The sequence below is a fragment of the Astyanax mexicanus genome, chromosome 8 (assembly GCF_023375975.1).
Source record: "Astyanax mexicanus isolate ESR-SI-001 chromosome 8, AstMex3_surface, whole genome shotgun sequence".
NCBI lineage: Eukaryota > Metazoa > Chordata > Actinopteri > Characiformes > Acestrorhamphidae > Astyanax > Astyanax mexicanus.
In genome coordinates, this window is record NC_064415.1 from 2,324,264 (window position 1) to 2,385,211 (window position 60,948).

The following is a 60,948-nucleotide window of genomic DNA, read 5'->3' on the forward strand; positions in this document are numbered from 1 at the left end:
TTACATTACAATTACATGAATGACAAATCAAACAATATATCGTCGCTCTCCAATGAAACGATTATCTCCAAAACAGCAACTTTACAGGAGAGAGAAAAACCTTGTAAACTTTTAATGGAAGTCAATGTAAAAAGAGTTTATTTCAGGTTATTTTGAAGAGTTTCTATTGGTCCGTTTATCAAGATATTTTGGAACAGTGTAAGGGACGGTTTGTCTGTTTAAATGATGTAGTAAACTAAAAATCCACAAAAATGGAGATAAGTGTTTTTTCACAGGACAACGAGGATATAAAAAAATGTTGCTGAACTTGGCCAGAAAACCAAATTTGTTAAAAAAAAGCAGTTTTATTTTATTTAATATTATTACAGTTAGTATGTTTTATAAATGTAGTATTTTAATTTATTTTTCTGGTATTTTTCATTATCTGAATTAGCCTCTTTTGCTTTATTCTCCGATTCTGCTGCTACTCGCTGTGTACTTCGCCTGTGTGTGGCTCCGCCCTCCCCCATCTGCACAGGTCTGATTGGCCGAGGAGAGCGGTTGGTGATCTTACAGCACACGTGATTGGTCTGTGAGTTTATTACTGCGCCGCAATAAATCACGTAAACCGTAAAGACAAGAAACGTTCTGTCGCTTTAAATAAATCAGAATTAAATTCTTCTCAGTAGTTTATCGGTTTGGGTTCACATTGAAAAATATCTGGATCCAGACCTGGACCTATTAGTGACCCCTGATCTACACTAATATCTTTACACACTGTGTTACATTAGCTTACATAAAACTATAGATCAATCCAAAAAAAACAAATATTGATAACATATTGCAAACGAAAAATCAATCAATCAATCAATCACTGTATCCATGAGAGTGTACATTTATTGAGAAATCTGATTACTGATCTCAAATACAGCTCTCTATCAGATGTCTTAATCAGAATGTTATACCCTACCCCTCTCTAATCTAATAAATCTGAGTCTGCTGTGTACGTGACTGTGTGAAAAATCAGATAACTGCAGTAATTCTTATATAACCCCCCCATTATTTCTTCTGTAATCAAGAGTTTTTCTAACCCAACTAAAGTTAAACAGTTGAAAAGGTAAGTACTTAAGCAGCAATCAAAATCTAAATTTAAACACTTAATAAATACATTTATGGCCTTATTAAGGCCGAACAATGAGGAGATCACCGAGTTAAACCAGGTTCATCACCGTCTTACTAACTCCGATAAACCACACTGATATCGTCACGGGCCTTATGCTGCTTTCAGTTTAACACGTTTACCGCTGCCCCTACCACACACACACTCACACACACACTCAAAAACAAAGTATACTCATGAGATAATAATCTAGAGTTCAAGTCATGGTCTTCATTTCTGCAACAAAGTGTGCAAAAAGTTTGCTGAGTATAGTAAGGGGAATCAGCTCGAGCTGTTCGTCTCAATACTCCGGTTGCTGAGTATAGTATGTAAAATGCCCAGATCCATTTGTGACCCCATGGTTGTCGTATAGTACGGTAATCGACCCAAGCTGTTTATTTTAAAGCCCCCCGGTTGCTGAGTATAGTATGGGGATTGTCCCGAGCTGTTTGTATCAATACCCCGGTTGCTGAGTATAGTATGGGAATCAGCCCGCGCTAATTATTTTAAAGCCCCCTCAGTTGCTGAGTATAATATGGGAATTGGCCCTGGCTGTTTGTCTCAACAACCTGGTTGCTGAGTATAGTATGAAAAACGGCCAAATCTGTTTGTCTCAACACCTCAGTTGCTGAGTATAGTATGGGAATTGACTTCAGTTGTTTGTGTCAATACCCCGGCAGCTGGGTATAGTATGGTAATCAGGCCAAGCTTTTAATTTTAACCCCCCCCCTCAGTTGCTGAGTATAGTATGGAAATCAGACAAATCTGTTTGTGGCAACACCCTGATTGTCGTATAATATGGAAATTGACTTGTTGTTTGTGTCAATTCCCCGGTTGCTGAGTATAATATGGGAATTGGCCCAAGCTGTTTGTCTGAATACCCTGGTTGCTAAATAACCATAGAAATCATCCTGAGCTAATTATTTTAAAGCCCCCCAGTTGCTAAGTATAGTATGGAAATCGGCCAAATCTGTTCAGGGCAACACACTGATTGTCGTATAATATAAGAAATTAACTTTAGCTGTTTGTGTCAACACCCCGGTTGCTGTGTATAATATAGAAAATGGCTAAATATGTTTCTTGACAATGACCATGATTTTGACTTGAGTTGTTTGTGTCAACACCTCGGTTGCTGAGTATAATATGCAAGGGCGTAGGAGCGGGCTTGATATTGGGGGGGACACATTTGCCAATATGAACCCAAGCCCACCCAATAGTTTCCTAGAACAACATTTGTGGAAATTACTTTTAATTAAAAGTAAATTATTATTATAAGGTGATTTTACAACCTAAACATGTTACTCCACGTTACAGTTACTGTTGTTAGAAAAATTGCATGCAATGTCTGAATTATATACATACGACCAAAATGATCAGTTATCACCTAATATTTAAAATAATATTGTCAATTCTGTCGTATATTTACATTTTCTCCTGCACTCTTATTTTTTTCCACTGAGAGCTCTTCTTAAGATGGTGTCCTTTTATGTAAAAGAATGTAACTTTACGTTTCATAGAGACTTTTATAAACGTCAGGATATGTGGTCTTACTGTGAAATACAAATGAACAGAAGTCACGTTACAGCAGTGTTTCTCAACCCAGTTCTTACATATTCTACTGCATATTAACACTGTTCTGCATATTCTAGAGCTCTCTCTGGTGGATATACATGATTCATTTAGGCTCCATAGGGGGCTAAAGGATTTTAACAGGTAAACTCAGTAAATGACTGTTTATTAGCTGATCAGGTGGAAAACACTAGTTTAGGGCAGTGATCGGGGTTAAGTAACTGCTTTAAACTACCAACTTAAAGTACTGTACGAAATTCTGGCGATCATCTACATCCAGCTTCTAGATAACTAGTTAGTTAAATCAATTTTCGTTCATTATAGCTCACAGTAAGTCCTGTAATCCTAAATGAATAAACAGTTTGAAAATTAAAGTGATTAGCTGATCAGGTACAGGGAAACATTACATATATATTTTATTTTTTTCCTTTAACCCTGACTCCCAATCTAGCTAATTCCAAAGATAAGCTAACTCACTAACACAGCTGCAGTTTATTAATCACAGTGGGTTTAAACTGTGTTTTGATTCAGAGACGTGTATTTTTAACCAGCTATCAGAAACATATCATCACAGTTGAAGTGGTTAGCCTATCGTTCCCTTTCTGTTAGAAAAATCTCCATATATCCAGATCTGTTTTAAAATCAGATGAAGCTGCTGCAGCCCGATCCCGCTGCTAAATCTCACAGCGAGGGGGCGGGGCTTCCCCAACAGCAAACTGCCTCTGCTCCGCGCGCCGCAAAACCAGCAAGCTGATTGGCTGTTTCTACTGAGAGGCGGGACTTAATACCTGAACCAGCTCCGTGATTGGTCCGGTCTGTCTCCTCATTAATAATACAGCTGATCTGAGCGAACTGATGTCATTTTTGGGGGGGACAAATCCAACTGTTTCTAATATTGGGTGGGACATGTCCCACCCATCCCCCCCGGTTCCTACGCCTATGATAATATGGCAATTTGCTCAAGCTGTTTGTGCCGGCATCTCGGCTACTGAGTATAATATGGGAATCAGCCAAAATTGATTGTGGCAACACCATTGTTTTTATAAGTAAAATCTGAGAATTAGTCCAAGCTGCCTGTGCCAACACTCCGGTTACCAAGTATAAATCACAGTTGGCCCAATTCCACATTGTTTACACTGAATCTTAGCCGATGCTACTGTACATCAGCTCAGGCTGATTCTTTATAGTATCTGTGAATTTGCCTGCAGTCTGAACATAATGCCATAAAAGCATAAAAATGTGATTATTGCTTCCATTCCTTTATTGTAATCATTCTGATTGGATTAGATAATCAACAATAGAGAGTTTCACACCAAACCCAGTCTGACGTGAGTGTAGTAATCTGTTACCTGCAGCTGGAGGTGTGAGAAAATGAGAGAAAGAGAGAGAGAAAGAAAGAAAGAGTGGGAAGATACACATCGGTAGCGCGGTTAGCTTCTAGATTCCAGTCAGCGTTGCACTGCAGACACTGACTAACCACACACTGACTGACTAATGAAACTCTCCAAACACCACGCCTCTAAAGCTAACCCACCACAGGTTTAGCACCTCTACTGGCTGGTTGCAGTATGACGTGTATATTATCGTAATAAGGGACGGGGCAACACCCAAGAATGAAGTGACTGTCAGGCAGCCTCAGCTCAAACTGACTGTCTGCATTAGCAAGTCTGCTGAAGTTAGTGTAGTCAGACATGCTGAACTATTTGTAGTATTAGTACTCTGTCTAGTATTAGTATGTAGTATCAGTACTTGGTGCTGTATTAGTACTTGGTGCAGTGTTAGAAATCTGTGCAGTATTAGTACTTGGTGCAGTATTAGTACTTGGTGTAGTATTAGTACTTGCTGCAGTATTAGTGCTTGCTGCAGTATTAGTGCTTGCTGCAGTATTAGTACTTGGTGTAGTATTAGTACTTGGTGTAGTATTAGTACTTGGTGTAGTATTAGTACTTGGTGCAGTATTAGTGCTTGCTGCAGTATTAGTACTTGGTGCAGTATTAGTGCTTGCTGCAGTATTAGTACTTGCTGCAGTATTAGTACTTGCTGCAGTATTAGTACTTGGTGTAGTATTAGTACTTGGTGTAGTATTAGTACTTGGTGCAGTATTAGTACTTGCTGCAGTATTAGTACTTGCTGCAGTATTAGTACTTGGTGCAGTATCAGTACTTGGTGTAGTATTAGTACTTGGTGTAGTATTAGTACTTGCTGCAGTCTCAGTACTTGGTGTAGTATTAGTACTTGGTGTAGTATTAGTACTTGGTGTAGTATTAGTACTTGGTGCAGTATTAGTGCTTGCTGCAGTATTAGTACTTGCTGCAGTATTAGTACTTACTGCAGTATTAGTACTTGGTGCAGTATTAGTACTTGGTGCAGTATCAGTACTTGGTGTAGTATTAGTACTTGGTGTAGTATTAGTACTTGCTGCAGTCTCAGTACTTGGTGTAGTATTAGTACTTGGTGCAGTATTAGTGCTTGCTGCAGTATTAGTACTTGGTGTAGTATTAGTACTTGCTGCAGTATCAGTACTTGGTGCAGTATTAGTACTTGGTGCAGTGTTAGTACTTGGTGCAGTATTAGTACTTGGTGCAGTATTAGTACTTGGTGTAGTATTAGTACTTGGTGCAGTATTAGTGCTTGCTGCAGTATTAGTACTTGGTGTAGTATTAGTACTTGCTGCAGTATCAGTACTTGGTGCAGTATTAGTACTTGGTGCAGTGTTAGTACTTGGTGCAGTATTAGTAATCTGTGTAGTATTAGTACTTGCTGCAGTATTAGTACTTGCTGCAGTATTAGTACTTGGTGTAGTATTAGTACTTGCTGCAGTATTAGTACTTGGTGTAGTATTAGTACTTGGTGCAGTATTAGTGCTTGCTGCAGTATTAGTACTTGGTGTAGTATTAGTGCTTGCTGCAGTATTAGTACTTGCTGCAGTATCAGTATTTGGTGTAGTATTAGTACTTGGTGTAGTATTAGTACTTGTGTAATATTAGTACTTGGTGTAGTATTAGTACTTGCTGCAGTATCAGTACTTGGTGCAGTATTAGTACTTGCTGCAGTATTAGTACTTGGTGCAGTATTAGTACTTGCTGCAGTATTAGTACTTGGTGTAGTATTAGTACTTGGTGTAGTATTAGTACTTGCTGCAGTTAGTAATCTGTGTAGTATTAGTACTTGCTGCAGTATTAGTACTTGCTGCAGTATTAGTACTTGCTGCAGTATTAGTACTTGGTGCAGTATTAGTAATCTGTGTAGTATTAGTACTTGGTGCAGTGTTAGTACTTGGTGCAGTATTAGTAATCTGTGTAGTATTAGTACTTGCTGCAGTATTAGTACTTGCTGCAGTATTAGTACTTGGTGTAGTATTAGTACTTGGTGTAGTATTAGTACTTGGTGCAGTATTAGTACTTGCTGCAGTATTAGTACTTGCTGCAGTATTAGTACTTGCTGCAGTATTAGTACTTGCTGCAGTATTAGTACTTGGTGCAGTGTTAGTACTTGGTGCAGTATTAGTAATCTGTGTAGTATTAGTACTTGCTGCAGTATTAGTACTTGCTGCAGTATTAGTACTTACTGCAGTATTAGTACTTGGTGTAGTATTAGTACTCTGTATTATTGAAATGTGGTATTAGTAATTTGTGCAGTATTAGTACTTTGTGCAGTATTAGTACTTTGTGTAGTATTAGTATTTAGTATTAGTACTCTGTTTAGTTTTAGTAATCTGTGTAGTATTAGTATTAGTCTCGGTAAACACTCTAGTCATATTTACAGTATTTTCTGGTCTTCGTGGCTAGGTTAGCACGTTGCTAAAGGCTAATAAGGTCTGGCTGATCACGCTCTCTCCTCTAGCCTGAGTCTGTATAGATGCTGTGGTTTCTGAGTGTCTGAATGTAAGGGTAGGTAGAGGTAAAGTTCAGGTTTCAGGATTACGCTGCTGCATCATTTTCAGGTAGAAGATTCCATTACGTGTTAGCGACGTTAGCTCCATTGCTACAAAACTCATATAGAAAATTTGAGAAAACAGCACGTCTCGCTGATTCAGTAGATCTTGGGGTTAATTTTAAACTATTGAGCAACACAGAGAGGAAAGAGATTAGTGCTAATGCTACATGCTAACAGGGGTTTACCACAGATTTTCCTCATTTTGCTCATTTCCATGAGGTACATTTTTAAATAATGTGGAAACAAGTTTAACATGGTTTAGTTTACTGGAAAACCATAAAATACAAACCTCTCATATGAAAGTGTGTGTGTGTGTTTCTGTATATGTGTATATATATATATATATATATATATATATATATATATATATATATATATATATATATATATATATATATATATATATTGTAATGGATGCTGGGTCTGAAAGGTAAAAAATGACGAGTTTCTTTGATTTTATCAAATTGAAAACCTCTAGAATATAATCAAGAGGAAGATGGATGATCACAAACCATCAAACCACCAAACTGAACTGCTTGAATTTTTACACCAGGAGTAAAGCAGCATAAAGTTATCCAAAAGCAGTGTGTAAGACTGGTGGAGGAGAACATGATGCCAAGATGCATGAAAAAAAAACTGTGATTAAAAAACAGGATTATTCCACCAAATATTGATCATTTCTGAACTCTTAAAACTTTATGAATATGAACTTGTTTTCTTTGCATTATTTGAGGTCTGAAAGCTCTGCATCTTTTTTGTTATTTCAGACATTTCTCATTTTCTGTAAATAAATGCTCTAAATGAGAATATTTTTATTTGTAATTTGGGAGAAATGTTGTCTGTAGTTTATAGAATAAAACAACAATGTTCATTTTACTCAAACATAAACCTATAAATAGTCAAATCAGAGAAACTGATGCAGAAACTGAAGTGCTCTCTTCATTTTTTTTCCAGAGCTGTGTGTATATATATGTATATATATATATATATATATATATATATATATATATAGTCAAGAGGCTTTTATTGTCATTACATCTGAGTACAGGTACACAGTGTAATGAAATTACGTTCCTCTGGAACCATGGTGCAACATAGAACCACAAGCAATAGACAACATAAAGTGCAGGAGTGACGACAGTGCAACATAAAATTATAAAATTATAACACTAAATAACAATAAATACAATAAATACAAAAGACGAGACAATTTAAAGACAGGACAGTGCAGTACCGATACGGTATAATAAAGTGTATAGTGGGGATAAGGTGCAGAGATGTGTGACATACTGTAACATATAGAACATATATAATCACAGCAGTTACTGAGGTAGAGTTTATAGTTTTTAAGAGTGCAGCAAATAAAGTCATGTCAGCCTCTGTGTGCTGACTGGGTGTGTGTGTGGGTGAAGTTCAGTTCTTTGTGAGTGTAAAGGGGGGGGGTGTACAGTTTAGTTTTGTGCGAGTGTGTTGGGTGAGTGGTGGGTGGGGTGGGGGTTCAGTTCTGTCTCTGTGCGTTGAGAAGTCTGACTGCCTGGTGGATGAAGTTGTTGCAGAGTCTAGTAGTGGAGGCTCGGCTGCTCCTGTAACTTCTGCCGGACGGCATCAGAGCGACGAGTCCGTGTGAGGGATGGGTGGGGTCGTCCACAATGCTGGTGGCTTTGCGGATGCAGCGTGTGGTGTAGATCTCAGTGATGGAGGGAAGGAAGGGAATATATATATATATAAAATTTTAAATAATTTTTACCCAACGTATCTATGCAAATGTCCCTTTGCCATGAGTACAATGACCAGCATTGACCAGATAACACCTCAAAACGTATCCTGAGGGAACACTTATTTACTACATAGTGTATATTTATCCTCCTGAGACCCAGACTTTTGCTTGTGTGCATTTTTTTTTATTTTTTTTATAGCTGGTTGGAATTAATGACCTAACAAGTATAAAACCTAGTGTCAATCAATTAAAACATTTAATCTGATTAATCATGACAATATTTAGCGATTAACTGCGATTAATTGCACTTGTTCTTCTTAAGATGCAAGTTTTTATAGTGGATATTTAAATGGAAATTACTGATTCCAAATTAATCACGCGCGTTAACGCCTTAACATCCTTAATAAAAAAAAAAATTAACATTGTCTTTGTACAGAAATGTCCTCATATGGGACCATAATTTATTTTAACATGTAACAATAATTTTAGCTTTCTACAGTAATTAAGTAGTTAAACTAGTTTTAAACATAAAATCTGATGGTTTTTACCTGGCCCATGTTTTTGTCTCGACTGGCTGTAGAAACATTTGTCTGGGATTCCCGCCATCTTGTTTTCAATCAATAGAGTGTCTAGTTGTCTTTAGACCACTAGATGGTATGGGCAGTGTCGCCATATCAGACCAAAGGGTCAACGTTTAAAAAAAAGTTAAGTATCATGGTGCAGAAATGGCGGAGAAGCAGAAATGCAACGTCCACATATGAGGACACAGGGTCTCAAGAGGATTTATGGTTAGACCAAATAATTAGATGTTTGACTACATGAATGTCATTAATCACAATCACAATTAACGTAAACGTATACAATTAAATCGATTACCTACTATGAAAATAAAGAACAGAATGTGATTAATCACCTTATTTTTGATGCATAATATAGTTTTAAAATTGACATTCTCTTTGCTTTATTTTGACAATTACACTGAAATAAATCTTGACTCTTTTGTTTATTGTTTTAATTGTTTAATTTTTGAATAATTTGATCCTCCAAACCCACAGCAGAACCAGTTTAACTGGGTTTAATTCAGTCCCAGAGCTTCAGAGGACACTTCAGTCCCTCCGAGACAAAGTGCAGCTTTCTTAAACCAGACGAACAACAATCCAACACACACACACCAGAGTCCAGCAACACCTTAATCAGATTATCAGACCAACGACTGGCCCAGTAACCAACAAACCACACAAATATGCAAAACAACAAACAAACAAACAAACAACATCAAACCAAAAACACATAAAAGTGCCATAAAAAGAGAAAAAAAACACAGTAGTCAAATTCCAAGATCAGATCAGACAAACTCGGACTGAACACACTTTAAATATATATAAAAAAAACATAATAACAGAGTGGAACCTTCGTAACTCCTTTTTAAATTTCCTTTTTCACTTTTACAGTGAATGTAACAATCAGGGTCTTACCGAAAAACATATTTTTGACATTTTATTTTTATAACATTGTACAGCTTTAATAAGGAAGGGACAAAAAAACGATCTGACCCAAAATGACCTCAAATAACTTTTTCATTCAAATTGAATTTATTTAATGTGCACTAAAGTTAAGACTTTTCCTCGCCTCGCCTGTAAAGTGACCAGTTCAGAGATTATATATAGATATGTCTATGAGGTTTTGGTACAATGGTGTGACTAAGGCTTCGTTCACACAACAGGTAAAAGTGGCCCAAATCTGATTATTTTAACTTCTTAATGTGATCTATAGCTGGCTTTGGTCTGAACAGATCATATGATAAAGAGCAGCAGCGCTTCACGTGAAGTTTCAGTTTCATCTTCTCCACCATAACAGAGCTATCAAGCAGTTCCAGTGTCTGAAGCTGCGATTTTTACCAATAATGTGTTCCAGCTCACTGTAAATAAATATATATATTTTTTTTTTTAGTTTGTGGCCTCTTTTTTCTTTAGTTTCTTTAAACTTCGTGTTTATTAAGCTTTTTTTTTTTTGACAATTCAACAGCGTCCTCCTGTGGCCATGTTAAGCCATTCCTTTAAAAATGACAAAATAAAGTAGCAGTTCTAATATGTGCCTTTTAGTTCAGTAATAATTCATAAAAATCTCCTAAATATCTCTTATGTACGGAGTCCTTGATTCAAATCCAGATGATGCAACTAGTTTGGCTTGTGCTCCAGACACGACTATCACCATTATGCATTAGCTTTTTTTTGTAGCGTGCTTAGCTAACCCGTTCGGACGTGGACGGTGTGGTATCTTGGTTATTGCATATGTTCCAGCAGGGGCTGTAATGCAGTTAATATGGGATTTAACTAACCCGTTCGATCAGTGGACGGTGTGGTATCACGTATCATGTTTCAACAGGGTGCACTAATGTGGTTAATGTGGGCTTAACTAACCTGTTCAGACGGTGGACGGAGTGGTAGCGTGGTTATTTTCTATGTTTCGGCAGGGGGCAGTGATGCCGTTAATATGGGCTTAACTAACCCATGCGGATGATGTGGTTTTGCATTTATTATGTATGTTCCAGCAAGGGGTGGTGACACGGTTAATATGGGCTTAGCTAACCCGTTCAGACAGTGGACGGTGTGGTATCTCGTTTATGTATGTATGCATGTTTTATCAGGGGGCAATGATGTGGTTAATGGTGGACGGTGTGGTATCACGTTTATTATAAGTGTTTTGGCAGGGGGCCATGATGTGGTAGTTATGTGCTTAGCTAACCCGTTCAGAGGGTGGATGGTGTGGTATCGCGGTTATTGCAGATTTTCCAGCAGGAGCTTCCATGCAGTTAATACGTGTTTAACTAAGCCGCGTGGACAGTGTGGTATAGCGTTTATTATATTCGTTTCTTCAGGGCGCGGAGAAGTGGTTAATATGTCCTTAATTAACCCATGCGGATGATGTGGTATCACATTTATTATATATGTTTCGTCAGGGGGCGGAGATGTGGTTAATGTGGACTTAACTAACCCATAATGATGGTGGACTATGTAGTATGGCATTTATTATGCATGTTTTGGAAGGGGCGGTGACTGGTTAATAAGGGATTAGCTAACCCGTTCAGACGGTGGACGGTGTGGTATCGCGGTGATGATGTGTTTTTCAGCAGGGGAAGTTGGTGACTTTGGTTAATATGGGCGGGGCTTTGCTGTCAGGATGTGTATTAAGACACTTTGTCATTCACACTACAATAATTTTGGTGTGTTTTTAGTGATTTGGATTACGATTAATAAAGATCACCCAGGACACAAGTTAACATAAGTAAAGTTGCCAGATCATCATCATCATCGGATTTTGGACCCTTTTTATGACCTCCACCTCCCTGCTGTGTGAATCCAGCCTAAATGAAATATAGGTACCTAAATGATTTTTTAAAATTTATTATAATCGACAGTAAGTGCCGAAATAGAAATATATTAGAATATATTACATATTAAATACATTGCTTTTGGTTTTCTGAATGGGGTCCAGCTTTAATAACCCAATCCTGACTGTGTAACACAGATATGAACCTTGTGCACGATTTACACGCACTATACGATGATCCCACAGTTACACCAAGGCTGGAATGAAGAACGATAGATAACCCTGGTGTGAACACAACTCAGCTCAAACTGGATCAGAACCAGTGTGAAGTCGAGGATAGAAATGGAGGAATGAGAGCTAAATCCTTTCCAGGGCTTAGAGTGATGGTTCGATCCTAAAAATCCAGTGTACTCATTTCGTCCAGCTTTAAAAAGACCCAAAACGTCCTCCACTAAATGTTAAATTTAAAATCCTAATTTTATTTATGCATTCATTTTATTTTAATAGAAAATTACTGATATTGGCCCTTTAACTCAACTGTAATCAATCAGACAGGTAAAGACAGGTTTGCTCTGGTGATGCTTGATTAATAAAGGCATGCAGTTAGCATAATGCTAACCGGCAGTGTATATATATTATAAGCTTCTGCTACCTGCTAGCTACATTGTGCTACATTTATTTATTTATGCAGTTATGTGGTTTCTGACAGTGTACGACTCAACGTTATCTAGACGTTAACATAGATGCACTAAAAAAAACACAGATATTAAGGCTCTACATGGTGCTGCTACTGTTATCTGTTAGCTACATTAGCCTAATAGCTACGCAAGAAGCAGACCAGCCTTCACTTATTGACCACAGTTGAGTTAAACTGGAGAACCTGAGTATATCTGATAGTATACTCTTAAAACAAAGGTGCTGCAAAGAGTTTTTGAGTGATGCCATACAAGAACCACATACTGATCTTTTAAAGAGAATCTGTGTAAAATCCTTATTAAGTGATCGTTCTTTAGCCTTTAAAAGGGGTTTTAATGTTCATACGTCTAATTTTACTGAACCAAAAGTGGTGCTCCCTTGGTAGGTATAGGCTGTCACGATAAATACGTTACCAATTTATCGTACAATACACACAGACACAGTCTCAACCATTTTACTGATCCAGGTGAACCAATTTACCTAAACAATTTCTAAAGGATTCTAGAGGATTTCAGAGTGTGTAGAACCTTTACTTTTCAAATGATGGTTCTTTAAGCTCACACATCTTCATTTATGGAGGAATTTACAGTGCAAGACTAACTTTAAAACTTATTTTAAACTGTTCTAAGATAAATTTGTTTTTCTGTGGTAGATATCTTAAAATCTCCATCTAGTTTTAGGGTCTACATTTAATGACTATAGCAGAACCACTTTTGGTTCCTTAAAAAAATATATTTCAATAGAGGATTTGAGAGTGTGTAGAACCTTTATTTTTCAAGTGATTGTTCTTTAGACCTTCAGGGTTCTTTATGCTCATGCATCTTAATTTTAAGGAACCAAAAATTGTTTTTTTAAAGACAGATGTCTTCAAATCTGGACCTTAAATCCAGTTTCCAGTCCTGGACCAATCCTGTGTTTGATATGTTTAGTTCTTATGAAGTCCAGGACTGGAAACTGGATTATTAATTCAGATTTAATGACTTCGGCCATAGAAGAACCACTTTTAGTTCCATAAAAATCTTTCAATATAGGATTCAAGAGTGTGTAGAACCTTTACTTTTCAAGTGGTGGTTCTTTAGACCTTCAAAGGGTTCTTTAGGCTCACACATCTCCATTTATGGACGAAGTTCTACTGTAAGACAAACTTTCAAACTTATTTTAAACAAAGTTAGTTCTTCTGTGGTAGATATCCTCAAGTATAGATTCAGTCCAGCTTTTCACTGTTTATGTCTAGTTATTACAAAGTGCAGGGCTGGAAACTGTATTAAAAATCTTTCGGTAGAGGATTTGAGTGTGTCTAGAACCTTTATTTTACAAGTAATTGTGCTTTATGCCCATGTATCTTAATTTTAAGGAACCAAAATGTGTTTTTTCAAAGACAGATGTCTTCAAATCTGGACCTTAAATCCAGTTTCCAGTCCTTGACTTTGTGATTCAACACAAAAAAGCCAAATCAAATACAGAACAGTGGCTTTATTCTCCTGCAAGAACTAAATCCAGGACTGGAATCTCGATTAATGGTCCAAGTTTTAAGAGCTCTGTTCTAGTAGAACCAATTTTGCTTCTGTAAATTGAGATGTATGAGCATAAACAACTTTTTAAAGAGTCTAAAGAACCATGATTTAGAAAATAAACAGAAATAGTGTTTTTTTTCTATGGCATCTTCCAGATTTAAAGACTCAAGGCTCAGTTTCCATCAATCTACTTTTTACAGCACCTTCACTTTTAAGACTTTTCACCAATGTTTGAACCGTCACCATCATCGTGAACGGGTGGTGTGAGCGTTCCTTCAGTCTCAGACAGTGAGCCGAGCTCCTCTTCCTCAGTCCAGCTGCAGCAGATCATCAGGTCCAGTTCTGGAAGCTGGAGTCCAGCTGGTATCAGAGGTATACGAGTCCTGAGTCTGAGGGTCTCCAGAGCTCCTCAGTATCAGTATCTAGAACTCAGCGCTTCAGAACCGGACTGGCCCGTTCTGGATCTTTCTGAAGAGCCTGAAGAACCTGCGGGAACCAGAGCCACAAACAGGAAGTGAGGTAAGAGAGGGAATTCACCCAATCACACAGTGGGCGTTATGACATCACACACACACACACACAGAGATTGTAGAGTGGGAACTGGGTCAGTGTGTGACTGAGCAGATCTGAAACAGCTGATACGGTTTTATACCCCTCTATATCTCACAACTGTTTGTTTATCTGATTAAGAATAACCCATATATTATATTATAACACATAATTAAAGTGTATTTAACAACAAAGCTTTACAGTACTAGTGCATCTCAATAAAAAAATATATAGAAAACCATTAAAAAGGTACTTTATTTCAGTAATTGATTGATTATGGCTTACAGCCAATGAAAACCCAAAAATCAGTGTCTCAGAAAATTTAAATATTATACAAGACCAATTGGTACTTTTTGTATGCAGTGTGGGCAGTGTATTAAGTCCTGCTGGAAAATGAAATCCGCATCTCCATAAAAGTTTTTCTCAGCAGAGGGAAGCATGAAGTGCTGTAAGATTTTGACTTTAGACTTGATAATAAAACACAGTGGATCAACACCAGCAGATGACAGACATGATTCTCCAAACCATCACTGATTGGTGGAAACTTCACACTAGACCTCGAGCAGTTTGGACTGTGTGTCTCTCCACTCTTCCTCCAGACTCTGCTCCCTTGATTTACTTTAAATGAAATGTAAAATGTACAGATGATCAGTGATGGTTTGGAGAGTCATGTCTGTCATCTGCTGCTGTTGATCCACTGTGTTTTATTATCAAGTCTAAAGTCAGTGCCGTTTTGTTTTCCCACAAAATCTTACAGCACTTCATATCTTACAGCTTCCCTCTGCTGAAAACAACTTTTAATGGAGATGCGGATTTCATTTTCCAGCAGGACTTGACCAATTGATCTTATATTCTAATTTCATGAAACACTGATTTTTGGGTTTCATTGGCTGTAAACCATAATCAATAATTAACAATAAAATAAATAAACACTTAAAATAGATTACTCTGTGTTTAATACAGCTATATAATATGAGTTTCACATTTTCAACTGAATTACTGAAATAAAGTAACTTTTCAATAATATAATTTTTTTTTTGAGATGCACTAGTATAGATCACATGATTACATAAACGGACGACGAACTGACATTAAAATTATACTCTCTAAAACTGAAATTTCACCCCAAAATAACTCATGGTTACGTATTGGTCTCACGAGCCCTTTAAAAGCTCTGTAAATTTCCTAATAGAACTCTACCCTTCAATTTAACATGAAGTTCCTACATGACTAATGTACTGAACATGCTGAGAGCATTACTGATTTTAAGTGCTTAGGGTTAGTTCTGAAGATAAAATTAAAAGTAGCACATTTTAAACATGGACTTATTTCTTCTACAGCTCTGTTCCAACCTTTTTAGCAATGCACTTCTTTAATGAACTATTTTACATTCCATAAAACTAGTTCTGCTTTGATTTTATAAGAAAGTATTAAAATATTTAAAGAGTTTTTGGTGTTTGTTACATCAGATTTGTTTTTCTATTTTATCCCACTTTTCTCCCCAATTTAGCTACGCAAATTATGCTACCTCTAATACATAAGCTCACAGATGCCTCCTGCTGACCAACATCACCTTTGGGTCCTAGGACTGATGAGGGGAAAGCGCCACACACTGAACCCACCCAGAGAGAGCAAAGCCAGTTGTGCTCTCTCAAACTGCTGATGGCAAGCTGCATGACCGGGATTCGAACCAGCAATTTCCTGATTATAGCCAAGTCTTCAAAATGCCAAACATTTAGGCCATATTTAGTGTAAAATCAATGAGAAAACATCTAAAGACTTGTTGACCATTGGAAACAAAACCATTGTCCTTTACCCTGTACTTTATTAAATGGTATTTACCAAAACATGGTTTCGTTTGATTACTTTGAATTTTAAATGGCTAATTATTAAACATTACGGATTTTCACTTAATTTTAGTGTCTGAACTTTTAACACAGTATCACTTTCTCATTCAATGTTTTATTTTTATTATTTTTCTCTACATAGTAAATGAATAGTGAAGTGATCTATCAGATTATGAAGGAACACATGAGGAATCATGTAGTAACTTAAAAACAGTGTTAAATAAACCTAAATACTCTGTGAAGAAGCATTTAGATTCTCTTATCTGGGGAGCTGTTTGTTAACTTGTGGTTTCTGAGGCTGAAAACTCTAAAGTATTTTAGAGTAAAGTAAAACTAAAGTATTTTTTATTCTTTATTTAGTTGAGTAGATGTTTCTTCTCATAACCTGGATTCGAACATTACTCAATTTTTCACTATTCACTGTATACCTGTAACTCTAACTGTTTAATTTTAACTTTACTTTAACTTTAATTATTAAGAGACAAGAAATTCAAGTAATTAACTCTTGATGAGTTCAGCACAGCTGTTAACTGAAAGCCTGAATTCCAGGAGACTCTACATCATAAAGCTGACTGAGGAAATACAGCAGAGGTGTTCAAAACTGATCATTTAAAATATAAAACTTCTGTTTACTAAATAAAATAATGAATTGATTAATGGGTAACACTTTATAAAACTTTCATTAATAGCCTTTTTTTTTATTTATTTTTTTTTTACACATTTTAAGGTAAAGAAAGTTGTGTTATGTGAATACTACTAAACACATTGGCAACATTAACTGCAATTAACTGCAGGATTAAAATTATTACTAGTGATGTATTAAAGATCCAATCCAATCCACCTTTATTTATATAGCACTTTAACACTTTTGAAGAAAGGACAAAGTGCTGTACATAAAAATAAAAGAATATTCAGAATAGAAATAGGTACACACAACAATTAATACAATAAACACTCTAGGTATCAAAGGCTAAGGAGAAGAGGTAGGTTTTAAGAAGCGATTTAAAACTGGATAGTGTGGAGGCCTGTCTAATGCCTGTCTAAAGGCCTGTCTAAAGATGTACTAATGATTTGCTAAAATGACTAAATATAAATATACAAACTAATAATTAGTTATCATGTTTAATCAAATTCTGAAGAACTAATGAACCATTTGTAAAAAAATATATATTAAATAAAAGTTATTATGAATTGTTACTGATTAATGTAAGTTGAGGTTTTTGTTAAGGTGCATTCAGATGGAACTAAGATGACTGAAACTCTGCTAATAATGTATTTTTGTTTAGGTTAAGCCCCGCCCCCTGGTGCTGCAGTGGTGTAAGGTGAGTTTGAGGGGGCCGTACCTGAGACCACCTCCCGTTCCTGCAGCTCATGCTGACGGCTGAGATGGAGGAGAAGAGTGTGTGAGTGTTGATGTGTTCGGGAAGGCGGGTGAGGAACTGGGCGTTATGGATGAAGTCCATGTGGGTCAGGACGTCCTCGTACAGCCGCAGGATCCCCAACGCTGTCCTGAACAGGAACTCCTCCCCGTCCCGACAGAACACGTCCCACACCCGACACGCCACGTCCAGCGGCAGAGACTTACTGTACAGAGTGAAGATCCTACACACACACACACACACAGTTAATAAAATACATAAAATCTATTTTATTTATAAAGAGATTTTTACAACTGATGTCGCTTAGCAGCTTTAGAGAAATGTGATCACAGAGCAGAGAATCAGATCAAACTAAAGATGGGACCGATCCGATACAATATCGGTATCGTGGCCGAAATTGACGTAATTCAACTAATCATATATCGGGCTCATGAATATTCATACATGCAAACATATCACCTCTGATTGGGTAACAGCACTGCGAGGCAAAGCGACAGATAAGTTAGAAATGTTTAAAATTAAGACATTTTTACACTAATAGCACTAAAATCTTTGCAATGTCATATGTTACTTTACAACATGTGTAATAATGCCCTGCTAACTGCAGTTCAGCCTCTGACCTAGTCTTCGAGTCTCTGTAAAACACCAAATCCACCGGAGATCCTATTTAAAACTATAGTTACTTACATACAGAGGTGGGTAGAGTCCAGGTCCACTTTCTGCTAACACAAGATAGCTAGCTAACTAAGTAACTAGTGTAAACAGAACTGTTCTAAACATACTCCTTTCTATCTCAATTGTACTTGGCTGGTGGTGTTTTTCCTCTATAGACTAATTCTAACCATTTGTTTCTTAGCTCTGAATTACTGGGTAAAGTATATAAACACTGATGTGTTATTCGCACAAATAACACAGGAATGAACTGCATGCTGTTCCTAGTGCTGTTAGCTCCTCCTATCTGACGAGACGACGTTGCGGATTGGCTTTAGCTTTGTCTGTGGGCGGTCCCGAGCCGAGGTGGGCAGAGTCATGAATACTAATTCACGGGTTGATGTAGACATGGTGCTTTTCCTGATCGACTCGTTTTTCTGAATATTTTCATTTACTAGCTGTAAGAGTTTCATGTGCAGCATCATAAACAACTCAGAGAGACCCACTGTATTTCACAAAGAACAAGAAAAAGAGGATTTTAGCAGAAAGAGAACTTTCAACCTGAATGTCTACGCTTCAATAACATCTCAATCTTTATGATTAAAAAATGAAAGATCTGTGTCACTGTCTAAATATGTATGGGCCGAACTGTAACCTGCAGCTCTAAGAGATAAAGATCTACAGCTCTCTTTCCTCCGGTCTATATATATATATATATACATACATGTGTGTGTGTGTGTGTGTGTGTGTGTGTGTGTGCTTCCTCTACAGGAAGAAGAGATGGAGGTGTTAAATATGAAAGTCTTACTTTAGTTTTAAACTCTGCTGCTGGTCATTCTGTCCACTAAACACATCAGTATTATAAAGAGAACCCCAGCAGAAGCGGCTCTGATTGGTCTAAAGTGAGGGAATTCAGTTTATCGCATTTTTCGCACTATAAGGCACATTTAAAATCCTTTAATTTTCCCAAAAATCATCAGTGCCCCTTATAATCCGGTGCTCCTTATGTAAGAAACTGTTTTACTCAACTGCTGTTAGAGCTGTGAATGCTATTATATTACTTATAATTTTTATATTTTAATTAATAGTTTCAATGACATTCACATCTTGGATAAATGTGAAACTAATCTAATTTATAAACATTATTTAGGACAAATATTATATACATATGTAATAAAATTTATGTATAAACTAAAGCTGGGCAATATATATTACACAATATTTTATTGTATCGTGACTACATTTTTGAGGCATGTGTTTAAAAAAAAAAAAAGTTCACTGTTTGAAAATGTATTTAAATTCCATAATATATATTTTTTTACATATCACCCATCAGTGCAAAATTAAGTACACATTGAATTATACAGTATTGACTGAAATTATGAAATTTATTGTGATTTATTTTGGTCATATCTTCTAGTTCTAATATGAACTTTAACACAGAGAACGATTTTTAGTTGGGCGTAGTCAAGTACAAACAGAAACCGAATTATAAAGCCTGTTTACAGGGACATTTCTAGCCAGATGCTGCTGCTCACCATCATTACCATCCATCCAGAACATCTACAGAATATTCCATCACTTCTGACCAATTATCTTCTCATTATACTGAATAATTTTGCTGGGAATAAAAGAGGTCAATTGAAAATTTGCCATTCTTATAAGGACCTTTCATTCACATAATAACTGGAGCTAATGTATACTAAATCTACAACTAACCTCTAACCTCAGTGACCAAAATTAATTATTTTACTCATTTAGATTTTCTAAAAAAGTATATATTTTTGTAAAAAAGCCGTTAAAATTGAGAACCACCCAAATCTGATCTTTACAAACCGACAAATTATGATATTCTACTGTTGCCGTGAAGAACACTGGTCCTCACAAAGGTAACAAAATGTGTGTGTGTGTATAATTTAAAAAGTGTGGAGTTCCCCGAGTGCAGGAAAGAGGAGGGGGTGGGTATTGAATATGCAGGTCATCATTATAGTAATTATAGATCTCTGGAACCGTTCCACTAACTCTACACTACATATGCATAAAGAAATACCCATATCATATACCCTATACAAGATTTATATATATATATATATATATATATATATATATATATATATATATATAATGTTTTAGCTGATCTACTTGCGTTTAAGATGGTGGATCGCTGCTTTAGACTGTTATTTCGCAGACGGTTACAATTCTTTTATGTTTTTCTACATCCCTTTTCTACAGCTCAGCTTTATTGGGGTCTCTCCCCACAATTCACTACAGTGAAATTCTCACTGTTTTCCTTAAATTTACCATTAAAGGGGACAAACTACCACTTTACTACATCAACCACTGACACTTGAATTGAATTTTCTGCTGATTTCAGTTGTTAAAATATGAAATCAGCAGAAAATTCAATTCAAGTGTCAGTGTATATATATATATATACATATATACAGCTCTGGAAAAAAGATGCCATGCATCTTGGCATCATGTTCTCCTCCACCAGTCTTACACACTGCTTTTGGATAACTTTATTGCTGCTTTACTCCTGGTGCAAAAATTCAAGCAGTTCAGTTTGGTGGTTTGATGGTTTGTGATCATCCATCTTCCTCTTGATTATATTCCAGAGGTTTTCAATTTGGTAAAATCAAAGAAACTCATCATTTTTAAATGGTCGCTTATTTTTTTATTTTTTTCCAGAGCTGTAGATTGCATTACCTAAAGTATCGCAAAATACTGTGATGCTTTAAATCTAGGCTTCATCTCTGTCTAGAAATTTAGCTGTATATGCCCAAATGTTTGTGCTTTAAGCTAGTTTCACCCACTGCTGACACAGATGTGCACATGCACACACACAGCTTGTGTAGACTCTGTAGACATGCACACACTCAACTTCTAAATATGTGTATAAAGTTCCCCGAGTGCAGGAAGGAAGGAAGGGGCTCTGGGTGATGAATATGAAAGAGCTAATTATGTCTATTACAGAGCTGTAAGGCCGGGATACGGAACAGCGTTCCACCACCTCTCCATCATCTCACGCGCTCGCGTGGAACCCACCATACGTTTATTCCTACGCAAATTTTCCTTACTTACTATCTATGAGGTCATCAACCACTTAAATATATTTTATTTCGTTACACCAGGCTAGAATCGTAATATCTGCATCATCTGCACTCATTTTATTGAGCTCCTATATTGGCATGATTTTATGCTAAGATAGCAATGAACATCCAACTGTACTTTCTCTCAGACTCTAATCAATTCTGGGTCCAATATCTAGTAGATAGTCTTTAAAGGACTCTGGCTGCTGATGGAGAAACAGCATGATCTACTTTACTCTCTCTCTCTCTCTCTCTCTCTCAGACTCTGGCTGCTGATGGAAAAAAGCATGACCTACTGTTGAACTATAACCCTAATCCTACATTAAAACCCATCAATTCGGATCCAATATCTAGTAGATAGTCTTTTCTGGACAGCAGAGAAGCAAAAGTGCCAACAAATACAGGAAAAACTGTTTAATACCTCAATTTCAGACTAGTAAAAATAATTTTGAGCATATAGTACATTTTGTATTCATATTATATCCAAGGTTCTTGCACCATTTAAAAAAAGCCAAATTTAATGCTTTTCAAGACCTTTTTAATACTATGATAAATATTATTTAAGACCCCAAAATGTAGTCATAATTTCTTTGGGAGAAAATAATCTATTGTATTGAAAACCGCTGCTAACTTTAGTTTTACTTCCGATAGCTTAGCTAACTTGCTGGTAGGGTCAGTATGTAACCTCTGTAACTAGCTAGCTCACTGCTAATGTTAGCTGGCTCCCCGCTAACCTTAGTTTTCTCCTCAGTAATATTAGCTAGCTCTGCGCTAACCTTAGTTTTCTTTTCTCAGTAATAATGTCTAGCTCTCTGCTAACCTTAGTTTTCTCCTCAGTAATATTAGCTAGCTCTGCGCTAACCTTAGTTTTCTCCTCAGTAATATTAGCTAGCTCTGCGCTAACCTTAGTTTTCTCCTGACTAATATTAGCTAGCTCTCTGCTAACCTTAGTTTTCTCCTCAGTAATATTAGCTAGCTCTCCACTAACCTTAGTTTTCTCCTCAGTGTTATTAGCTAGCTCTGCGCTAACCTTAGTTCTCTCCTCAGTAATATTAGCTATCTCTCCACTAACCTTAGTTCTCTCCTCAGTAATATTAGCTAGCTCTCCACTAACCTTAGTTTTCTCCTCAGTGTTATTAGCTAGCTCTGCGCTAACCTTAGTTTTCTCCTCAGTAATATTAACTAGCTCTGCGCTAACCTTAGTTCTCTCCTCAGTAATATTAGCTAGCTCTGCGCTAACCTTAGTTCTCTCCTCAGTAATATTAGCTATCTCTCCACTAACCTTAGTTTTCTCCTCAGTAATATTAGCTAGCTCTCCACTAACCTTAGTTTTCTCCTCAGTAATATTAGCTATCTCTCCACTAACCTTAGTTTTCTCCTCAGTAATATTAGCTATCTCTCCACTAACCTTAGTTTTCTCCTCAGTAATATTAGCTATCTCTCCACTAACCTTAGTTTTCTCCTCAGTAATATTAGCTAGCTCTGCGCTAACCTTAGTTTTCTCCTCAGTAATATTAGCTAGCTCTGCACTAACCTTAGTTTTCTCCTCAGTAATATTAGCTAGCTCTGCGCTAACCTTAGTTTTCTCCTCAGTAATATTAGCTAGCTCTCCACTAACCTTAGTTTTCTCCTCAGTAATATTAGCTAGCTCTGCGCTAACCTTAGTTTTCTCCTCAGTAATTAGCTAGCTCTCCACTAACCTTAGTTCTCTCCTCAGTATTATTAGCTAGCTCTCCACTAACCTTAGTTTTCTCCTCAGTAATATTAGCTAGCTCTGCGCTAACCTTAGTTTTCTCCTCAGTAATTAGCTAGCTCTCCACTAACCTTAGTTTTCTCCTCAGTATTATTAGCTAGCTCTCCACTAACCTTAGTTTTCTTCTCAGTAATATTAGCTAGCTCTGCGCTAACCTTAGTTTTCTCCTCAGTAATATTAGCTAGCTCTCCACTAACCTTAGTTTTCTTCTCAGTAATATTAGCTAGCTAAAGCAAGTTAATAGCTACAGCAAATTCCCAGTAAATTTAAGACCTTAATAATTAGGGTTTTAGACATTTTAAGACTTTTTAAGGACCTGCAGGAACCCTGTATATATTTTGTTGCTATAAGATGATGGTTAAAATGATCTTTATCACACCCACCACCCTCGGAATAAACTCAAACACACTTCTAAATATAAAAGCGGTGAACGCTAGGCAAGGTAAGTGTGATACAGCGGTAGAGTGCAAAAGCGCGCACACACACACACACACACACACACACACACACACACACACACACACACACACACACACACACACACACATCGTGTTAACCACATCAAGTGGGTGAGATGCTTCCAGAAACCTCTGTTTAAACCTTTATCTCACACCTCCGTCACAAAAAAAAACAGCTCATCACCGCCACTCTTCTCTGTTTTCAACTTCAATAATTCTATATAAATTATATATTAATTATTTATACAATGCTACAAACCTAAACGCTGGATATAAAAGCTCAGTAATTATCAGGATATGAATTAAATACACAAATTTAACCTCAACAAACAGTTCACTATAAAACTAACTGGTGAAAGACGAGTAGAAAAAGGGAGAAAGATCAGAGACAGATAAGAGAATTCTCACATGCTGCAGGAGCTAAGAGCTTTTCATTCAGTCTGAACCTGCTAAACTGAATGAACAGCTGAAACTGAAGCTAGAAGTGTTTTTTTTTTCAGTATCAGATCAGTGTGAGGATGAGTACGGGAGATACGTACCAGTCGATCAGATAAATATCAGGCGTCAAGTTGTTGCTCTTAAAATGTGCAAATAGCTTTGGTAGATTTTCTTCAAAGAACACTTCAAACGCAGCAAAGTATGTCAGCATCTGGGGGAAAAAAATATCACATTAATCATTTTAATACAGATAAAATATATATATACAATTCTGGAGAAAAGAAATTAGACCACTTAAAAATGCTGAGTTTCCAAATTTAAAAAACTCTGGAATATAATCAAGAGGAAGATGGATGATCACAAACCATCAAACTGAACTGCTTGAATTTTTGCACCAGGAGTAAAGCAGCATCCAAAAGCAGTGTGTAAGACTGGTGGAGGAAAACATGATGCCAAGATGCATGAAAAAAAAAACTGTGATTAAAAACCAACCAGGGTTATTCCACCAAATATTGATTATTTCTGAACTCTTAAAACTTTATGAATATGAATATGAATGTGTTTTCCGTTCCACCTAAAATCAGGCTTGAGTTACATTCAGAGTAACGGAAAAATAAATTACATTACAGTTTTATTAACCCATTCAGACCGTGCATCTATTGCAATGGGCAACACCTGTTTTGTTCTTTTTTTGTGTATTCTTGCATTTAACACATATTGAAGCCTTGGCCAATCAAACAGCAGCTTGAAATAAAAAAGGTTGCATTAAATAAAAACAGCAAATGTTAAATGATTAAAATGCAGTTAACTTAAATACAAATAATGTATTGTCACTGTCCAATAAAAAAACAAGGATCTCCAAAACAGCAACTTTACAAGAGAGAATTGATGTAAAGAGAATTTATTTTAGGTCATTTTGGATTTTTTTATTTATTTGTCAATTCATCAAGAAATTTGGATGCAGTGTAAAGTGTTGGTTCAAACTATGTGGTAAACTAAAAATATATATATTTTTTTTGCATTATATATAGAAAACTGCATTCGTCTTATATTTTTTTCACATGTAATTAATGTAGTTAACAATACATGTATCCATTCACTCTAAAATACTGTACAATCTTTATATTCACACATTATTACACTATTAAATTATGTTTAAGCTGCTGTTGATTTGGGATGGAGTTTTTAAGCATTATAATAGTTATAAAATTGATTAATAACATTAATGTTAAAGCAGTAAAAATGCAGAAGGTCAGCTATGGGGCTTCAGGGCCTCAAAGTTCAGATGTTAACTAGAAAGTTTCTGAAAGTCACGTCCTAAAATAACTGAGACTCATTATATCAATCAGCCCACGGTGACGGCCCACCCTTCACCCTCACACTACAGATCAGCTATAATTATCAGTTATTGATCAGGGAAATCCCACCCTGCTGAGAGGGGCTTTTATTAGTGAGAACATCTGATCAGACCAGAAATAAGAGGTATATATGACTCACCCACAGGTACCTGTATATACCCTCACACCACGGTTTCCATGTGTGTGGTTTAGATGTTCGAAAGAGTTTCAGAGGAGCTGACCAATCACACGCTTAGAATAGAATAGGACCTGCAGCCTTCTCTAAACTAATGTTCTGCAACACAATACTGGGGGAGTAGAGGCTGCTATTTTAAATTCTACAGCTCTGGAAAAAATAAAAGAACGCATGTACCAGGAGTAAAGCAGCATAAAGTTATCCAAAAGCAGTGTGTAAGACTGGTGGAGGAGAACATGATGCCAAGATGTATAAAAACTGTGATTAACCCTTGTGTGGTGTTCAGGTCTGTGGGACCCGTTTTCATTTTTCATCAAATGATACTAAAAAAAATATTTTTTCTAACTCAAACTCATTGGCATTGGCTCATTTTTTGTGAAAAACATATATCAAAACACATTTTTGATAAACACACACTGTACACCCCCCCCCCCCCCCCACACACACACACACATTTATATTACATACAGTATGTTTGGCCAAGGGCTAATAAACATTGCTTCATTTGTAAATTTGAAACTAAACAAATTTTCTACTCATATCTTGAGTTTAATTCAATTTCTTTTACATTTTATTAAAAAACTAATAAAAAAAGAGTAGCACTTTTTAAAAGAAATGTAACATAAGAAAGGTAAAGGGCAAATATTAACCATGTAAGCTGTTTATATTGCTTGTAATTTAGGTGAAGCAAGCATGTGTAAAGCATTTTAATGTAAAATTGCTTAATTTTGCTGAATTAAATACAAGTAACAAAGTAAACGAGTAACAAAAATATGAACACCACACAAGGGTTCAAAACCAGGGTTATTCCACCAAATATTAATTATTTCTGAACTCTTAAAACTTTATGAATATGAACTTGTTTTCTTTGCATTATTTGAGGTCTGAAAGCTCTGCATCTTTTTTATTATTTCAGTCATTTCTCATTTTCTGTAAATAAATGCTCTAAATGAGAATATTTTTATTTGTAATTTGGGAGAAATGTTGTCTGTAGTTTATAGAATAAAACAACAATGTTCATTTTACTCAAATATAAACCTATAAATAGCAAAATCAGAGAAACTGATTCAGAAACTAGAATTATCTCTTATTGTTTTCCAGAGCTGTATTTATGCACCTTATTTTTGTTTAAAGTTATTTTATTTTTATTTTACTCATTTTTATTAATATTACAAATACATTTGACTATCCTATCAAGCTTAATTTTCAGTTTCTCTTTTTATTTTAATTCAAAACTTATGAAAACTTTTTTTTTTTTTTTAAAGCACAGCCTAGTTAACAGAGGGATATTCACAGGTGTGCAGATTTGAACAGGTAAAGTAAAAGGTGCATTGGAACAGAAGCCACTCACAGGAAGCAGAGATGGACGATATAGCAAAAACATATTGTCAACTAATCAACTAATGGACAATTTACCACCTGGATTTAACTAAGCACATAGATAAGATTAATATATGTTTCAACTGGCAACAAGTTTTAATTTAACCCTACCTGATGCAGGGAGTACCTTCTCACTTGTTAAACAACCATGCGGAAAGACTTGTGAAAAGATGTTCATCTGTTTGAGAAGGGCCAAATTTTGGCATCTAAGGAGATCGGAGTTAAAAATAAACCAAATTCAGATTAAAAACTGTCCAACACATTATTTGCTAAGTGCAAACCACGCCTGTGAGAAGTAGAGGAAAGAAGGAAAAGGGGAGGTAACTCGAGGAATTTGGAAGTTGGTAGAGTAGAAGGAGGAGGTAGTTGGGGAGGAGGTGAGTTGCGAACTTTCGTCACGAAAGGTACGTAGTTAGAGCTGGTATTTATAGGGCAGTTGATTGATAAGGGGTGGAGTTAGAGCGTGAAGTTTGGGGGTGGTCCTTCTCCCAAATTTTAGTTATTATATAACATCATATAAGAAATGGAAGGACAGTGAAGGAACATCTTTCAAAAAGACTTGAATGATGATTATCGAACTAGTGAATAGTAGTAAAACAGCACTAGAACTCCTCAGGGATATATTGTTTAATAGTGAAAGTAAGAGCTTTCCCACACTGAAAGGGAATATAACACTGTATATAACACTCACAAGGCTATGGTCCACCCTGTAGAAGGCCATCTGACAGGGTTTATTCAGCAGGTTGGCAAAAGCGACGAAGGCATCAGCAGTGTGCATGTTCAGAATCAACACGGCCGCAATGAATGACATCCCCTGTACCTGCAGTCAGACAGATAGAAAGAGAGACAGACAGATCCATAAATATTGAACAGTGGTTCAGTTTTTCTAATACTTCTTCATTACACCACCTCACCAGCTTTAAGTGAATGAATTTGGCGAGCCAGAACAAAATATCTACCTCGTCAAGGTCGCGATCCAATACACTCCCACTGCCCAGGCCCGTGGGACACGACAGAAGAAAAAAAAAAAAAAAAAAACGACCTTATAAGGAAATCGGAAGTCCAAGAACAGGTTTAAAAATGAGAACAGAGGGGAGGAATGTAAACAAAAGCTCACCAGAGAAGCATTTTATTTATTAATTATTTTCTATCATTGTTTTTTATCATTCTAATTCAAACAACCTCACGGGCCAGATGTTTCCACCTATTGCCGACCCCTGATCTACCCTATTTATGACCTCATAACTCTGAAAACAAGTCACGTACACTATCACAAAAAAAATATACTCAAAACTACAGACTCTAAAGATTTAGGAACTGCTTGAACTTTATTTCTGCTGTTTATTATCATAAAGATATGTATAGAATAATATTTTGAGGGTCCTCAAAGTCTTATGTGTATTTACTGCAGTGGAGTAAAAGTAAACTAATGTGATTCAGAGCTGCATTATGTAAGTTTTGTAAATTTATATTTATATTTAATGCTCCTGCACTGCCCCTACAGGTTTAAGAGTGTTATTCTAATGAATATTGAAGTGATCTATCAGATTATGAAGGAACACATAAGGAATCATGTAGTAACCTATCTTGTGGTTTCTGAGGCTGGAAACTCTGATGAATTTATCCTGTACAACAGAGGAAACTCTTGCTTTATCTTTCCCAGGGTGGTACTGATAAGTGCCATTACTCAAATATTCTCTATTCACTGTATACCTGTAACTCTACCTCTTCACTACTTTACTTTAACTGATGCTCTCAAACACTTTATTAAGAGACAAGAAATTCAAGTAATTAACTCTTGATGAGTTCAGCACAGCTGTTAAGGCAAGGCAAGTTTATTTATATAGCACCTTTCATACACAACGGTCATTCAAAGTGCTTTACAAACTAGAAAATCCACAGAGAAGTCAAATAAAAAAAAAACGTGTAAAAGAATAATCGTAAAAATGGAAATAAAAACTAAAATAATAAAGCAAGATTGATTCAAACATGATTTAAACAAAGAAGTAAAATTAAAAACATGTAAAAGAACAACAAAGAATTGGAAATAAAAATAAAATAAGAATAAAGCATGAATAAAACATAATATAAAAGTGCCGTTACAGAATAAAAGTGGGCGGAGCTGCAGTGTTTTAAGCTCAGCTAAAGGCCTGATCAAACATGTAGGTTTTCAGTCTGGATTTAAACATGTTTAGTGTTGGAGCTCTTCTAATGCTCTCTGTTAACTGGTTCCAGTTAAGAGCAGCGTAGCAGCTAAACGCTAAACGCTGCCTCTCTGTGTTTAGTTTTTACTTTAGGCGGCTCTAACTGAGCAGTTCCTGATGATCTGAGAGTTCTGCTCGGCTCATACTGCTGGAGAACATCAGATAAATATGCTGGTCCTGCACCATTAAGACATTTATAGACCAGTAACAGAACCTTAAAGTCTATTCTGTAACAGACTGGTATCCAGTGCAGGGATTTAAGGATGGGGGTGATGAACTCTGAAGCTGTTTGATGGTCTTTTTTGGGAGTCCAGTTAGGAGTCCATTACAGTGATCAATCCTACTAGAAATAAAGGCGTGGATGAGTTTCTCCAGGTCTGCTTTAGACAGAAAATCTCTGATCTTATTGATGTTCTTGAGGTGATAAAATGCTGATTTGGTGACGGCTTTGACGTGACTGTTAAAAGTGAGATCAGAGTCCATTTGTACACCAAGATTACGCACTAGTTCTTTAGATTTCAGGCTTTTTGAATCCAGATAGGCAGCTAGTCTGTGCCTCTCATTACTATTCCCAAATAAAATAATCTCTGTTTGATCTTTATTTAACTGCAGAAAGTTCTGTCCCATCCATTTATTTATCTGCTCAAGGCATTTACACAGTGAGTCAATGGGACCATAGTTGTTTGGGCAGAGGGCCATGTAGACTGCGTTAACTGAAAGCCTGAATTTCAGGAGACTCTACCTCATAAAACTGACTGAGAAAATCCAGCAGAGATGTTCAAAACTGATCATCTAAACAAGAAGAGCTACTTTAATAAAATAATAATAAAAAATATATATATTCTGGCTTGTTTAACACTTTTTGTTTATTAATATGTTTTTTCTTAATAGTTTGGATGAGTGTAGTATTGATCTAAAATAATGAAAAAACACTGAAGGTGTCCAAACTTCTGCTTGGTTCTGTATAATGCTTAACCGTTTAAGAATCACACTCATATTACGTAACAACATACATTATTAATGCATATCAGTAATATTTTCAGGCCTGTACTTAGAGAACCACCTGCTGGGAGTCAAAAATAAAACATTTTTAAATGTTATGAAATTTTTTCAGGTTTATGATGACTCTGCAGTCAGTGGAAACCTACCTCACGTGTGTGTAAATGTGTGCGTGTGTATAAGTGCATGTGTGTGTGTGTGTGTGTGTGTGTGTGTGTACGTGCGTGTGTGTTTGTGGTTTTAGTTGCGATTATGTGCAATAATTTCCCCTACAATAACAATAACTGATGAATTGTATGAGTAATATAGAATTGAAACGCCTGCAAACAAGCTCAACCTACTAAACCCACAGCGCCCACATCTGCTCATTTACCTTCTGAGAAAAACCACACACACACACCCACACACACACACACACACATTTCTGCACCCTGCTAATAAATAAAGTTTAATAAAGTTTATTGAACACTGACTTGTTTATTCATTGTTTATTAATGTATTTTTTATGTGTTTATTTTTTTAACAGTCAGTGATCTCATCTCTGTTGCTCTGTTGTATATTAAATAACCATAACTGGCCATTCGAGACATAAACTACCGATCAAAAGTTTTATTTCAGGTGCAGTCAAAAACTGGAAAAGGTAGAAAAAAAGTGTACCAAACACTGTTTTTTTGTTTACAAATAAAAAAATAGGTAGATTGAGGTAACTGCTGAGGTAAATGTATAAATAGAATATCACTGCTGAGGAAAATTCATGATTAAAATTGCACTGCTGAGGCAAAATTATGCTTTAAACTGCTCTGCTGAGGCATATTCTTGATAATAGCTCTGCTGATGTTAGGTCATGGTAATATCACTGCTGAGGTAAATGTATGAACAGAATAGCACTGCCGAGGTAAATGTATTGTTAGAATTGCACTGCTGTGGTAAATGTATGATTATTGTATATTTCATATATACATATATTATAATATTATATTTTATATATATTATTACATCCATAATTATAATTGTACTGCTAAGGTAAATTCATGATATCATTGCAGAGGTAAATGTATGATTGGAATAGCACTGCTGAGGTAAATGTATGATACGATTAGTACTGCTGAGGTAAGTGTATGATTAGAATTGCTCTGCTGAGGTAAATGTATGTTTAGAATAGCACTGCTGAAGTAAATGTATGATACGAATAGTACTGCTGAGGTAAGTGTATGATTAGAATTGCTCTGCTGAGGTAAATGTATGTTTAGAATAGCGATGCTGAAGTAAATGTATGATACGAATAGTACTGCTGAGGTAAATGTATGTTTAGAATAGCACTGCTGAGGGATATATTTGATCAGAATAGCACTACAAAATCAATCTGAACTTATGATTTTGATAAATGATTAAACAGCACAAATGATTAAACTCTGAATAACACTGTGGCCTTAAATGAACAAACAGATCAGGAGGAAACGCTAAAACCTCACAAGAGCCACCGCAGAGCACAGCGGCATCCGCCTGTTTACTTACTGAGAACACACACACAACACACACAACACACACAACACACACAACACACACAACACACACAACACACACAACACACACAACACACACCTAATGCATTATGATGGGGTAAACAACTCAACTCAAAATCATAATAGGCACAATATTCTGTAGCACTGTCTCTACTCTCCCTAGGCATTGTTCATACTGGATACTGAACAATACATAATAGATACTGAATAAGACACTGGATATGGAATAATTAAAATTTACAGTGGATACTGAATATTTGTGAAAAGGTACAAAATTATTAAAAGCAAATAATTATTCACAGGTGGAACTGAATAATTGATCATGGGTTCAAAATAAATCAGAGTGGGAACTTACTCTCTACTACTTATCTCTTAGTTCATCTCTCTCTCTCTCTCTCTCAGCATCTATATCTCACACCATCTCCCCCTCTCTATCCCTCTCTTTCTTTCTCTCTCTCTCTCTCAACATCTATATCTCACACCGTATCTCCCTCTATCACTCTCAGTCTCTCCATTTCTCTCTGACTCTCTCCCCACCTGTGTCTCTTTCCCTATCCGTCTGTTTGTCTAACTATCTCTCTCTCTCCGTCTTACTATGTCTCTCTCAGTCTCTGCATCTTTCTCTCTCCCCATCTCTCCCTCTTCCCATCTCTGTACATCTCGCTCGCTCTCATCATCTATATCTCACACTATCTCCCCTTCTGTATTCCTCTCTCTCTCCCTCTTTTTCTCTCCGTCTCAGCATCTATATCTCATACCGTATCCCACTCTAAATCTTTCTCTATCTCTCTCGCATTCTCTGCATGTCTGTCCATCTCTCTTCATCTTTGTCTCACTATCTCTCTCTCACCATCTCTCTTTCTTGCTTCTCTCCATCTCTCTCTCCGTCTCACTTCCCATCTGTCTCTCTTTCTCTCTACCCATCTCTGTCTCTCTGTGTCTCTCTCCCAATCTTTCTCACTCTCCATCTCTCACTCTCCATCTCTCACTCTCCATCTCTCACTCTCCATCTCTCACTCTCCATCTGTCTCTCTTTCTCTCTACCCATCTGTCTCTCTCCCAATCCCTCTCTCCATCTCTCTTCCCATCTGTCTCTCTTTCTCTCTACCCATCTCTGTCTCTCTCTGTCTCTCTCCCAACCTTTCTCACTCTCCATCTCTCTCTCCATCTCTCACTCTCCATCTCACTTCCCATCTGTCTCTCTTTCTCTCTACCCATCTCTCTCTCTCTACCCATCTCTCTCTCTCTACCCATCTCTCTCTCTCTACCCATCTCTCTCTCTCCAGCTCTCTCTCTCCAGCTCTCTCTCTCCAGCTCTCTCTCTCCAGCTCTCTCTCTCCAGCTCTCTCTCTCTCTCTCTCTCTACAGATCTGATTCTCTGTGTATGAGAGGTGTGTGTTTTAGTGCGTGCAGTAGTAGTAATAATGATAATAAGCACTAAATTAACATACGTATCCCACGTCTGGCCGGTAACAGGTATAAGCTCCCAGAATGCTGTGCAGCACATCATGATATGGTCCTCCCTGCAATCAATAAATTAATAAATCAAATCAGTCACTCTACAATACATTTAACATCTTTTATATTGTAGATTAATACTAAACTCATCCAAACTGTGAAGAAAAACATGTGGAATTATTTAATAAACATAAACAGTGTCAAACAAACCAGAATATGTTTTATATTTTACACATTTCTGCTGGATTTTCTCAGTCAGCTTTATGATGTAGAGTCTCCTGGAATTCAGGCTCTCAGTTAACAGCTGTGCTGAACTTATCAAGAGTTAATTACTTGAATTTCTTGTCTCTTAATGTAAAGTTTGAGAGCATCAGTTAAAGTAAAGTAGTGAAGAGGTAGAGTTACAGGTATACAGTGAATAGTGAATATTTGAGTAATGTTCTAATCCAGATTTTGGAGATTAAGTGCAGTCACTGCAAAAAACAACAAAAAACATAATAATGATGGAACTGGCACTCATCAGGATCTCCCCAGGAAAGGAAGAGCGAGAGTTTCCTCTGTTGTACAGGATAAGTTAATCAGAGTTACCAGCCTCAGAAACCACAAGTTAACAAACAGCTCCTCAGATAAGAGCATCTAAATACTTCACAGAGTATTTTGGTTTGTTTAACACTGTTTTTAAGTTACTACATGATTCATTATGTGTTCCTTCATAATCTGATAGATCATTTTAATATTAATTTACTATGTAGAAAACAGTCTGGCTGACCTTCTGGAATATACAGAGGCTGGGGAAGGTTCTGGAAATGTCCAGTTTAATCAATTCTAGACTGGCCTCTCGATCAGCGTGAGACGATCCTGAATCTGAACACAAGAAAACAAAACAAAGAAGATTTTAGCTCCATTCATTTCTCTCAGTGTTTTTATCATCCTGCTGTATGAAGCAATACAATGATCCAGGCTGTATCACATGACAATGACCAATAGTAAAAAGTAAATGACCAAAGTAAAACACTTCTTAACAGTGCTGTTTTTCCCAGTCTCACTCTCTCTGGTGCTCTCATCATTTAAATACACAATATTACAGCTAATAATCAAATTATTTTTAGTGAAAGTCTAAAGATTATATAAAGATTTTTAATAAAGTCACCAATGTTGCATATTTCACAATTTTAAGCTCTGAAACGGCTGATGTAATGGATAAATATAGTATTTCTGTAAATGGCAGCAGCAGTGGAGCAGCGTTTCTGAGAAAAATGAAGCCAATTACAGAAAGAAAAGGGATTTAAGCTTAATCAAAGAAAAAATACATGTTTAATCTTAAATAAAGAACAATACCTCCAGTGTCCATTTCCATACTGGTGACGGGAGCAGGAGAAGCGTTCCATCTCTCCTTCGCCCTCGACAAACAGATATTATACAGCTCTGTTTAAACACACAGAGAGAAACAATTAATAAGATGAATACAACAAATTAATAATCCAATGGATACTCAATAATACCTAGTATACGCTTGGTTATTTATAAAAGATACTGTGGAGTAAATTATAGTAGACACTGCATAATGCATGGTAGATACTGAGTAATCTATAGTAGAAATCGAATAATCTATAGAAGATACTGAATAATTCATAGTGGATACTGAAATTCAAAGTAGAAACTGAGTAAATTACAGTCGATACTGAGTAAATTATAGTAGATATTGAGTAATTCACAGTGGATACTGAGTAAATTATAGTAGATATTGAGTAATTCACAGTCGATACTGAGTAAATTATAGTAGATATTGAGTAATTCATAGTCGATACTGAGTAAATTATTGTAGATACTGCGTAAAGTCATAGAAAATAGTTAGTAAATTATAGTAGTTCCTGAGTAATGTATTGTAGATACTGAACAATGTAAATAAGATACCAAATAATTGTTTGTAGATAAGTCATTAATAGTAAATATTAAAAAATATTTAGTAAATACTAAATAATTGAGAGTATGTACTGCAAAAAGATAATCATGTACTTCATACTGAATTATACAGAATAAATATAAAATAATTATCAGTAAGTACTGAAAGTCAGTTTTTAAATGTATAAATCTATAAATTTGTGTAGATGAATCACTATCAATACATGAATAAACGCACCGTGTGTGATGTTGAGGTCATTTCCTATAGCCAGACTCCACACCCTGCCTCTTACACTAGGGGGCACTCCCTGCCACCACAGCTCCCGCACCCGCTTAGAGGAGCGCCTACACACACACACACACACGTTATTACACATTAGAATACACAATAGTCACTATCTATCAAAGATCCCACACCTTGTTGTATACAGTACATATTTGAAATACACATACATTACATTCACATGCATTCTTAATAAACTAATATAAACTAAATATATATTAATGTATAACTGTGTGTTATTTACGTTGTAGTCCAGTTGGGAAGTATCTCCTGGCTCCAGCAGAGGGCAGCGTTCCCGATACTCTCCTCCTGTTTAACTCTGTCCTCCAACTGCTTCTTCCTCTTCTGAGCTTCCTTCAGCTCTACACACACACACACACACACACACACACACACATTTTAAAATTTCATTTCAGCTGGTTCTCATTCCGGTTTGATTGTCTGATTGTGATTGGATGTAGAGAAGTATAAACCTATACCATTCCGACTCCCTATTGGTTTATACTGTGATCCATCACACCTGCACTTAAACTGTAGTATCTATACTCTATTCTACAGAGTAATGAATGAGTATTAATACTACACACCCCTCTTCTTAGCCTGAGCCACCATCTCCTCATACTGCTGCTGGTGCTTCTCAGCCTCTTCTGCTGGTTTAGCCGGGAGATTCCTGCAGGAGAGCAGAACACTATTACCATCAGACCATCATCACCATCAACATCATCATCATCACCATCATCACCATCATCACCATCATCACCATCAACATCATCATCATCATCATCATCATCATCATCATCAGATCATCATCACCATCATCACCATCATTATCATCATATCATCATCAGATAATTATAATCATCATCATCATCACTACCATCACCATCATCATCACTACCATCGCCATCATCACCATCACCATCATTACCATCATTACCATCAACATCATCATCATCATCACCATCACCATCATCACCATCATCACCATCATCACCATCATCAGATCATCAGATCATCATCACCATCACCATCAACATCATCATCAGATCATCATCACCATCATCACCATCATCACCATCAACATCAGATCATCAGATCATCACCACCATCAACATCATCATCATCACCATCATCATCATCACCATCATCATCATCACCATCATCACCATCAACATCATCATCAGATCATCATCACCATCATCACCATCATTATCATCATATCATCATCAGATAATTATCATCATCATCACTACCATCACCATCATCATCACTACCATCGCCATCATCGCCATCACCATCATCACCATCATTACCATCATTACCATCATCATCATCATCATCACCATCATCACCATCATTATCATCATCACCATCATTATCATCATCACAATCATCAGATCATCAGATCATCATCACCATCATCACCATCATCATCATCATCATCATCACCATCATCACCATCATTATCATCACAATCATCAGATCATCAGATCATCATCACCATCATTATCATCATCATCACCATCATTATCATCATCAACATCATCATCAGATCATCATCACCATCATCACCATCATTATCATCATCACCATCATCAGATCATCATCACCATCATTATCATCATCAGATCATCAACATCATCAGATCATCATCACCATCATTATCATCATCAGATCATCAGATCATCATCACCATCAGATCATCAGATCATCATCACCATCATCACCATCATCAGATCATCATCACCATCATCACCATCATCATCACCATCATCAGATCATCATCACCATCATCACCATCATTATCATCATCAGATAATTATCATCATCATCATCATCATCACTACCATCACCATCATCATCACTACCATCGCCATCATCATCACCAGATTATCACCATCATCACCATCATCATTTCATCATCATCATCAACATCATCATCAGATCATCATCACCATCATCACCATCAACATCACCATCAACATCATCCTCACAATCATCATCACCATCATCAGATCATCACCATCACCATCATAAACATCATCACCATAATCACCACCATCACCATCGCCATCACCATCACCATCATCCTCACAATCATCATCACCATCATCAGGTCATCACCACCACCACCATCATCACCATCAGATCATCACACACACACACACGACTCACGGTGGGCGTTGCTCCAGTATCAGCGCTGTGGTGGAAAGAGGCTCGAAGTCCAGGTTCTTCCTCACACTCTGCCTCAGAGACGGAGAATCACCTGCCCCAGCACCTCTTTCATTTTCCTGAGAGAGAGAGAGAGGGAGAGAGAAGAAAGAAACAGAAAAGAAAGAGAGAAAAGAGTGAGATAGAAAGAAAGAAATATACAGAGACAAAGAAAGGAAAAGAAAGAGAGAAATGAAAGATTAAGAGAGAAATACAGTACAAAGAAAAAGAGAGAGAAAAGAAAGAGAGAAAGAGAGACAAAAAGAAAAGAGAGAAGAGAAAGAAACAGATGAAAAAAAGAGACAAAGAAAGTGTAAAAAGACAGAAGAAAGGAAAAGAAAAAGAAAGAAAGAGAAAAAAGTGAGAGAGAGAGAGGCAGAAATAGTAGATATAGCAGAAAGAGAGAAAGAAAAGAAAGAAAGAGACAGACAGAGAGAGAGACATTTATTTCCAGAAAGTCATTACATATAAATAAAGTGGTCAGAGCGCCCCCTGCTGTCTGTGTTTGTAGGTAAACAGTGAATATCAGGTGTTGATAATTACTGTTCTGTTCAACCATAAGAATTTCCCTACAGTTACCAAACATCTGTAGGACACTGTCCCGCTCTGGAGGGACAAAACATCTATTACACAAAATAAAACTATTTTAAACAATGTTAACTATAACATTTATCACAGTAATTCAGAGTTCAGTAAACAGCAGGTAGAACTGATCCTTCTGCTCCTTAATACAGAACATTATCCTCCTCTAGTGGTGGAGCAGAGTAACATCTCTAACCTGCTGAACATCATAATCCCATCCTACAGCATCACTGTATGGAGCACCAAACATGACATGAGTATACACTAATAAATGCACATATAAATGTACAAATAAATAAATATATAAATATAATAAATGCACATATAAATGTAGAAATAAATAAATAAATGCACGCATAAATAAATGTATATGTAAATAAATTAATAAATACATTTCTTATTTATTTATTTATATATATATTTATTAATTCATTCATTGCCATGTGCATTTATTAATTAATTACTAAATTTATATATTTATACATTTATGTGCATTTATTTATTTATTTATTAACATTACCTCCTAATCCAGCACCACAACTACAGTTTCTGTGGTATTATTAGTCCAGAAGACACTGAGCCATTGAGATATTCAACCTTTAAAACCCTTAAAACAACAGCACTTCTCTTCTAGGGATGTATGTAGGGATGTGTGTGTGTGTGTGTGTGTGTGTGTGTAATCTGGTGTATATAGGGTTTCTTATTCTGTTAAATAATTCAGAAGTGAACTGCTGAGATCTGAGACCTTTTATTACCACTCACACACACTCTAAATACAGTCACAAAAACACCACAAACATCACTAAAGCATTATAGAGCGCCTGCTACGCTTCCTGGAGTGTATTACAGACTGTCAGAATGAGCGTGTTGTGGATCATATGAACATTATAGAGCATTATAGAGCGCCCCCTACGCTTCCTGTAGTGTATTACAGTGTCAGAATGAGCGTGTTGTGGATCATATGAACATTATAGAGCATTATAGAGCGCCCCCTACGCTTCCTGTAGTGTATTACAGTGTCAGAATGAGCGTGTTGTGGATCATATGAACATTATAGAGCATTATAGAGCGCCCCCTACGCTTCCTGTAGTGTATTACAGTGTCAGAATGAGCGTGTTGTGGATCATATGAACATTATAGAGCATTATAGAGCGCCCCCTACGCCTCCTGTAGTGTATTACAGTCTGTCAGAATGAGTTTGTTGTGGATCATATAAACATTATAGAGCATTACAGTGCGCCCCCTACGCTTCCTGTAGTGTATTACAGTCTGTCAGAATGAGCGTATTGTGGATCATATGAACATTATAGAGCATTATAGAGCGCCCCCTACGCTTCCTGTAGTGTATTACAGTCTGTCAGAATGAGCGTGTTGTGGATCATATGAACATTATAGAGCATTATAGAGCGCTCCCTACGCTTCCTGTAGTGTATTACAGTCTGTCAGAATGAGCGTGTTGTGGATCATATGAACATTATAGAGCATTATAGAGCGCCCCCTACGCTTCCTGTAGTGTATTACAGTCTGTCAGAATGAGCGTGTTGTGGATCATATGAACATTATAGAGCATTATAGAGCGCCCCCTACGCTTCTGTAGTGTATTACAGTCTGTCAGAATGAGCGTGTTGTGGATCATATGAACATTATAGAGCATTATAGAGCGCCCCCTACGCCTCCTGTAGTGTATTACAGTCTGTCAGAATGAGTTTGTTGTGGATCATATAAACATTATAGAGCATTATAGAGCGCCCCCTACGCTTCCTGTAGTGTATTACAGTCTGTCAGAATGAGCGTGTTGTGGATCATATGAACACTATAGAGCATTATAGAGCACCCCCTACACTTCCTGTAGTGTATTACAGTCAGAATGAGTGTGTTGTGGGGAAAGACACATACACACACCTCTGATGACTGGCTAATTGAACTGAGTTGCTTCATCAGCACGTCCAGGAAACACTAAACCTCTATGTATGTATGAGAGTGTGTTTGTATGTGTGTGTGTGTGTGTGTGTGTGTGCGTGCGTGTCTATTCCCGTAGTTCATTAGTTCTCTCTCTCTTACAGCACTCCCTACAGAAACTTATCAGATGAGTGTAGACTCTAGAGGTGTATAAACTATAAAGTGCCCCAGCACTGAGCTCTGAGGTTCTCCAGAGTGATTACGGATCTCCATTCAATATCTTCAATACCTCGGAGATGAGCTGAAGTGTAGGAACCAACTAATTATCCAACAGCAGAACCTATGAGAACTTTTTAAAAAAGTTTTGTTGGTAGCTCCAAGCACCACTATGATCAAAAGATTGCTGGTTCGAATCCTGTTCATGCAGCTTGCCATCAACTGCCAGAGTCCTGAGAGAACACAATTGTAGAGCCTTGCTCTCTCTCTGGGTGGGTACAGTACAGTAGATGGCGCTCTCTCTTTCCCCTCATCACTCCTAGGGTGATGTGGATCAGCGCAAGGCTGCGTCTGTGAGCTGATGTATAAGAACCGAGTCGCTGCGCTTTCCTCCGAGCTTTGTTTTGTGTAGTGTGGACTGTTCAGACAGATGTCAGATATGGGTCACAACCAACACAGTCTGAGATTATCAGCAACACGTTTTTTTGTTTTGCCCAGCCCTAATCAACACTGTTTAATTTAGTAAAACATAAAAAAGTACCAAAACTAATGAAAATCCTTCTAAAAATTAGTGTTTATTATTCAGTATTCAAGCTCTTACTCAAAACTATCAACTGTTCTGCACACTACAGCTAGAACCGAACTCTGATCCAGAAGTGTGTTAATGTCGGTTCTGCCACACTGACCCAGAGAGTGAGAGTGTGTGTGTGTGTTCCAGCGCTCAACAGAACCTGGATAAATATTTCAGCACTCACTCAGTCTCTGAAAAGATGCCCCACATTGTGCTCCCATGAGTCCTGAGAAAAACAGAGTAAGATCTGCTGCATGAGAACGTATTACAATACAGATCTACACTGTAAAAAAGCACAAGCTTTCCACTTAAAACATTACCTGAATAACCTCTCATTGCGAATAGTAGAAGACGCAACCTCCACCATGTTTGGAAGATGTATTTTATCCTGGCTAGCTCCAATTGTAAGTAATACATTATGAAACTAGCTCCACCATGTTTGGAAGCTGTACTTTATCCTGGCTAGCTCTCACTGAGTTGTATGAATAATGAAGCTACCTGCACCACGTTTGGAAGCTGTACTTTATCCTGGCTAGATCCTATTGTGGGTTATAGATGATGAAACTACCTCCACCATGTTTGGAAGCTGTGCTTTATTCTGGCTGGCTCTCACTGTGAGTTGTAGATGATGAAACTACCTCCACCATGTTTGGAAGTTGTACTTTATCCTGGCTTTCTCTCACTGTGTGCTGTAAATGATCAATACACAATACACCAATACCAATACAAGTGTGACACTGTTTAGCCTGTATTTAGTATCACTCACAAGATAACACCTCAGAACATATACAGATGTTGGGGTACCCAAGACTTTCCATGATGTAAGTTGCACATACTTCTGCCATGCCAGTATATATCTAAACTGTCATTACACATTCTGCATATCCCAAATAAAGTTTAAAATGTATAAAATGGCAAATAATACAAGTTAAAATTATAAATATGAGATGAAAGGATATTATCTGGTGATTTTCTACATTGTAATAGGGATCTGAGAGATGCATTACAGTATTATGATTGATGTTACTCTGTTGCTATTGGTAACGGTACATTTAGAACAATGAAACTCCACTATTGCCGCAGCTGCTGGATTAAACAGTGTAATCTCTCTACAGCTGATGTTTCATCTGTACCTGACTCAGCTGTACCTGACCGCAAAGTAACCAGCATTGTGAATGACCCCACTCATCCCTCACACGAACTATTCTCCCTCCTGCCTTCGGGAAGAAGGTACCGCAGCATCCGGTCCAGCACGACCAGATTCTGCAACAGCTTCTACCCCCAAGCCATCAGACTCCTCAACTGCAGAGACTGAACTGATGGTTTTTCTGTACATGCACACACACTCTTACCCCACTTACCCCAGAAAATGGAAAGCACTAAAAACCCTACTACCTCACTGGACTCTATTGCACACTGTGTAATAGAGTAATTACTACCTCACCTGGTCTTTTTTGCACACTGCATAATTTGCACACTGTCTTGTTATTTATTATTCTTTGTCTGTATTGTGTTGTATTGTCTGTCTGCACTTTTGTACTGTTGCACTATTGTTCTGTCTACACTGTATTTATGTGCACCATGGTCCTTGGAGGAACGTTGTTTCGTTTCACTGTGTACTCTGTATATAGCTGAAATGACAATAAAAACCACTTTGACTTTGACTTTGACTGCTTTGCTGTTCCAGTGATACACACTGACCTGCAGGGTCACCCGATATTAAATTCTTCTCTCACATTGGCTGCTGGCACCATCTATGTTACATTTTGTCCCAATTTGTTCCAATTATTCTGGTGGACTCAACCCACCCACTGGTGCCTCCTTTTTGTAGAAACAAAGTGACTGAGAGCCCATTAAGATGCCTCCTCTTGCAATATGTTATAATTATGTTTGGGTTGAGGAACATTTTCGGTTCTTTATACCATATCCGGGTGGGATTAGTTTCTCAGGGGGTTCTGGGGTAAGTTTCTCTTTAATGGGGGTCCTCTGTGATACACAACAGTGAGTGGAAATGGAGGAGCTACTGAACGCTGCTGTCATGTGATTGAGAAAACCTAAAAACTCACTGGTTCTCCTACTTTTTTTGTTCGCTTGTAAGATTTCATATTCTACATTACTCACTAAATTATGACTTTCCCTCCATTAAATCTCCCATTAAAACTCAGTAAATTACAATATTGTCATTTAACCACCAAAACTACTACCCTGAGATGACATAATACAGTAAAATACAGCTGAAGTTTGTCTAACCATTACATCAACATTAATCCTAGATTTATGTATTATTTTGATTAATTGAGATAACTATGCTTTTTTTAAATAAATATAAATAGTATACTTTACTTTAAAGCTACCAAGTCACCACACAAAAAGAAGCATCTACAAGCTTCAATCATCATTTAATAAATCACATAACAGACTTTAAATCATAATTAAATCTAATTGTAAGTTGCCAAGGGATTCCCACCCATAAATGATGTGCATCTAGCCCAAGAAAATGTGGATAATGTTTTACTAACGGCCATTTACAGGTGTCCTTTCCTTCCTGTAGAAAAGAGTGACGTAATGAAGTGACTTCTCTGCCAACTCCCCAACTAAACAGCCTTCAGAGTCCACCACTAGCTTTTTTTTGGTATTAAGGAGCATTAAAGCCTCACCGCTGAAGTACAGTGTTATATAGGAGTTTTAGTGAAGTTTCTCCAGCACTAAGGCTAGAGCAGTATTAGCATTAGCCGCTAACTGCAGTGCAAGCTCTTTGGGAGTTCAGAGGTGAGGATATCGAACATATCAAAACAAGCTGGCTTTACCAGAACACTCAGAGTTTCTCAGTGCAGCGTTATCTGGTATCGCTAAGTGCTGCTGCTAACCATGCTGTTGAAAATATTGAAAATCTAAGCATACTGTAAACAGACAGAAGTGCTTTACTCACTCAAATAAATCTGTGTAGATTACTGTGCAACACCCTTGTTCCTTACTATTGTCTCTTAAAATGTGCCTTATAATGCGGTGATCCTTATGTATAAAAATAGATTTTCATTGATAGTACGTCTTATAGTCAATATAGTCAATATAGTCATAAAATGCATTACCTTAACATGTGCACCCAAATATCCAACAATGTGTGGACAGAATCCACTGGGATTGACAGCCGAAAGCACTTAAACCACTTCCAAACCCATTGTAACAGTGGAAAAGCAGAGCCTGTCTCTGGTTCTATGGGACTGTAGGTAGTTCCACAGTTCTGCAGTGAGCTCAGATCTGCAGAACCCGTCCACACTCCTGTAGGAACCGGGCTGTTCTTATCTGACTCACCTCTAACACTAACACCACTGATCTCCTCAACAACTCTGCAGAACAATAGATCAGAACATTAAGAGTTCTGCTGAATCTCCCAGAACAGGAGCATCAATGATCGGAAAAAACATCTTTTACACCAAAAGACACTCTAGACACACTTGCATATACAATATTCAACACAAAAAAGGGGAAAATGGTTCCCTTGTTGTCTTAAAAAAGGCTACATTAGGTAGTGCACCTCTCGGTGAGAGACTGTTGACTGCTAGACATAGAGCTTAATAAGCAGCAGTACTCGGACGGGATTTGTTTCTCAAGGGGTTCTGGGAAATTTTCACTTTTATGTTTTTTTTTTTTTTTATCCTCTGTGATTTTATTCTCGTCCAGAACGATCATGTAGGTGTTTTTCTCAGACGTCCTCTGAGAAAATTACAGGCTGAATTATCTACTGTTTTTCTCTGAACTCCGTGCTCCTCCGGTAATTTTAGTCCCGTCCGGACGCACATCTCTGAGTTTCGTCTCCTCGCCTTTAATAAAATAGATATTTGTCCACTGCCGCGCACCGTAATTACACTTTAGGTGCGCGGTTTCCACAGAGATCGACGTAAGCAAACACAACAGCAAGTGGAAATGGAGGAGCTACTGAACACTACTGAGGTCATGCGACCGAGAAAGCCAAGAAAGAAAAAAAAAAAACTCACTGATCCTCCTGTTTTTTTCAGTTGCAGTCCGGACGCAGGAGTTTTATCACTAAGTAGAAGTGTGAAATATTTTTCACAGAAACTAATCCCATCTGGATAGGGCTTAAGATGGACTCAATGACATTTTGTCCATTTAATCTTTGACTGAATGAAACAGGACAGTAATTTCGACAAATTGCCCACCATCTAGCGTATCGTCTTTAAAAACGAATCCAGGTCCGAATCTACTCTGCCCCAACAAACTGCTGGTGTGATCAATTATCTGGTGATCTCATACAGTGACAGTCGGTCACTCCTAGTAGTGATAGTAGGCACACAGCAAGCGTTTCCCAAATTTACAGGAACGTCTCAACCAGATTTCCAGATTTATCACCAATCCAGCATTTATGGAGAAGCTGGGACTCTGCAGCTTCAGCTTCAACCTACGAGTGTAGAGCTACAGGATCTACAGGCCCAGCTGTAGCAACATCTGTGGGTAAATGTGCTGCAGGATCCATACAGAACCTGTAGAACCTCCTCTATACCCAACCATCACAATCTTATATCATCTTATATCCAGCATAGAGGAACCAACAGGATCAAAACTATAAACTCATTTTAGTTACAGAAGAGTTTAACCCAATAAACTCAATTATCATCATCCTTTCACTGTAAAAAAAAATTGTTATATTACAATATGCACCTAAACACATCTTAATAATAAAGCTCAATACAAACACAGCGCGCACATACACACACACACACACACACTCACCATGAACGCTGCAGTGCTGTAGAGTTCAGGGGTTCACCCCATTGTCCATTATGGATCCTTAATATCACACACACACTCTCGCGCACACACACTAAAACACACACACTCACAAAACAGAGGACGAGCTGGAGGACGAAGAGTGAGGAGAAGCTTTGAAGGCTGGACACACCCCAACACTCCCTCTCTCTACATCACCATCTCTCTCTTCTTATCTCTTCTTTTCTCTCTCTCTCTCCTTCTTTTTCTTGTGCTCTCTCTTTCTCTCTCTCTTCCCAGCTTTGATCAGTGTTATAATCCCTCTCTCTCTCTCTCTCTCTCTCTCTCTCTCTCTCTCTCTCCTTCTCACTGTCCTTCTCTGTGCTCTCTCAGCTTCTCTCTCTTTTTCTCTCCCTCTCTTTTAGCTTCTCTCGCTAGGTCATCCTTTCTTTCTTTCTCTTTTCATCCTCTTTCTCAAGCACTCTCTCTCTCTCTCTCTCACCCAGGCTGCTGTGTCACTCTCTCTCTCTCTCTCTCTCAGCGTGCGCTCTGACGTTACACAGGGAGGAGGTCCTGCATCATTGAAACGCAGCAGATAGCATCTCCTCCCAGTGTGTGTGTGTGTGTGTGTGTGTGTGTGTTAGTCATTGCTGCTGTCTCTCCTCCGGTCAGGGTGTGTAATCGCTCGGCGCTGCAGGATCAGTCAGTGCGGTCCTGCAGGATCAGTCTGCTCTGAGATCGACTCGTCAGGTCTGGAGCTCTTAGAGAACCGGAGGAGAGAGAGTTCCTCTCATTAAACGCTTCAATACACTGCTGCTCTCTCTCCCTCCCTCTCTCCCTCTCTCCCTCTCTCTCTAGTTCACTTCCTTCCCTTTGCTGCTGTTTTACAACATATTTTATTTCAACACACTTAACTAAAATACATATACCTCAATTATTGCATTAAATAATAAATTGAAAATCTATTTTCTGCTTTTTAGCATTCACATTAATATTATCAGCAGAATCAAATCTGATAGGAGCTGTTTATAATAGAAGTCATACCTCTCAGTTCCTCTATCAATAGCCTCAATATTTACTCAAGATTTACTTACATTCATACTCATACCAACACCTATACTAATTTATATCCGTGTTCATTTATACGAAAAATCCTCAATACCCCTACCCACCCCATACATACTCATCTATACCCCATCAATACCCCTACCTACCAAATCCTAATCCATAACCCCTAATACCTCTACCCATTTACATCAATACTAGAGCTGCATGATACTGTAAAAAAAATTACATTGCAAATGTTCTTTTTTCGACAATATGTATCACAATATTAAACAATGCAGCAAACCCCCACAGCAAACCAACAGTAATCGACCCTTTAATCAGGCATTTAAATGTCTTTTTAAAAAGGTAAATAAGAGCGTTTGTGTTTCTGGGATTAAAAGTGTGAATTCAGCTGTAACTGGAAATATCTGCACTGCTAAACTGTGCTGGACTGAGGAGCACAGCTTTCCACACGTGCTCACGTTTACAAGCACGTGCCCAACCATGTGAATGGAAGCCATGCGGTTACCTCGTGTTTACTCCAAACCCTCCAAACCCATACCCACCTACACCCAATCACCCATATACTCATATTTATCCACATCTGTACAACATCTGGCTTACTTTACCATTTTAAGCTATAATACACTCAACCATACCTCATCCATCCTCAACTCACAGCTACTCAGTTTCACACACTCCCCCACACACCCCCCACCCACGTTACCATGGGGCTGAATACAGCTGGAAACTGAGGTCACCTGATCCCACCTGATACTGTTACTGACACTGATATACTGATAGAGAGAGAGAGAGACAGAGAAAGAGAGAAACACACAATGGACAGAGAGATGGATGGGTTTTATGGAAAGCAAACAGGAACACAGTAGTGTAGTAAAAATTTGAAATCCTGATCTAACTCTGGGCTGGAACTGGAACTAAGCTTGATGAGTTATAACCACTTATAACCCTTCAAGCACCCGATACGTCTTCAGGAGCACTAAAGCGCAGTAACCTAACTGCAGCTAGACCACTAGTTAACTTTGGGGAAAGAGGGGACATGGTGCAGAAATGAATTATTATTGTCCATTCTTTAATTCTTCTTTGATGGAAAACTGAAATTAGCTTTGATTAGCTTTCACCATATTTTTTGCACTAATATGTATGAATTCTACCAGTCAGGTTGTAGCATTAGCATTACCTGCTGAGCACTAGCTCTTTAGATAGATAGAGAGAGAGAGAGAGAGAGAGAGAGAGAGAAACACACAATGGACAAATAGATAGTTGGGTTTTATGGAAAGCAAACAGGGACACACTAGTGGAATAAAATTTAGGGATCCAACTCTGGATTGGGACTGGACCGAACTAATATGAGTTGTATCAGATGAGAATTCTTTGTTTTTCTGTGATCCAAGACCAATAATAACAACACTTCACAGAGCAGCATTACACGATTTTTAATGACCAGCAGGTGGGGTTAACCCTTAGAATCCTAAAATCGCACCTTGTGTTCTCAGCTTAATCACTCAGGAATCCCTTTACACATAAACATAATCCATCTACAAGATAATCCAATCTACAAGAAACCCATTGAGAAAAACACCTAAAAAAGTGAAAAATCTCCTTCCCCAACCAATATTATTTACCTTTAGTGCTTCAAACATATTTATATATTATGTTTCAAACCAGATAATATCAGAAAATGTCTCAAAAGTGTCCATAGAAAAAGTGTCAAACTACCTGCTTTACTCAAACTAACGCTAAGTATGGTGTGCATACCTACACAAGAACAAGTCCTATCTCTTCCCCTAACCTACCCCTCCAGCCTAAAAAGAATCGAGACAGTAGGAGTAAGTGGTGAAATGGTATGAGATCTAAAATTGATCAGTAATAAACTAAAATCAGCCTGTGGTTCAGTTCCTCTGAGTGAGATTGGGCTCCTTACCTTCAGAGCTCTGTTAGGAACCCGACCAAACAGCTTCCAGCCCAGCTCCCTCTGACCCTCCACCACCCGCCCGTCCTTCAGCTTCTTAGAGAACAGATTCCTGCAGCAGAGAAAGAGAGAGTAGAATAATATTAGCTCTCAAAATTACACACTTCCTACAGAACTTCCTAGATAACTAATAAAGTAGTAATATTTCCTACTCCAGGGCTCCCCTACAGGTGGGAAGTATAATGCTGTGTTAAACTCTAACTCTGAGGTTTCTTTATTTCAGGTTCCAAGTAAGTAGCTAACTAAGCTAAGTAAATCTAAGCTAAGCTAAATAAACAAAACAGTAATTCTTAGTCAAGCATCACTGAATGTTAATCTACACAGATTCCTCTCCTGAAAACTGTTTATTTGGGTGAGTAAAGCACTTCCATTTATTAACAGTAAACTTAAGATTCCCAAATTTCACCACCACTAAGGATGGAGCATTAGCATTAGCCGCCAACCACTAGCAGTTAGTGGCTAATGCTGCCCGATATCGCTACACTGAGGTAAGGCAGGGCGAAATTAGCTAGCGGTTCGTCCCATGTAACTTGTTTTAACACAGTAAACACGCAGACTAGTGTGACATACTTGCCTCTAAACAAAAGCGCTAGCTGAAAGAGCTAGCCTGGTTAGCGGCTAATGCGAATGTTGCTCCAGCAGTGCTAGCCCGGGTTAGCAACAGGCTACAGGCCGATAATACTCACCTCTGAATGGCTAAAGAGCTAGTGCTTGGCTTCGGTTAGCAGACAATGCTAATGCTACTCCGGCCTCGATGCTGGAGAACTAAACTGAATTACTAAACTGAATTTGGGAAAATTAATGGATTCTAAGTGCACTTATAGTGCAAGAAATACAGTAAGTAAAGAACAAAAATGAAGGTCAGTCAATCCAAAACATTTCAAGAACTTTCACCACAAAGATCATCAAATACATTATAATGCACAGGACAAGTTAACAGTCCCTCAGATAAGAGCAGCTAAATGTGATTTTATTTTCATAGGTTTTGTAGGATGCAGTTAGGCTGCACCACTAGAGGACATGTTGGTAAAGCACAGGTATTTGTAGTGCAGGTGAGCTGCGTTACCTGTTGAGGAAGTTCATGATGGGACTCCTCCTCGGTATGAACTCCTCGGGTGTCGACGCCCCCTGGTGGTGGTGGTGCTGCAGCTGCTGTTCAGCCGAGGGTGTGAGCGATGCATCCGAGAACCGCCCTGCGCCGCCGCCACCTCCGCCACAGTCCTCAAACGTGACCACGGCGCTCGAGTCCGACGTGACCACAAAGTCGATGATGTCATCGTTGCTAAGTGACAGCGTGGTGGAGAGCTCGGTGCTCAGGCTGGAGACGCTGCAGACGGAGATGTCGTCACTGCGGTTCAGAGCTCCGCCGGCGGGGCTGAAGTGGCGCCACTCTGAGCCGCTGCGGGGGAAGGTGGAGGACTTGTGCAGGGGGGCGTCGGAGGACTCCAGCGTCAGCGTGGCCGGACCCTCGTCGTTGGGGCCGAAGGCGTGGACGTGGACATGTTCGGAGGGGTTGATCTCCAGGGTGGGGATTCCTGAGTCCTGTGAGGCCAAGCTGTGCTGGTCATCCTCCATACAGGGGGCGCTGGAGAGCAGGGCGGGGCTGTAGCTGGGGAGGCCGTTCGCGTGGTCCGGGGTGTGTGGTCCAAACGAGGAGCCATTTTCAGCAGCATGTGAACCTGAGGAGACATGTTTTTTTTTACTTCTTTAGTTTTATACTGGAGCTGAGAGGCTAATATTGCTAATAAATGAAATAATGAAAAATCCACTTTTTCTTGTTCTTTGATCACACAGTGAAATACAGTGAAAGCACATGAAACTCTTCCTCAACCTCTTCCTCATTGTCTGCAGCAGCTAGTAAAAGAAAATATTCAGAAAAAAACGAGTCGTTCAGGAAAAGCACCGTGTCTACATCAACCCGTAAATTAGTATGCATGGCCCCACCCACCTCAGCTCAGGACCGCCCACAGACAGCAGAGCTGAAGCCGGGCGGCGACTCCGTCTCATCAGATAGGAGGAGCTAACAGCGCTAGGAACAGCATGCAGTTCATTCCTGTGTTATTTGTGCGAATAACACATCAGTGTTAATATACTTTACCCAGTAATTCAGAGCTAAGAAACAAATGGTTAGAATTAGTCTATGGAGGAAAAACACCAGCCAAGTACAATTGAGATAGGTAGGTGTTTATGATTAGAACAGTTCTGTTTACACTAGTTAAAAGAAAAAATCCAGCCAACAGCAAGCCCTCCTCTCCACTCCTTCAACGGACTAACGCAGTGTTATACTGGATCACTGAAGCACTTTTTTTTTTCCACAAAAACTGCTCACATGGCATTCATTCATACTAGAGACCACAACTAGACATTTTAAAATGAATGAAAAAACAATGGAATGAGATCTTTAAGTAGAATAATTGAATTAGCATGGTGCTAACTGCATGCTTAATTATTACACGCTCTCCTTAAAAAGCAAGCAGAGAGTAACCTATAATATACTTAAAGCTAATGATTTCTATATGAAGCTGGTCCCTCCAATGACTATATTATTATGGACACTTTGTTACGTTACCCAAAAACCTATAGTAATAAAGCCTACATTGGGCGGGGCTGTTTTGTTATTGAAGTGTATAGGGATGGGCGGAGCTACACACCATTCCGAAAGTCAGATTTAATGTTTAGGTCTTCTGTTCTTTCATTGAAGTCCTGACCAATGAGAGAGCTCATTTAGGTGAATCTATCCAGATAACACTGAGAAAATGATTCTGATTGGACAGTTTTCTGTTGTTCTATGTGGAGGACACTACATGACATGTTATTTGTAAATAGGGACTAAACTACAGATATACCGCTCTGGAAAAAAATAAGAAAACACTTCAGTTTCTCTGATTTTGCTATTTATAGGTTTATGTTTGCATAAAATGAACATTGTTGTTTTATTCTATAAACTACAGACAACATTTCTCCCAAATAAAAATATTCTCATTTAGAGCATTTATTTACAGAAAATGAGAAATGGCTGAAATAACAAAAAAGATGCAGAGCTTTCAGACCTCAAATAATGCAAAGAAAACAAGTTCATATTCATAAAGTTTTAAGAGTTCAGAAATAATCAATATTTGGTGGAATAACCCTGGTTTATAATGGAATAACCCTGTTTTTTGGCATCATGTTCTCCTCCACCAGTCTTACACACTGCTTTTGGATAAATTTTTGCTGCTTTACTCCTGGCGCAAAAATTAGACAGAAACGAGGTGTTTAAATCTCATGAACTCCATTCATCACGCTTCCACACACAGCATAATAACACAGACCAGATAATCCAGTTTCAGCTAAACAACAAACACAATGACTGAGCTGAGAACAGGGAGTGACACCTTAAGAACCCCTGAATATGAGGGTGGAGTAATTTCAGACCTTCAGCACCACCCTCTCACCAATATCACTACTACATTCTTTCACCAATACAGATTCTAAAAGCTACAGTATCAGCTGATATTGATCTGTTAAAAATATATATATATTATTTCCCCTTTAAGATTCAATCCAACATTTTCTGCAGATACCAGAAAACATTCCTATATTGTGCCCAAAGTCTAGATATTTTGTGTCCAACATTATTATCTAGCACTGTCTGAAACCTCCTGGGCATGGAATTCACTACAGCTTCCCAGGTTGCTACTGGAATGGATGTTTACGATGAGGTGCCCAATCCCCCTTACCCACACATTCACTTATAATACTGATACTTAACCATCCATAGCCACCAATACTCCATCTGTTCACTCATACAGCATCCATTCCTATATTCACTCACTTTTACCCAACGATTCAGATTCTTACCTATTGAGTAAATGCAATTCTTACCAACGATTTGATCCCACTCTTACCCAACGACTTTCCACTCTTACCAAACAATTCCTAAGCAACAACACTCTTACACAACAACTCTCTGTTTTGACTCTTACAAAACAATTTTTATCCAACAATTTTCCTATCTTACCCAACGATTTCCAATTTAAAAAAGGACTCTCACTTTAACCAAACCATTTCCCAATCTTACCCAATAATTCCCACTTTTACCCAACAATTCTGGCCCAATAATTTCACAAATATACCCAACGACTCCCACTCTTACCCAAGAACTCCCCACTCTGTCCACAATATTTTCATTTTTACACTGAACTCGCACTCTCTCCAAACGATTCTTACCCAACAATTTCCCCAATCATACCCAACGACTCCCACTCTTACCAAATGACTCCCACTTTTACCCAATGATTCTTACCCAATTATTTTCCCATCTTACCCAAAGATTTCCCACCCTTACTCAACAATTCCCACTCTTACTCAAGAACTCCCCACTCTGTCCAAAATATTTTCATTTTTACATTAACTCGCACTCTCACCAAACGATTCTTACCCAACAATTTCCCCAATCATACCCAAAGACTCCCACTCTTACCAAAGGACTCCCACTGATTCTTACTCAGTGATTCTTACCCAATTATTTTCCCTTCTTACCCAAAGATTTCCCACCTTTACACAACTATTCCCACTCTTACTCAACAATTCCCACTCTTACTCAAAGATTCTTACCCAACCACTCCCACTCCAACTCAACAATTCCCACTCTTACCCAACAATTCCCACCAAATGATTCCCAATCTTACCAAACAATTCTTACTCAACAAATCCCACTCTTACTCAAAGATTCTTACCCAACCACTCCCACTCCTACTCAACAATTCCCACTCTTACCCAACAATTCCCACCAAATGATTCCCAATCTTACCAAACAATTCTTACTCAACAAATCCCACTCTTACCCAATGATTCCCACTCTTACTCAAAGATTCTTACCCAACCACTCCCACTCCTACTCAACGATTCCCCAACGATTCCCACTCCTACCCAACAATTCCCATCCAATGATTCCCAATCTTACCCAGTGATTTTCTACTTAACGCCTCCCACTCCTTAAAAACACTCATACCACATCTACCCTCATTCATCCATAACCGCATCTGAAATTATCTGGAACTGGAAAAACTGTTCTGACAGTGTAAATAAAACAGAGGACAGAGTGTTTTTTCTCTTGTAAGTGGGTAAAAGAACAAGTGTTCCACAAGAATATGTAATCGTATCAGAGCTTGCTGTTACTCAGTGTTGAACATTTACCTACCTAACCACACAGTCTTCCCTAACCAGAGCTGTAGCAGAGACTCCTGGTCCCTGTCCTGAGGAGTCCAGACGTTGAACATCTGGGTATTTACGCTAAACCTTCACCTCATACAGCCTTTATTAATGCAATATAACAGTAATAAATATGAGAAAACAAGACAAATATTCCATTTCCTCATACAGGACATGTGCTAGCTGTCACCCATCACACTGTTCTCTCTTCTCATGACGCCAGGAAAGGACTACCGATACAACTTGGACGTTTATGGTGAGGTTTACTGACTTACATTAGGAAAAATAATTATTTGATCCAATTTATTTGTAAGTTTATCCCATTTCAAAGACATAAACGGTCTATCATTTGTATGAATATTTTAATTTTATCAGATAGGAGACAAAATAAACAAAAAAACAAAACAAAAACATTTAATAAAAGATTAGAAATTAATTTGATTAAGTAAAATAAATATTTGATCCCCTGTCACAGAATCAATCTCTTTCATTTAATCCACTGTGGACAAGACCAAGACAAAGACCACAGACCTGCACAAGTCTAGAAGGAGCTCCCAGCAAGAAGTCCACCAGCAAAAGGCTTGATAAGAGCTTGTTAATGATCTCAAGGTAGCTGGGAGCACAATCACCATGAAAACCATTAGTAACACAACAAATAAACAGTCTTACCTAACCAGAGCTGTAGCAGAGGCTCCTTGTCCCTGTCCTGAGGAGTGCAGACGCTGCACATCTGGGTACTTTTGCTAAACCTTCACCTCATACAGCTTTTATTAATTCATTTTTACGGTGATAAATATGAGAAAACATGACAAATATTCAATTTCCTCATGCAGGACATGTGCTAGCTGTCACCCGTCACACTGTACTCTATCTACAACAGGAAACGACACATCTCAGCTCATCTCACACTCAGAGACACTTCTCTCTGGTCACACTTATTGCCCCACTGAGCACCAGCAGGTTTAGTAATAATAGGCTCTGAGCTCAAACACACACTTCTGCTTTAGAGCTGAACAGGAACTTTACAGAGATTAGAAGCTGTAAGAAAATATAGATATTTTTATGTCACAATACTTCGTTTTGCAATATTGTACAATTTTTTAAAAATACATAGTATGGATATTTAATTATTAGTTTAGATGTAAAGATTGGTGTATTTAAACTTTGCTAAATAAAAATCTACCACTGCTCTGATTGGATAAATAAAATTTATTTTATACTACAAGAAATTTGAACAATCCATCATACTTAAGATCTGTGATCTCACACTATTATCTCACAAATTCATTAGAAAGCAGATTAAAAACAAAAACAATGTGATTGGCCTGAAAACACCAGAGGCACAACGGAAGGGTGCTGTTGAGGTTTGTGAGGGGCGGGGCTTTGACACGTTGGTGCATGGTGAAGCACGTGAAGATCACAGCTGTGGTTTCTGGTGGGCGGGGCTGTGGGATGTGGGCGGAGCTGCGACATGTGGGGAAGGCGAGGCTGTGGGGTGAGTGAAGGACTGCAGTGTGTTAAAAGTGGGTGTGAATCCATATTTCAACACTTTTTGCAGTATAACTGCAGTTCAAACCTCCTGAATATATAGTTAACATATATGCCAGTTTCACACTACACAATTTTAGCCCAGTTTTTTAGTCGTTGACAATTTTTTCATTAATCATCGACAAAAACTCTGATCGGAGGCAAATCGGGATCACGTGCCGCTCGCTCAGTCCTGTAGTGTGAACGACTGAAAGACACTCAACTGGCAAATATTCGGCATGCTAAATATCTGACCCAGTCGGCGACTGGGAGTCAAGTGCTGCGTCTACCTACAGCCAATGGGATCACAGAAAGGCAGAACTACGGGTCCAAAACACATCTTCTACATGGCCAGAGTTAATTATGGAGAGTCTGACCACTTTCTGTTTTCCCGTTATATCAGTAAATGACTGTCAAACTCTAGAGGGAGCTCACGAGTGAGTCCTCTATGAATGGGGTTAAATGTAGCTAAAAGCTAAAACTAGTAGCATAAACTAGTTAGTTGTGCTGATTGGTTGGTGAACTAGAGCAGTGTGTTTAAAAGGCTTAGAATCGGAATTTAAAACTTAAAAATATATATATGTGTCTGCGGTGCTGAAACTTTTGATAATTTGATATAGTTCTGTGTCGATTTTAGTATAAAACTGATCAGACATTTATAAACTCTGATTTTACTTAATTGCTCAATATGAGCCCATTCATCTTGGACTCACTTTAAGTGCGCATTCTCCTATAGAGATTCTCTGGTCTCGCTAGTTCTCGCAATTTAAGCACAAGCAGTCATGTAGTGTTAACAGCACAACAACTATCAACTCAGAAATTTCCATCTACTAGTGCATTTCAAAAAAATTAAAATAGCATTGAAAAGCTCCTTTATTTCAGTAATTCACTATAATCTGCATCTCCATAAAAGTTGCCTAGTGTGAAGTTTCCACCAATCAGTGATGGTTTGGAGAGACATGTCTGTCATCTGCTGGTGTTGATCCACTGTGTTTTATTATCAAGTCTAAAATCTTACAGCTTTTATAGAGATGCGGATTTCATTTTCCAGCTGCACACACTGCCAAAAGTACCAATTGGTCTTAAGTAATATATAAGATTCTAATTTTCTGAGACACTGATTTTTGGGTTTTCATTGGCTGTAAGCTTCATAATGATCAACAATAAAATAAATAAATGCTTAAAATAGATCACTCTGTGTTTAATACAGCTATATAATATTTGAGTTTCACATTTTGAACTGAATTACTGAAATAAAGTAACTTTTCAATTATATTTTCATTTTTTGAGATGCACTAATAATTACAGTACTGGACAAATCAAAGCAAAGCTAATACTCTCTAAAGTCTGCCTGTCAGTCAATCACTTATTCCAAAGTGTAGCTTCGTCTTCGTACCATAAAGCAGAATAAGGTTATAAACTGGTTTCTGGAAGAATAAAAATATGGTAATATTACCACAGGGAAAACTAACTGATAGAATTAGACACAAAAATCTGAAGGGAAAACGAATGGGCTGTTTTGTCATTATAACATATGGAGAGGGGCTAATAATAATAATTTATCATAATTAACTAAAAAAATATTTTAATATGTATGAATTAGTGTAATGAGACAGTTGGTGCGTTTCTACACGTGTCTATTAGATTTACAGTAGTTATAGTGCACAGCTTTTCTGCACACACCCGCTGTTATCACTACAGTACAGATAACACTGAGCACGTGCAGTACAATCACCACTGCTGCACTATATTCATTCACAAATACCAACCATCAGCAACATTAAAACTTACACCCTTATTGTACAACAATTATAGTCTGTACTGAGTTACTGCAGTGTAGAAAGGGCCATTTAAATAATAATTATTAATACTAATATTATGATTTGTGTGGAACACTTTTAAACTAAAAGCATTATTGTGAATGCAGAACTGTCAAAAACGTTTAAATAAACGTTGATTTAATGTCTTTTTTTAATTTTTAATATTTACGGATGTATATGATGCATCACGATACATGGGTTGTTTCAATACACTGCAATATATTACGATACTCTAGGCTATAGCATATAATGTGACTGTTACATCAAATAAAAAAAATGTCCATGTATTAAAAAACTCTACCATATTTATATAATCAGAATAAAAGAAACATTCAATTTTTAATTTTCCAATCAGTACAGTGGAATCTATTGTTTAACAAGTACAACACTTATCTAGTGGGCGAAGTTTAAACTCAAGACTAAATGAACCACTTCTGACACCAATCTTTTAACCCAAACTAATAATTCAAACTAATAACGTCAATATTTTCTTACAACCCAATTTCCGTAATTTATTGTATTTATTGAACAATGGCCATGCTATCTAAACTGGCCAAAACTGGATGTGATTGTTTAAAATCCATTGATTTAATCAATTTTATATACGTTTTAATTAGTTTTGAAGTTCCAAATGTTTATATTTGACTGGCATTGGCTTTGGCAGATACATACGTGCAACATCGGGTATCGGCATCGTCCAGAGGAGCACAAATAATTTGTTACCTTACTTAAAATTTGATTGTATTTGTACTTTACTGGAGTAATTATTTTATATATTTCACACAATTATCTGAACTTTCTACTAGTTACATTTTAAACACGTTAAATTCCGTTTTCATTCCGGTTTCTCATCGTTCAATAAAACCTGTATCCAGATAAATCTCTCCATCCAGATAGAGTGAATCTGATTGTGATTGGATGTAGAGAAGTATAAACATATTCCATTCCGACTCCCTATTGGTTTATACTGTGATCCATCACACCTGCACACATTACTTTTACACTTTAAGTAGTTTTGAAACCAGTACTTTTTTAAAACACTTAAAATTACTTAAAGAACAATTTAAAGTTTGAGTTGATACTTCTTCAACTTTTACAGAAGTATTTTATTAAACTCTAGTATCTATACTTCTACCTACAGAGTAATGAATGGAGATACTCTTAACATCACCCCTAACTCTTTACTATCATGGTGAACTTTACTCATGATGTTCACCTGCAGCAACAGGTGGATGGATCTGAGCAGCTCTACAGTATCTGGTCTGAGTTAATCTCACCTGGTTTGGGCTGCGGGTTCCTCCTGGCTGGGTTCTGCTCGGTCTCTGCTGTTATCTGGGCCATCTTCTCCTCCAGGCCGGGCTGCTGGGGCAGGTGGATGCTGAGGTACTGCTGAGGGGTTTCATCCCGGTGTCTCCTCACCTTCTGTCCTCAGCGCTCTTATAAAACACACAGAACAGGAGATTAGCGCTCTCAGCAGCTTCTCACCCATCACCACAACCCGGAAGAACCCGGAGTACCCCCCAGGAACCCCCGAGGAACCCTGAGGAACCCGCGGGAGGTAACCTAACTAAAGCAGTAGCCATATTAACCTAACGAATACCTACTAACTCAGCACCTGCCTTCCGCTCACTTTAACGCTAAATACAGCGATATTCCTCCCTCCCCGCAGCGACACGCGCGCGCTAACACTGTTACAAAAGAGTACAAACGAGTTCAGAGAGGATTAAAACCCCGAAAACAGCAGAATTCAGCCCAAAAACACGAGTTTACCATCAAAACACGAGCTGATCTACCTGCTGCTCCTGCGCTTCCGCCGCCATTTTAACTACAACAAACTTCCCAACTAGTGTAGAACCGACCTCCCCGCCCCCTGCACCTGCCCTCCCCCCTCACCTATACTCACCAATACTTACTATTACTCACCTATACTCACCAATACTCACTAATACTCACTGTTACTCACCTATACTCTCCAATATTCACAATTACTAACTAATATTCACTAATATACCCTCCCCACCCCCAGCACCTGCCCTCCCCCCTCACCTATACTCACCAATACTCACTATTATTCACTATTACTTACCTATACTCTCCAATATTCACTATTACTCACCTATACTCTCCAATATTCACTATTACTAACTAATATTCACTAATATACCCTCCCCGCTCACCTATACTCACCAATACTCACTAATATTCACTATTACTCACCTATACTATCCAATATTTAATATTACTAACTAATATTCACTAATATTCCCTTCCCCTCACCTATACTCACTAATATTAACTATTACTCACCTATACTCACCAATATTCACTAATACTAACTAATATTCACTAATATTTCCTCCCCACCCCAAGCACCTGCCCCCCCTCACCTTTACTCACCAATACTCACTAATATTCACTGTTACTCACCTATACTCACCAATATTCACTATTACTAACTAATATTCACTAATATTCCCTCCCCCCTCACCTATACTCACCAATACTCACTAATATTCACTATTACTCACCAATATTCACGATTACTAACTAATATTTACTAATATTTCCTCCCCACCCCCAGCACCTGCCCTCCCACCTCACATATACTCACCAATATTCACTAATACTCACCTATACTCTCCAATATTCATTATTACTAACTAATATTCACTAATATTCCATCCTCCTCACCTATACTCACCACTATTCACTATTACTCACTAATATACCATCCCCGCCCCAGCACCTGCCCTCCCCCTCATCTATACTCGCCAATATTTACTATTACTCACTAATATTCCCTCCCCCTCACCTATATTAATATTCACTAATACACCCTCACCGCCCAGCACCTTTCCTTCCCCCTTACCTATAATTACAATTACTCACCAATATTCACTATTACTGACCAATATTTACTAATCCCCCCCCCCCCTCACCTACACTAATATTTACTAATACTCCTTAATAATCCCCCCTCTCACCTACACTAATATTCACCAATATTTACTAATACTCACTAATATTCCCTCCCCCTCACCTACACTCACTAAAAATCACTAATACTCACTAATATTCACTTACTAATACCCCCTAATATTATCTCCCCCTCAGCCACATTAATATTCACTCACTAATATGCCCTCAACTCACCTACACTCACTAATATTCACCAATATTCAGTAGTATTCACTAATATTTCCTTACCTCAGCTACACTGATTTATACTCTGTAATAGTCACTAATATTCACTATTATTCCCTTATATCTAAGAACAGCGCTCAGTCTGAGGGGTTTATTTAGCTAGTTTAGTTTAGTTAGCTAAGCTAAGCTAAGCTAGCGTTAGCTGCTAAAGTGTGTTGTATTGTGGGGGAAGTTCAGTCTGTGATGCGGATAAATAATAAATCAGCTTTTACCGGATCTGCTGCTGTTAAAAATACATGCTGCTGTTTTTGTGTTTATTATAAACTCTAAATCCACCCCAGTCTAACCCTGAAATACTCTAAATACTTTAAATACTCTAACTAAGCTAAATTAAGAGTTCTTGCCACTTTACTGTAACCCGGCGTTCAAACACCAGGTAGCGTACATTACTGAAACGCTACAGAGGGGTGCGTCCAATTTACACACACACAGGTCCCTACTGACTTCCCCTAGTGTAACACACTCAACCTACTGACTTCCCCTATCTCACCTTCCAACAATGTAATTCAATGTAGTTCACTTCCTAATCTTACCCTCTTAATCCACTCGACAAACCTAGAAATACTCTAAATTATGTTTTTTTAACACTGTACTTTAACTCATGTTAAAAC

The 60,948-nt window shown here is 37.8% G+C and overlaps 1 protein-coding gene across 8 annotated transcripts; it reads right to left on the reverse strand.

The window, feature by feature from the left end:
• Nucleotides 1-9,357: 9,357 nt before the first annotated feature.
• Nucleotides 9,358-60,714, reverse strand: tbc1d14 (TBC1 domain family, member 14). 8 transcript variants are annotated; one of them, XR_007440401.1, is made up of 15 exons: nt 58,411-58,996; nt 49,660-50,272; nt 48,546-48,645; nt 37,525-37,640; nt 35,937-36,019; nt 35,594-35,711; nt 35,305-35,411; nt 34,503-34,589; nt 33,934-34,028; nt 33,158-33,229; nt 27,672-27,800; nt 24,169-24,278; nt 17,640-17,898; nt 13,787-14,386; nt 9,358-13,265 (listed from the first exon to the last, which is right to left on the reverse strand). XR_007440401.1 is itself a non-coding variant. In XM_049482687.1 (15 exons), exons 2-15 carry the CDS (start codon nt 58,472-58,474, stop codon nt 14,330-14,332), a joined length of 2,010 nt encoding a protein of 669 aa, XP_049338644.1. In that variant the 5' UTR covers nt 58,475-58,569; nt 60,550-60,714; the 3' UTR covers nt 9,358-14,329. The 8 variants fall into 8 exon arrangements, 7 of the variants coding, with proteins under 7 accessions (XP_049338644.1, XP_049338645.1, XP_049338643.1 ...); XM_049482687.1 differs by adding an exon at nt 60,550-60,714 and having other exon boundaries at nt 9,358-14,386; nt 58,411-58,569; XM_049482688.1 differs by adding an exon at nt 60,341-60,538 and having other exon boundaries at nt 9,358-14,386; nt 58,411-58,569.
• Between the last annotated feature and the right edge of the window lie 234 nt (nt 60,715-60,948).

What these genes read in the sequence shown, in the direction of transcription:
- tbc1d14 (XM_049482687.1), bottom strand. Translation starts at nt 58,474, where the DNA reads ATGGCCCAGATAACAGCAGAGACCGAGCAGAACCCAGCCAGGAGGAAC. An exon ending in GAACCCGCAGCCCAAACCAG is followed by an intron (nt 50,273 to 58,410) that starts GTGAGATTAACT and finishes ATGTCTCCTCAG; the next exon opens with GTTCACATGCTGCTGAAAAT. An exon ending in GGAACGGGAGGTGGTCTCAG is followed by an intron (nt 14,387 to 17,639) that starts GTACGGCCCCCT and finishes TGGTTCCCGCAG; the next exon opens with GTTCTTCAGGCTCTTCAGAA.